Raw genomic sequence first — 63,449 nt, forward strand, 5'->3', positions numbered from 1 at the left:
GAGTTCAACTTTAATGATCGAAATGAGAATATATTGCCTCTCTCATTTCCAGAGATCGAAGGCAGAAATCGTTACCTATATTGTAGAACCATTCTCTTCTCTATCGAACGCTCGAAGAGGACTTTGGAGAAAACAATCGAAATGATGCAATGGCTATATCTAAGGCCCAAAACTGGGGTTTGATGCGGCCCAACTTTACATTTAAGGCCCAACCCGTTATTCAAAAGCTTCAAGCCTTACCCACTCATTGCTGTCATATGTGTCCCACAACTTTACATTTAAGGCCCAACCCGTTTTCAACATAAGGTTGAAATGTGTAGTGGGGCGCAGATGTGAATTCTCATTTCTGCTGCATTTTGCCTCGGAAGCTATTAATATTTATTAATAATTAATCATCTGTGCTTTTAACATAGTTTACGGATTTTTACCAAACAAATCATAATTTATGGATTCGGATCAGTTATTTTACAATAAAAAAATCTCTAGGTCTGGGAATCTTTCATCTTTTTGTGAGTGAAGGGCACGTTCCAGCCTTTGTCAAAAGATTCTGGAATGATCTGTTATCGTCTGATACTAGTTTCTCATCCTTCGTTTTGTCAAAGAAAAAAAAAAACCAAATATTTGACTCAAAATTTTCGAGTAAAAATTTTCTGCACGTTCCAACACCTTATCAATATAATATGACGCCGCACATCCCATCATCAAACAGAGATCCACCATATGAATGAAATCAGTGGGATCCGCCACGTATGAAATGTGCGGTGTCAGATCATTGTTAGGGTGTTGGAATGTATTTCCTGGTAACTTGTCAGGAGATTTGGACTGGCCTCATGGATGTTCAACAACAAACGAACATCACAAACTGCTGACCATTGAGTTACCAACCCCTCTCTCTCTCTCTCTCTCTCTCTCTCTCTCTCTCTCCTGATTTACTCCATCGTCGGAGCCCATTACATCTAGAATTCATGATATATAATCACAGTTGCCACCTTATCTATATATCTACATAATTCTGCATCTCTTCGTCTCAGCCACCAAGTGACTGCGAGCGGTATCGGCAGCCATGGCCGCCCACACCATTCTCGCAGCTTCTCCTTCTCAATCTCTCCTTCCTTCCTTCTCAAACCCTAGCCCTCCATTCCAGTCTTCCTTCGTCGGGCTATCCGTCAAGTTCCCTCGTCAATCCTTAAACCTCGCCGTGGCTTCCAAGCCCCTCACCATTGTCGCCGCGACGAAGAAGGCCGTCGCAGTCCTCAAAGGAAATTCCCAAGCCGAAGGCGTCGTCATATTGACCCAAGAAGACGACGGTCTGTTTTCCATTCCCTACTCAGCTCGAATTAGCTCCTACTTGTTCCATTTTTTGCTGTTTGAACTTGTTAATTTTCTCCTCCCCCCTTTTAATTCCTTGTATCCGGTTAGTGTAATCAGTTTGAGCTCTTTAATTGTTAAATGATACAGGTCTCTTTAATTGTTAAATGATACAGGTCCGACGACTGTGAATGTTCGTGTCACCGGACTTACTCCTGGACCTCATGGGTTCCACCTCGTGAGTGTTGACATTTGATTGTAGCTTTTATAATTTTGGAAGAGAACACTAGGAAGCTCTTTTTTTTTTTTTTATGAATTATGGTTCATTTTCCTTTTTCATTTTTGATTTCTGAATCTTTTGCGCAGCACGAGTATGGCGACACGACAAATGGGTGTATATCCACAGGTTGGATTCAGTTGTCTTTGCTGGGTTTGTTATTTAATTAATGGATATTCTAGCTTGAAACATTTGCAATACATGCTTAAATAGAGTGTTTAAATTGATCATAGATTGAAATTTGAATTAGGAATATATATATATATATATATATATATATATTTCTTTTCTTTTGGCCTAATCAGGGGCACATTTCAACCCAAATAACATGACACATGGTGCTCCTGATGATGAAGTCCGTCATGCGGGTGACCTGGGAAACATAGTTGCTAATGCTGATGGTAACCCACTTCCATTCCTATGAGAACTGCTCTGGTTGTTTCCTGCTGTATGTTCTAAATTTTTTGGTATTGTATGGAAATGTAGGAGTGGCAGAGGCAACAATTGTGGATAGCCAGGTATGACATTTTTTCTTTTCTTTTCTTTTTCTTTTTTGTTGTCATGCCTTGCATGATTTATGGATTTTGCTTTGCTATATTCTAATTCTTAGTATCACTATTTTAAAACGCAAAGGTTTGTAGCGAGGTGGTAGGATCTTCTGAGGCGTAAGGCCTATGCCTCATGAAACCTCATTATTTCAAGAAAAAACATGAACTACTATGAGAAGTGTAAAAAAAAGACTTTTTTTTTTATGAGAAGAATGTATGGATGAGTTGATCATCATATAAACATGGACTACAAAGTATTAATAAGTTTCTTACAATTCCTAGACGATTAATGGCTCTTGATGTAAATAAAACCCAATAGACACCCAGAAATCTTACCATTAGTCTTTAACTGGTTGCTGTGATGAGAAATCTATTTCAATTAATGTATGGAACTACATGTTGATGATATAATGTACCAGAAAGTGTGGCATATGTTCTTTTACTCCTGATCCTCCAGGTTGAGCCTTGGGGAGTTTTCCTTAAGTGGTTAGGCGATACCTTGAGATGAGCCTCAAGGTGTAAGCCTCACATGTTTCTTAAACCTGCTTGGTAGTCCTTCTATTACTGAGACTTTTGCCTCGCTTTTGCCTGAAATATGTAGATACCACTGACTGGACCTAATTCCGTTGTTGGAAGAGCATTTGTGGTTCATGAATTGGAGGATGACCTTGGAAAGGGTAATTATTTAAGTTGGGCTTCATTTAGCTCTTTCTTTCTGATGGTGCATTTTTGTTTATTTGTCAGTTCTGTCTTTCTTGCGATATGCTTATTGCTGCTTTTAAATCTGACTTTCTATCTGTCATGCATCTATAGGTGGGCATGAACTTAGCCTTACAACTGGCAATGCAGGTGGAAGGTTGGCATGCGGTAAGAAATACTCAAAATTCATAGGGATTCCTGTTCCCCTCTCTTGTTGGAAGGCCATAGTTTGTTTTATGTTTTTGTTGCTGGCTTGCAGCTAGAATTACTATGAATCACTTGCTAATCAAAAGTGGACACATGTAGTTGAAGTTTAATGAAACAATACATATAGATTGTGACAAATTTTGGAAATCATGGCAACATTACCAAAAAATAATAATAAAACATTTCATAACCATATTTTAGCCTTTTAGGAAATTATTAAGATTATTATGACATAACTGGATATTAAAAACTTATTATATTCAAAAGCAATACTTTCTTGCAACTTGTTTCCCCTATGAATTTAAATAACAGTCTTTACAGTGGTAAAGATGGCAGAAATTGCATTATTAGCATGTTGATCGGATTGCAAAATTGGCTTCTTACCTCATATTTAGGATTCCTGCTGGGGGTGACATTATTGGTCAAGGCTATATGATTGCTCAAAAGGAGGGTGAGCATCTCCCAAACAAGATACAAGATCTGATCGTATAGGAATATACAGCTTATACAAAAGGTGTATTGCTTGTATATTGTAAAGAGACTGGGCCGAATGGGTCCTAGTATCTTCTCTTGTAATAGTCTTTCTATTTTCCTGTTAGCTAATGGGCCTCTCTTCATGGGCCTGTTATTTCTTTTTGTTTGATCTCTTTATTTTACTGCCTAGTTGGCCGCCCACTTAAGGGCATACTTGTAATTATTTTAACATTAATTTTTAGTAAAAAGGATTAGAGAAGAGAGGGAAGGATTATTCGAACCTTTCTTCTTCTTCCTCCTCTTTTCTTCGTCTTCTTCTCTTGTACTACTGCTCTTACTTTTCTTCCTTTTTCTCTCTAATTTTTCAAATTTACACCTATTTTTGATGACTGGTTTACATCTTGGTATCAGAGTAGGTTTATTTCTTCCTTCTTTTCTTCTTCCTCTTTTCCCATACACCCTTCGATTAAGAGAGTGTATGGAGAGATATGTTCTCTATAACTCAGAGGATCTCTGGCCTAGTTGGTAGAGGGTTTGGAGAGTTTAAATCTGGCTGGATATTGCCAAGAAGTGGTGTTGTTCAGTTGCTGCCCAAAACCCTAGCCGGCTAGAGATTTTCGAAGGTACAGGTAAAGGTGAAGCTTTGGGTGTGGTGCTCTGTGCTTGGGAGGTGTCTTTTGACTCCTAAAGGAGGGCAGTTCAGGTTTGGAAGAGATTGGGAAGCTCTGGTAGGAGCGGTTGCATCTTCTCTCTTCCTCCCCAATAGTTGGACGGAGTAAAACCCTAGTTTTCAAGCATCTGGGTTCTGGTTTGACTTCAAGTAAGTTTATATAGACCAAATTTCTGGTTCTTTGATTTTCGTTTGATTAATGGAGCCATACGGAAGTGAGCTCAAGCAAGTGCCAGTTTTCGGCCTCGGCTCGGTAGGTTCCGTTTTGACTGGTGTCACCACAATCAAGCTAGATGGGACAAATTTATCTTGCTTGGACACAGTCTATAAGAATTTATGTCTGTAGTAGAGGAAAACTCGGGTATCTCACAGGTGGTAAAGTGAAATCCGAAGAGATAGACCCTAAATTTGAGAAATGGATGCAAGAGAACTATACAGTCATTGGATGGTTGGTCAACTCTATGCAACCTCATATAAGTCAACATTATCTCTAGATGTCTCCGGCTAAGGAAATATGGGACAGTGTTACTGAGACCTATTCATAGAAGTTGAATGTAGCCAGAATCTACAAGTTGAAAAGTGACGTGAAGAACCTAAGACAGGGGGAGAAGAGTGTAGCAATCTACTATTCTATACTGAAATCCCTATGGCAAGAAATTGGTGTTATGGAGATAGTTGTATGGGAGAGTAAGAATGATGTTGAAATGTATGGGAAGTTGGTAGAGAGAAATAGGGTGTTTGAATTTCTTATTGGACTCAACCCTGAGTTTGACATCATTAGGCAAAATATCCTGGCCAAAGATAAGGTTACTCTTTCCTAGCCATACACTATGATAAGCAGTGAGGAGAGTAGGCAGCAGGTTCAGTTACAGAGTCCACATACAAAACACTTTGCACATGCTGGAATAAAGCCAAAGGGTCCTATTGAGAAAAAGGAACAGATATGTGAATATTGCAAGAAACCAAGGCATACAAAGGACACTTGTTGGAAGCTTCATCCTGAGCTTCTTCCTGATAGGTTTAAGAATAACAACAGTTCTAAGAAGGGCAAACAAACAGGAAAGCCTAAGACAGCTAATGTTGCTACAGTACCTGAAGGAGGAAATAAGGAGAGTGAAGAAAAATCAACCATTGAGCAGTTGGCAGCAATGAAGGCGGATTTTGAAAAGTATGGGAGGCTGCTAAATCACTTGGAAGCTACTGTTTCTTCATCTCACTCTTCCAGCAACACATCATCATCATCTGCATTTGCTCACTCAGGTATTCGTGCTTCTGCAAATCATGCTTCAGTTTCAGGTAATCATAAAATCCCTTGGATTATTGATTTCGGTGCATCAGACCATATGACCAGCCTGTCTAATCTCTTCTGCTCATACCACATTCTCTCTAGTAAAGAGAAAATATCCTTTGCTGATGGGTCTCTTGCTCCCATTTCTGGTAAAGGGGATATAAAGACCTCTGACACCCTTTATTTATCCTCTGTCCTTCATGTCCCTAAACTTAATACAAACATTTTATCTGTTAGCAGCTTAACTAAATTCATGAATTGTAGCATAACCTTTTTTCCCACTCATTGTGTTTTTCAGGACCTTCAATCTCAAAGGATGATTGGGAGTGCCCATGAGGCGAATGGAATATACTTGTTGGACACACCAGATAGAGCTTTTGGACCACCTCATGGAGTTGCCTTAGAGTCAGTCTTGTCAGAGTCTATTGACAAAGTCTTGTTATATCACTTTCGGTTTGGTCATTTGTCTTTTTCTACTTTGAGTCATTTGTTTCCCAATATGTTTAAGGGGGTGTCTTTATCAAGTCTTCATTGGGAGTCGTGTGAACTGGCAAAGCATTGTAGACATTCTTATTCAGTAAGCAATAAAAGATCTCTTTCTCCTTTTCATATTGTTCACTCTGATGTGTGGGGGCCATATCATTTGCCAACAATGGGGGGTTACAGGTACTTTATCCTTTTTATTGATGACTACTCTCGTTATACTTGGATTTATCTCATGAAATCCAAGGATGAAGTACTAGCTATTGTGCAAAAATTTCATGAACTCATCCTCACCCAGTTTAACACTCGGATCAAAATATTCCGTTCTGATAATGCTAAGGAGTATTTTGAGAAAACCCTCTCCGCCTTTCTTGAAACTTTTGGGGTTATTCATCAAAGTTCTTGTTCCTACACTCCACAACAGAACGGAGTAGCAGAAAGGAAGAACCGACATGTGGTTGAAGTTGCCAGATCCTTCCTGTTTGCATCCCATGTTCCTATAAAATTTTGGGGAGATGTTGTTCTTACTGCTACCTTTTTTATCAACCATATGCCCTTCTGGGTTCTTAACTTCAAAACCCCCTTTAGCCTTCTCTTCCCGGATAGGAACTTTTTTCTCTTCCTCTCTGTGTTTTTGGGTGCACTTGCTATGTGCATGTTCACAGCCATCAAAGGCACAAATTTGAACCTAAGGCTCGTAAATGTGTTTTTCTGAGATATGCCTCCACACAGAAGGGATATTGCTGTTTTGATCCAGTTAGTGGCACCCGCTTTGTATCTCGGGATGTCACATTTGCTGAGTTGACTCCTTTCTTTAGTATTTCTCATGAGGGGGAGAAATCTGAAGAACCCTTTGCTATGTCTCCAGTTGTTCCTCTTCCCATTCCTCTTGAGTCCTCTCACGAGGTGTCCACTTCTCCCACTGGACCTACCTCCAATATTCCTGTTCCTCCTCCTCCTCCTCCACCTCATTCTCCTATAATTCCCTCCCATCCTGTTCTCCAAAGGTGGTACCAAAGGCACAGATTCAGACATGGGCAAGTTGTTTCCACTCCTACAGAAGAGCCTCTTGCTCCTCCCATCATTACTGAGGTAACAGGTCGGCCTTCCTCTGACCCATCTACATCTTTCCCAAACATTTGACCTTCCTATTGCTCTCCGCAAGGGCAGGCGGAAGTGTACAGCCCATTGTATCTCCATACACCTGTCTTATCTCTCTTTCCTACTACTCTTTTCTTGCTTCTGTTTCTTCCCATGTGATACCCATGTCCGTACCGGAAGCCTTATCTAAAACTGAATTGAGGGATGCTATGATGGCTGAACTGGATGCTTTGCATAAGAACCATACCTGGGATATTGTTGACTTGCCTGAAGGGAAGGAACCAGTGGGTGGTAAATGGGTGTTTACCATTAAATATCGCTCCGATGGATCTATTGAGAGGTTTAAGGCTAGGCTGGTTGCTAAAGGTTACACTCAGATGTATGGTATTGGCTATCTTGAGACCTTTGCTCATGTAGCTAAGATGACCTCAGTCCGGGTTTTGTTATCTCTAGCCGCTACTTTTGATTGGCCCCTACACCAGTTTGATGTTAAAAATGCCTTCTTGAATGGAGACCTACATGAAAATGTCTCTATGTCTTTGCCTCCAGGGGTGTATGGGAAGAAAATGCAAGGCAAGGTGTGTAAACTGCAAAAATCTATTTATGGTCTTAAACAGTCTTCTCGGTCTTGGTTTGAGAGGTTCGGGGCTGCTCTTTTCTCCTTTGGTTACACACAAATTCAATCTGATCATACCCTGTTCTTGAAGAGAAATGGCTCTCTGGTGACCTTTTTGATAGTTTATGTTGATGATATTGTGGTCACGGGTAATGACACTCAAGAGGACAGTAAATGCAAAAGATTTCTTAACTCTGAATTTGAGATCAAGGATTTGGGAGATCTCCGGTATTTTTTGGGCATTGAAGTTGCTAGATCTAAGGATGGTATCTTCATTTCTCAGTGTAAATTTGTGCTTGACCTCCTCGTTGAGACTGGTAAACTTGGAGCTAAACCAATCTCCACTTCTATTGATCCCAATCATAAGCTTTCTGCTATAGATGGTGACCTTTTATCTGATAAGGGGGTGTTTCAGAGACTGCTTGGGAAGTTGTTATATCTTTGCATGATTCGGCCGGACATTTCCTATGCAGTAAGTGCTATTAGTCAATTTATGCATTCTCCCAGAGATACTCATTTAGCTGCTACAGAAAGGGTTTTGCGTTACTTGAAAGGTACTCCAGGGAAAGATATTCAATTTGCCAAACATGGACACATGAAGCTGGAAGTTTTCACTGATGCTGATTGGGCAGGATGTATTGATGATAGGAGATCCACCTCAGGTTATTGTGCTCTGGTCACTGGGAACATTGTGTCATGGAGGAGTAAGAAACAGTCTGTTGTTGCTAGATCCTCAACTAAAGCAGAATACAGGGCAATGGCACATGGTGTGTCAGAATTACTGTGGTTACGATCCCTTTTAGAAGAATTGGGGGTTGATTATGAGAAGCCAATGATGTTCTACTGTGACAACCAAGCAGCTATCAATATTGCACATAATTCTGTTCAACATGACAGAACTAAGCACATTGAAGTTGATAAACATTTTATAAGAGAAAGAGTTTCCTCAGGAGAAGTTTGTTTGCCATTCATCACATCAGACGAACAATTGGCTGATATCTTGACCAAGGGAGTTCCAAGAGGGAAAATGACACACTATATAAGCAAGCTGGGCATGATTGACATCTATGCTCAGCTTGAGGGGGAGTGTAAAGAGACCGGGCCGAATGGGTCCTAGTATCTTCTCTTGTAATATTTTTTCTATTTTCCTGTTAGTTAATGGGCTTGTTATTTCTTTTTGTTTGATCTCTTTATGTTACTGCCTAGTTGGCCGCCCACTTAAGGGCATACTTGTAATTATTTTAACATCAATTTTTAGTAAAAAGGATTAGAGAAGAGAGGGAAGGATTATTCGAACCTTTCTTCTTCTTCCTCCTCTTTTCTCCATCTTCTTCTCTTGTACTGCTGCTCTTACTTTTCTTCCTTTTTCTCTCTAATTTTTCAAGTTTACACCTATTTTTGAGGACTGGTTTACATCTTATATAATGTGATCACTGTTCACTCATTTACAAAATCCACAAAAAGAATCCTCTCTCATTGATTTGAGAATTGCTCCCTATTCACGCCTTTGAACTCCTTCAAAACAGAGGCCCATTCAACCAAACTTCTTTCAACATTCCCAATCAACCTATCAAGATCAACCTTGCTTCAGAAAAAACTCTACTGTTACACTCTAAACATATAGCCCAGCATAAGGCCCCAGGGCCTTTCGATGTAGTTTAAGTTGCAGAATTAGTTTGGAGTGAAGTATGTAGCTCTTTATAGAGGGAAGAAGAATCCTCTTTATTATGAAGAAACCCTAGCTTGATGTGCAAGTTAAATTTAGAAAGAAACTTGTATTAAAAAATTTGAAATTTTGAAAAAAAACATCTTGATATCCGTGCTCTCTCTCCAAAATGGCCCTATATGCCTATGTATGGGCTCAATATAGAGAGCCCATGAAGTCGAGTTTGCAGGCAGAACCTTGAGGTATGCAGGCCTTGCTGCATTCATGGTTGAAATATTGATACACCCCGATATGCGCAAAGATGTATATCGAGGGTTTGACCCACAGACTTCCTTTTTTTTTTGAGTTTTTTTTTTCCAAAAATTTACAGGGGGCTGGTCTTAGCAAGGTCAGCCCCCTGATACGTGACGAAATTTTGTACCATGGTTGCATCGAATATTCATTCCTCTTCTCTATCCTTCTTGTTTAGTGGCAGTGAAGTTGATAAGCTAGAAGGGTAATTCTTATGGAGTGGAATGGAGGTTTAGTGAATTTTATTAAAGTATTGAAAATTACAAAGCAAAGGAGCTAACCTGAATACAACCAATGTACACTCAAAATGTAATGCAATTACAGAACAGCCCAAAACATAGAGTTTCTGTTCACCCCTTGCCTAGCTAGACATCTGCCAATGAATTTGCTCCTCTTTACCCATGTACACTGAATTTCAATGTCCTTAGTCAGCCACTTAAATTTCCTCTTTTCATTGCTGTAATTCCAGAGCCTAGAGTTGTCCGCTTTTAGCCAGTTCACCACAATTTCAGAATCTCCTTCTGTGATCAATTTATTAATATTCATGTCCTTGACCCTTTGTACCCCTTCAAGGGCTGCTAGTATCTCAGCCCTCAAAGAATCTCCCACCCCAATTGGACCAGAATACATAGCTAATAGATTCCCTTTTTCATCTCCTATCACTCCCCCTATTCCGGCGGGCCCTGGACTGCCCATACTTCTGCCATCGAATTTCAGTTTAGTAAAACCATGAGGTGGAGGGCGAGCAGGAACTTGAAGTCTTTTTAGCTGAAGCTGATTCTGCAATCTCCTTCCAATTCCTTAGCAACTCATCAATTGAGAAATCTGCGAACATGTCCAAAGTTTTCAACCAATGTATCACCCTAATATGAATAACCTCCAAAATTACTTTGAAGCTTCTCTCCTTATCTGAAAAAATCCGTGAATTTCTTTCCTCCCAAACAGCCCAACAAACTACAGCCCTAACACATCACCACATAGTCTTGGCCCTTTTTGTTGACCAGTTATGCATGGAAGTGAATAAGCTTTGCACATTCAAAGGGGGAGTCCACCTGCACCTAAACAGAGAAGTAAACCATTCCCAAATGACTTTAGCCAACTGACAGGAAATTAGTAAATGGTATCCAAACTCACCATCAGATTTACAGAGGACACACCAATGAGGAGACAAATAGCTATAGGTCTTTTTCTTTGAAGTAAATCACTTGTATTAACTCTTTCTAGAAAGGCTTCCCAACAGAAACTCCCAACCTTTGGAGGTATAGGTTGACACCACACCTCTTTAACAGGAAAAGACAGTCCAGTAGAAGAAGGTTGTATTTGGTGGATTGAAGGTGCATGCCTTAAGGTGGTCTATTTTTAAGGCTTTGCCTTTTAAGTAGGGGATGCAACTTTGGTGGGCCCAACATAAACTCATTCAGACCCAAACCATGACTTTACATGGTGTCAGGGTTTGGAATTGAGACCTCTCAGGTAGCTTGAGCCAAACCTAGCCCTTATATAACTCATTAACTCCCATGCAATTTACATGCAATATTGTAAACTGCAATTTTTTTATAACCACGTTATTGATTACTTAAATTTTAACATTGGGTTATTCTTTTATCCCTCCACAAAGGAAAAATAATGTGGAAACATACAAAAGCAGCAGTCTTATGGAGTTTATGGGAGGAAATAAATGCATGTACCTTTGAAGGTAAACACTTGGAGCCAAATTGCATTATAGATGTAGTTCACATCGAGAGTGGTTAATTGGATCTCCACAATAGAGGAGTTTATGAGGGGCCCCTTGTGATTCTATTCTCAGATGGTGGCATGAAATGGTAACTTTTGTTCAGGGAAGGCATCCTGTTCATAGGGAGTGGACTCCTCCAAAGCATGGCCAGATAAAGCTCATTTTATATGGCTGCTCTCTAAGGAGCCCTGGACCGTTGGACATTTGTTGAGCTTTCAGAAATCATTTAGGAAAGGTGATTGCTTACTCCAGCCCTATGGAGAGGCAAGTGCAGTGCAGCAGAGGCAGAGATTTTATGTTTGTTACAAGGTCTGAGAACTGGCCATTCCCTGAATGTTGGAGTCGAGGTGGAAAAGAACTCACAGTGGTCATATGCTGGATGAGATCGCTTGTTGATGGCCCTTGGGCACCACATTGAGATCTATCGATGCATTAGCAAATGCCTATTCTAAGGAAAAGGGTTGAAAGAGATACCTCTTATTGGTGGTTTGGGTTTTACTGGCTACGCACTAGAGAACTTTTTCTGGGGTACTTGATCAGGCTTTGGCTTTATTTTCTTTTGACATGGTCCTTCCTCTTATACCCAATGACGGAAGGTCTTTTGTAACTGTGATTCTCTTATCTTGATAAATTGTTTCGATTTTATTAACAATAAAAGGAATGTTAGAAAGGTTATTTAGTTATTCTATCTCATGAGCCAAGGTCATATAATTTGGATGTGAAATTTCAGAGCTAAAATGCTGAAATACAGATAATACATGGGTTTGTCATGGAAATTATTTTCTCTTTCATTACTTCAGATATCAAAGTTAGGTTCTTAGTTGTTCTGGTCACTTCTTTTTTAATCAGTACAAAAAAATTATTTATATATGTAAAGATTTACACAAAGCCAAAATAATAGATTCTTTACAGTGTACTACAAAGGTAACATGCCAATTGGAAACAAATTCCCTCCTAGAGAAGCCCTTAAAGTCTTCAAGAGCCAGAGCTCAGTTCATAAGAAGATTATCAGCATCATCAGACAAATGGGAATAGACTTCAAATTACCTTCAATAATTCCCCTATTACTTTCTTTATGAATACTCCAACAAATGGTGGAGGGATACTTTATATTTTGCTCTTTTATCACTTGGAGTTATACTAGTTACGTTCTATTTGTTCGTTCATATTTGGTTCTTCAGAGTGCTTTAGCTGTACAAGAAAAATAAGATTGTCCACAGGGTGCTTTTGTAAAAGTTAGGGAATGATATCTTGATGTAGGACCTTCCGGTTTAAAGTTTGTTCACTCACTGTATTTCAGGGTTGAAATAAGGTAAGGTTTAGGTGATTTGATGGATGGTGCACAGACTGAAACAATAGTCAAACAGAAAACCCTTGAGAATACATGGTTACCCTTATATACTAATTTATATTCTTGTAAAAGGACCAAACATCTTTTCTTGTCAAAGTCACTATGTGAAAAAATTTAAAGGATATAAAACAAAAAATAATTTAAACCACTTAAAAGTGGGACCAAATAGGTAATTTCCTTGACATGTTGATGCGCCTCAAAGTGCATTCAATTCACATGACTTGTTGGATAGGTAGTGGGATAAATCTTAAGATATAAAAGTCGAATTGCTTAATACTTTCAGTGTATACAGATGGAGACTGAGTACAATGATCAAATTGAAACATAAATCTTCTAAATTGGTTTGCACTGTTTTCAGAATTCTACACTGGGTCACTTTGCTTGTTACTATCCAGTTTACTTCCACTTGGAAGAGTTACCCACTTTTCTTTGTCCTCTTTCATATTTCGGTTCTTTTTTCTTTTCTTTCCTATTCTTGTGCGTGGGGTGGATCAGTTGAGGGTGGAATAGAAAGTTAATTGGTGATGATAAATGATGAATGGTCAAACACGTATAGTGTAAGATTACTGTTTTCGGAATTGTGCATTGGGTTACTTGTTTGTTGTTTCCATCCAGTTTACCTCTACTCTGGAGTGTTGCACTTTTGAGTCACTTTCTTTGTCCTCTTTCATATTTTGGTTCCTTTTCTTTTTCTTTCCCAATATTCTTGTGTGTGGGGTGGATTGGTTGAGGGTGGAATAGAAAGTTAATTTCAGATGATAAATGATGAATAGTACGTTTAGTGTAAGATTCTTTAATAACTAGCACTATTATTATAGCCTCGATGGGGTGCCCATCATTGTGCAATTGCTGGGTAACAAATGTTTGTTTGAACCTGTCTAATAACTAGCACTATTATTATAGCCTCTATGGGGTGCCGATGATTGTGCAGTTGGTGGATGGCAAATTTATGTTTGAATTGTCATTTATGATCTGGCATACTTTGTAGAGGTCCCCTCCTCTTTGCTGGGTTTCAGATTACCATGATCATTTGGCGACATCTCAGTGCATCTGGCTTTTCTGTCTTTAACTCTACATGTTGTTTGATACTTGAAAGTTGCCTTCTTTTCTAATTCCATCTGTGCGTATGCAGGTGTCGTTGGCTTGACTCCAGTATAACGAGACTAATGTGCACATGGGACTTCTGGCCTTATACTTCCTTCCCCACATGTTCTTAGAAAGCCACAAGGTCTTAGGATTTGGGAAGGACATGTTTGTAGTTTCTTACTCCCCTATAAATTTGTGGATAAGTACTTTATGAATGTTGATGACCTTTAACTTTTTGGATTGTGGATTCATTGCCTTGATTAGATCCTTAACGGTATGTCACTGATAAGTGGTGTGCTATGATTAATAAACCTCATTTCTTTGGAAGCCGGAGCTTCAGTCCTATGAAAGAAACCATCTACATTATGAAGAACAATTGCCATTTTGGTTAAGTTTGGTTTGGCAGAAGGGGGAGGGAAATTTGGGAAAATTACCTGTACTCATCTTTTTCGGCTGTTTGGTTTTAGGGGTCAGGGGTGCATACTTGAGATTTTGAGAATGGGGAAAGAGTATAAACACAAATATATACAGTATAAATACATACAAAATAACAAAATATAATGTTTTGCACTCTACATGATTGCATTTGTACTTCTCCCAAACTGGAGCCTCAGGGAGCGCTCCTCACACCAACTTCACAATACATTTAGCCGTGGGAAGATGTTTCCTATGCGGCTACGCTGTGCTGTGAGGTTGGTGTGAGGAGTAAATCCACACATGTCATTCACGAGTCAGTCTCCAATGGATTGTGGTGCTGCTACTTTGGCACCTTGGCCGGCCAACCTCCACGCAGGCCTTCCTCTTACCTACTTTTGTCACCCGCCGCTTCCACTACTGCTTTCATGGCTGTTGCCACCAATCGAAGTTCAATACGGATAAAGATAAGATCTATCCGGCGATACTATAGAGCTTGGGTGGTGCTTTTGAATTGACTCTGTGAGAAATGTATAAATGATGTTGGGTCTTCGTCATTCTTCCTCTCTTTCTCACTACTTTCCCCCTGTCCAAATGGTTATCATTAGGAGTAGCATAGCTGACAATTTTCCTATCAACTGAATTACATGGTATTTTGGTCAATGCAACTTGTTCTGGGGGGGTTAACCGGCAAGTCTTGGGAATTCGGATGATGGTGGCATGGCATGCGAATGGATGGCGAAGCTTTAGACAGTCAGTCGAGGTGATGGATTAGGCGTGAGTGCGTGACTACTGACTAGGATTAAGATATTAAAGAAAATGTTGCCATTATTGCTTCCACTAGGAGCAACAGTCCTAGAGTGGAAGGAAGAGGTGTGCTGAGAAGATGAATTGCACAGGAATAGCATGCTCAGACATACGACACCCAAATAACAAGCAGACCCCCTCTCCAATGGCTAGTTCATTGAACTATCTAATTTTAGTATTTTACTCTAGTGGTGTAGCAGATTTACGAGCTCCCGGTTTGTGATTCTTCCTTCTATTAGGAGATAGTATGGGTTTGAATTGCTTCTGATCTGATTGTCCTCAACCCCTGGTACCTAAATTTTTGCGAAAAATTTTGAAGGAAAACTTTAAAATAGAAGATACTGTCTTTAAAGCGTTATTTGTCTCTACTCAGTTTATTTTTTTACGAAATCCAAACTCATTTTTCAAGAGATTTGTCTATCCAAAAGAATAGACTGGCCTGTCTTCGGTGTCCCTGCGAGTGCGGTACATAACGCCACAGACAACATTTGTGGTGTCATTGCTAGGGTAACTCACCCGTGGACGGATGGATTACAGCCCGGTGGATATCACGGCGCCACTGTGGGCAGAGGCTTTGAAAAATGGAAATACATAGCGGCCTATATAAAATGGAATGGGCCAGATTCATGTATGAAGGAGCGAGCAAGGCTCATAACGTAGCTTAAGCAAAGCAGCCAAAAGCTGGAAAAGAGCTCGCAACGTGACCGTAAAGGGAAACACTAAACAGGTTGAGTGAAGTTAGCTTTCTCTTCCAATTGGTGTACTTGTTAACTGTAGTACTTAGTTTCTCGAGTAGAAAACAAAGATTCGATCGACTTTACGCCATGCCCAGATGAGGCGTGGGTGACCAATTGGATGGCCTGGATGATGATGATGATGTACTGGGCCAGACGCAGGCCGCAGGCCGCAGGTGGGTGGATATATGATATGACCGTTAGGCATTAGTCGGACCAACAAACACACCTCACCAAAGATGCAATTTGCCATGTCTCTAACTCTAACATAAGAGAAGTAGTTGAGTTCTGAAAAATATCATTTCCTAGATTCTGACGCAAGAGACCGTGGAGTGGATTTTGACATTCTCAGCATTGACTATGGGAGTAGAAGAAGCATTGTTTGTTTGTTGATGATTAGAAAAATCAAAAAATTGGGGTTGATGCGGTTAGCTTTTCTTTCCGGTAGGCAAGTGGGTCGTGGTTAGTAAGCTAACTGTGGGCCGACTGCCATGGGGAGCCTGGGTTGGGAACATTCTTCTGATCTAAGGCAGATTGGTTCTGCCGTCCGTTGTTCCTTTGGTGGGGGATATCACTGTTGCAGCACATGAACCACGGCTTTTTTGGGTCAATCAACTCATCAGAGTAAGAGGCTGTTCGGTTACAGCTGATTAAGTAGGCTGTGAAATTCTCAACGGCTTAATTACTTTCTTTTTTGGTGGGTATTTTGATAGGACCCAGATCTCCTACAATAAAAAACTACGCTTAGATAGCATCCAGTCATACATTGAGAATATCTCCAAATTCATAGGCAGAGAATCCCATTGCTTTTTGATGTGGTTTTGGCCCACATAGTGTGATTGGATCGACATTAGCTACCCACAGACACTACAGTCACACACCTAGAATATGCTGTGTGCTTGTATGTTGTCATTGATGGGGACTGATTCCAGATGTGCGGCTCTAACCCTCCAAGGCCTTGTGGATAGAGTGTGAGTATTGTCTGAAAATTTGGATCGGTTCTTCACACCAACCTCATAATGTGTCCCAATACTTTGTGTTGTTATTCATGGAGAGATGTTTCCAGTCCACAGTGTGATGGGGCTCTGAGCTGAGGTCAGTGTGAGATGCGCTATCTATGAGGAGCAAATCCCAATTCTTACATTGTGGGGAATTGATCCAGACTCCACACAAGGTTAGGTGCTATGCTAGCAACAGGCTGCATGCAAGGCTCACAGGCATGAGATACACATTAGCGACCCACAAGGCTGTACCCCACATGCACATCTCAGCATGCATTGGGAACATCTGATTCCGTACTAATCACTAGGAAATGTTCCCAATACATAAGTCTGATGTACTGTGGGGCGGCACCTACATGAACTCCGCCGGCATACCATGGAGTTTGCCTAATCTGTCCCTCCTTAAGGCTATGTTTGATTTGAAGAAAAATGTAGGGAAAGGAAGGGAAAGGTAAGGAAACCTATACAAGATTTTTAAAAATTTCCCTACTTTTTTCCTTCAAATCAAACATAGCCTAATTGACAAACTAATGGCTGAATGACATGTTTGATTATTGATTACTAAACCTCTAAACCACAATTCAACCTAACTAATTAAAAACCTGTTCTATAATTTTGCCCACATTCCTTGATTGGCAAGCAACAAAATGAGCTGCCCACATTCCTTGCTTTGGATTTGCAGTGCTTAATTACTTGTGCCCAGTAACCACTAATCAGATTGTAATCTGATCATAGTCGTACTTTAGATTCTTACCCCCACCAACTATGAGTTCCCATGTTCTCACGTCTCTCTCTCTCTCCTTGTTAATACGTAGACGGGAGTGATATTAATTGGCTGCCCCAAAGCATTGAAAGAGGAGTAGAAGTAGAAGTTGAAAATCCTATGCGACACGAAAGGGTCAATTCCCAAATGTTGAATTCATCTAATCACCACTACTTAGACTAGTCTCAGCACTGTTGGTTGGCTACATTTAAAAGTTGAGCCATGACCACATGAATGAAGTCACACAAGTATAGGAATTAGCGTCTATGTTCTGCTTCTGACGATATAATCCTCGCAAGGGAAGAGTTGAAGATATATTACTTAAATGGATTTCATATCTGGTCAGTACACGGCACTTTGGTCAGTCCAGAGAGTTGCTTAATTACCTTGGTAACTTGACGAGTTAATGGGGTTAGAAGTTAGAAACTCGCCGCTTGATGGTATGGACCAAGGTTCAAAAGTTTAAATTTTCGTTACGTATCAGCCTGTATTGACTGATATATATTGTATCGGGCCCTTTCTGGTACATCCTATAGGCGTTGTATCGGGTTAGATTATGGTTTAAAGGATAATCAAAACTTAAATCGATTTTGAAAAAAAAATAAATAAAACATAAAAAAACACCAATATTAATATTTAGAACCTTGGTATGACTACATAGGTGATGTAAGGCTTAATTTGTGTACAAACTTCACACATTATTATTAGTAGACAACGAGCGAGTTAGGATCCCAATTCTTGTCGGATTGTTTTAGCAAGTAACTAAGTTACATTCGCAGCCAATTTCATTAGGTAAACAGTCTATCAGTGATCTAATTCTCAGAAAACGCAACAACTTTTATTGCTGAGACAATAGATGGCCTTTCCTTTTCTTCCTGTCTCCTCATGCTTTCATGAAGTGCAGTTAGCCCGTTGATGTGTTAGTTATTTGACAGGTGAAGAACCAAACAGTACTATTCTAGGCTTTCTTTTGACACTCCTCACCTTCCACTTGTGCAGTTAATGACCAAGGGGGAGCTGTTTGGTAGCAGCTGAAGTTGCTGTATTGAACGACTTCGTTTTTTTTTTAATAAGTAACATAATCAATTGATAGAATATTCAAGGGTATACCACAATCTCCTTAAAAAACTTATTCACTAAAAGACAAAACAAAAGGCTTTTTTCGATTCAGCCACTTCAGCTGTTATCGAATGACCCCTAAGCGAATGAGACAAGTTCCTAAATGCCGTATATGCTAACGTGTCAATTGCGACGGGGCGCGACATTGCCCAAGTGGCCCTCACATGAAGCCAAGTACCCTTTTTTTCATATTAATGAATGGAAAAACCTAACAACAGACCCAGCCCATCTGTCGTGGTTCCATTTCTGTAGAGACACACACACATATACAGTCACTAGCAGCAAGTGACCGAAGTCAGGAGACAAAGGGTGGATAGAAGAGTTAATTCACGAGGCAATTGTGAGAGGTACAAGTACATAGATCTAAAAGGGAGGTGCAAACCTAATTTTGGGTGGGAGTAGGCATAAAGTCATTGTCTTCAAAAGGAGCTCTCGACGCCACTTTTATTTTTTCCTTTCCTCTATCTGCATTTGTTACTTACAACTTCCAAAGTGCTACTCAAACACATCACTACTACCACTACTTGTTACCCATTTCCTCTCTCTATCTCTCTCTCTCTCAATAGAAAATAAAATAAAAGCTAAGGAATCAGTAACAAACAACTCCTACCCACAAGAGTTCTATGTGTTTGTTATACTTTATTTTATTATTTTGCTTGTGGGATTATTATTCCAGTCACACTCCATGACGGAAGGAATAGTTTGATTTCTATCTCTGGCTGTTAGTGGTCATAACCCATTAGCTTCTACACTTCTGCCTTCTTCTTCTTCTTTCTTCTTTTAATTTTTTTAAGAAGAAACTGAAGGACTTTGGAGCATTGACTCCTACTCCACGCCACCCAATTTGTTCTCTCACTGGTTTTTTATTTTTTTATTTTTCTATTAAAGAAGGCATAATAAGAAAAAAGAAAGAAAGAAAGAAAGCTTCTAAATGATTGGAACTCTGAAAGATGGTTTCGTCCTTAGCCAAGGGGAAGTCTACTTCCATGGGCCGGCCCCAGTACTGGGTGGGCCTTATTGATTGGAGGGATGATATATATGTATCCATATTAGATCTATCCAATGGCTAGGATTATTGAGTTGTGATGAACATTTTGCCTTGTAGATACATGCCACATGGGATGGGGACCCACATCACATATTTGTCAAATAATTAATCTATGGTTCTCACACCATTGGCTTAAGCTGTATTATATCACTTAAGATAAACCATTGACCAAAAAATGGAGGACCCCTGGATGGGTTGTCTCAAATACTCTGTTTTGATGATGAGGTGGAATTGTTTTGTATTTTTTTGAGCTGCTGGTTGCAACAAGCATGTTCTCATGAGTGACTCATAAGCTACTGAATCTCTCTTTCTCTCTCTCATATTTGTTCTCAATCACTTCTAGATAGTGAATTTAGTGATCTATCCACACTAAATATAATGTAATATAATATAAGATATTATAGTTGTAAAGCTTGTGGTAATTTAGAGAGAAGGAGAAGAGGAAGAGTAAAGAGGGAGTAGGAGGCATTCTGTGTTTGTTCTGTCCACCAACCCATACAAGCAAGGATGCTTTACTTCCCCACCACCTACTTCTAGTGCTGGCGTTGCCCATTACGTTTTCGTGCTTCACACAACCAACCAAAACAATTCGTTACGCCAAGAATCTGCCCTCCTTAACCCTCTCATCCCTTGACTTGCCTCCCTAATCTCTCTCTCTCTCTCTCTCTCTCTCTCTCTCTCTCTCTCTCTCTCTCTCTCTCTCTATAGGATGATGGGCTGTCGACCCATCAAAATGGTCCATAGCCAGATTTGTTTTTGTTGTAAACACTACCAAGTTTACTTTTCTCAAATTACCATTGGATCCAATGGCTGGTATTCCATCAATTGGTTGTCTTTTTAAGGGTGAGTGCCCATCAAAATGATCAGAATAGTTCCAATCACTTGTCCATTATTTTTTCTTTCAATATCTCGGGATATATATTTTACTTCCACATAAATAATTCAATATATCACGATAATTAGATAAAGAAAGACAAAGAAAGGAGTAACCATAGTAACTAAACTGTAGTGTAGCCACTACTTAGTACCCCCTTTTTGTCTGCATTTTCCATCGTGTCACGAGAACCAAATAAAAAAATGGTTTTTTTTTACCCAATAACACCAGTTTGGCTCATAAATTGCCTCATTTTTTGGGTATCAACGATCAACGATTATTTTGTTTTTTTTCCTTTTCTTACATGTGCAAGATATCTCTCTCTCTCTCAAAGACCAAAAGGCCAAAAGTTAGAAGAGCGCCTAGCCACAAGTGGTTAAGCGGGTCAGCAATCAGACCACCCAATGAACCAGATATTAATTAAGCTCCTTAGTTAGCTTGAATCTTGGATTGGGTAAATATGTAAATGGGTGAATTTTATGAGATTTGTACTAAAAAAAATCATGAAGTGGGTCTGATCTGGGTCATCCTCATCCAACAGCACATGAACTGATTGATTGGATTCTCATTCACAATTCAAATAGATAAAAAAAGTGCTTTGTGGGTAATTAATTAATTAACAGTTAATCAATTGATTAATTAATTCAATTAGGTTTGTATGTTGTAAGAAGCAAAGACAGGCTACTTAGGTAGTTAAAATGTAACAGAATTGTATGAGTAAGAAAAGTATAAAAAAAATATATATATATATATATATATATATAGAAATAGAAAAAAGAAAAATTAAAAAGAAAGGGAGAAGCGCAAATTCCGTGGTTCCAGGCTTGCAATCCAATCCTCTTGAGAGAATCGTTGAGAAAAAGGAATGGGTTTGCTTGAAAGCCAACCGAATCTCACTCGTTTCCTCGCATACCTCTCTCTCTCTCTCTCTCTCTCTCTCTCTCTCTCTCTCTCTCTCTCAATATTAATTATATTACTGCGAGAGAAGATGAGTGAATGAGAAAACATGCTTTTATCGTGCAATTCAATAGTTTATATTACATGACTTCGTTTGGCAAAGTGTGAGAAAGGGAGTGTGAAACGGACTCAGGAAACGTTAACAAACCTTAGACAACTGTTTCCAGAATTCCCTAAATTTGCCTGTTTTCAGTTACAACGTTGTATTATTGCACTCTCTCTCTCTCTCTCTCTCTCTCTCTCTCTCTCTCTTTGCTTTAGTTAGGAGTTACTCCTCACCAGTCACCTCTGTAATTTCTCCACCTATTTTTACTCTCTCCGTCTCTCTCTCAAATGTTTTTTTAGGACAGACGCCCACATACAGTCTCAGGCTCTTTAGTCTATATATGTATTAAGTTCCAAGGTTAGAAACGCAAAGGAAGAAAGGTCGACGGGATAATTCATGGTTACTGTTCACGGGGCGGCTTTGACTACTCTCACATTCACTATAAATAGTGACGCCCACCCTCCCACCTCGCTTCCTCCATCACCTTTCTTCCCTTTCCTCCCTCCCTCTCTGTTAATTTCTTTCTCTCTATTTAGCTTCTGACTGGTTGGTTGCTCTTCTTTTCTCATCTCAGCCTCCTCGCTTCATTCTTCTGTAAGCTTTTGATTAAATTTCGGGGTTGAGCAGTGGTGGTGGTGGTGTTGGATGGAGAGGGACATGGAAGTTGCAGAGGAAGTCGTGGGGTCTAATGATCAGCACAGTACTCACGTTGTCAAGGGTAAGCGTACCAAGCGCCAGCGACCACCGTCCCCGTTCTCCGCCGTTGCCATGGCTACTAGCTCTTCGAGTGGAGGAGGAGGAGGAGGAGGAGATGGTGGTGCAGGTGGTGGAGATGATGGTGCCTTTCATTCACCGACCACCTCGGCGGAATTCGCAGAGAGCACCGAGGAAGAAGAGGACATGGCCAATTGTCTAATTCTCCTAGCTCAGGGACACAGCCGGGACAGTCCAAAGCGAATTGAGGAAGGTGGTGGGATGGAGATGAGGATTAGTAGCCGAAGATTTTCCGAGGCGGCAACGACGATCAGCGGCAAGGCAGGCTTCTACGTCTATGAGTGCAAGACATGTAACCGCTGCTTCCCTTCGTTCCAAGCGCTAGGTGGGCACAGGGCAAGCCACAAGAAGCCTAAGGCTATGGCTGCAGAAGAAAAGAAGGCGTTACTGGTGTCCTCGCCGGAGGAAGATGAAGCCCAACTCAACAACGTTAACAGCAGCCCACACCTTCATCTCCAGATAGCAGGCAACAAAGCTTCTGTATATGGAAACAAGTCGAGGGTCCATGAGTGTTCCATCTGTGGCTCAGAATTCTCGTCCGGCCAGGCTTTGGGAGGCCACATGAGGCGACACAGAAGCGCTCCTACAACAGCCACCACAATCACCACGAGTCCTGACTCTCCAGAAGCCAAGAAGCCAAGGACGACGAACGTATTGTCATTGGATTTGGATCTCAACCTCCCGGCGCCAACAGAAGACGTCGATCACCGGGAACCCAAATTCCCCTTCTCGTCGAAGCAACAGCCTTCACTGTTATTCTCGGCCTCGGCCTTGGTGGATTGCCATTACTAGCTAGCTCTAGCAAGCAAGGAAGAAAAAGCATCCCAGAGCCCCCTCTCTAGCTAGCTAGTCTCTTTGTTCCTCGACCCATGATCTGGAAACCGGATCATCAATGTGAATTATTAACAGGATTCTTATTCTTGTTCTTCTTATTACCCATTCATAATTATTCAACATATATTATCGATTCTTTGGATTTTTTCTATTTATATTCATATAAATTTTTTCTTCTTGTCAAATTTTAATCTTCCAGCTTCAACTTGTCTATATAGCTGAATTCTTTGGGTAAGTAAGCAAGTAGTGGTTCATTTTCATGGTGGCCTGCCTGTGATTCACGAAAAGTGAACCAGTGACGGAGCATCTTTTCTTTTAATTTCTTTTTGTTCTTTCATCCATGTGTGACACTCAAGAGAGAGATAGCTTCTTGGATTTTCCACCACCAAAAGTCGTGGATTAGGTTCCCTTGTTTGGTTTACAAGAAAGCTAAATCCCCCTCTCCTCGTCTGTTTCATTAGATGACAAGAATAAACCGATGGGAAACACCTGTATTCTTTTCTATATCTACACACTTGGAAGTTTTCTTTTCTGTTCTCTTTTGCCTTTATATTTATTATATAGCCGTCCACTTCATCATTTTCTCTCCGGCTAGCTCTATCACCCTATCCAATATCCATCTCACATCCACTTCACTTGCATGTTACTTGCCTTAACCGATTAACCCATTTCATCCCATCCCCTTTACTTACTCAACCAAAATGCTCATCTCATATATGTTGATTTAATTCCACGGCCTGCCGGCCGGCGATCGCCCAGAAACAGTGAAGTGAAACCCCACCAAGTATTTTTGGTTTGGCGGAGCTTTCAAAATCGGGGTGGTCTAATTACCTAAAAAAAAAAAGACTGGTTTTCACATGGGCTTGTGTGTTCCAGGCTATTAAGATGTCAATGTCACAAAGTAGGGACTGTGGGAGATAAATATCAAACACTCAATAAGGTTAAGATTAACAAATCAAGAGAAAGCTGCTTGCACCTAATTATATAATTGGGTGAACTTGCTATAGCAATATTTAGCTGTCTGAAGAGAGAGTGAAGTGTCTTCATGTGAATGAGTAGTGAAAGACTGAGGCTTACTGGCTTAGTGAGTAAGCCACAATAAAGACTAGAGTGGTGTTTGCCTAAGGCTTCTAGTGTTCGTTATGTGCACGTTTTGGAGGTGGTGATAAGCCACGCATGTGCCCCACTTTGCGTGAAATATCGAAATACATGAAAGCAGCAGCTAGCTAGTAAGGAGATGGCCCATTGACATTGGCCCATGTATGGTGGTCACCCTACCTACAATTCATCTCTCTCTCTCTCTCTTAAAGCTTTGATAAAAAATCTTAAGAAGTTAGCTTGTATTAGTTAAAACAGTCAGTGGGTCAAAATTCTGATATAGACAGGCCCCAAGCTTTGAACTTTGAAGCAATTAATTATCTAGCTTGGTTGGTTTTTTAAGGGGTGTGTAGAAAGTAAAAAGTAGAAACCATGAGAATTTAATTTAATTTGCTTTTTAATAAGCACGTTTGAAATGAGTCCTTCATGGATTGCTATGGGAAGTACATAAATGAAAAGGGTGGGGATTATTCTGTTATACAAATAGACTAATTTTTGCAATAATTTCAATGAAAATTAAATCTATAAAAAAAATATATTCATGATGAGTTTATTTCCCTTTTCATGATGACAAATCTGTACATATGTTCAAATGCTTCGATGAAAGCATGATTCCATGTGGTTTTCAAATTTCATGCACCATGGTTAAACTCATGAACCAATCACCTAATTTTCGGCATTCCAAACTTGTCATGGTCATAGAGCTTGCTTCTTTAATTTCTTGATTCTATCAATGTTTTAAAAAATGACTCAAAATTAAAAAAAAAAAAAAAAAAACTTTTCCCTCCAGGTGATGGGTCGATTGTTCAACCATCTAGGTTAAACGGATCAACTGTAATGACATAAATCAAATAATAAAAATATATAAAAAAAAGATAAAATTACAGAAATTTTGTAGAAGATATTATATTTCTAATATTATGCATTCATTGCATTAAACAAAAAATTAATGTGTTAAATGGGTATTTTTTTTGTCTAACCCATGCCCGGATCAAATGGCAGCAGTTAATCCAACAGGTCACTGGGTCGTTGAGACTAAATTGACCCAAAAGACTAGCAGGGGTGAGAGTGAATGGTTCAACTACAGGTTGAGAACATTGGCTTTTACTAGGGTTAGTCGAGATGGAAAAAATGCGGACGATCTAATCACTATCCACTCATTCCATGTAGTGATTTGCTTTGTCAATTCAAGTTAATTTGCAAGTTACATCTAAGGATTTGGATCACATCATTACACTATTTAGCTCTCTCTTTAACCAACCAAACGGTTACATTGTCACAATATGTTTTTCTTGCAGATGGACAAAAATAAGTGTGTGAAAGACAAGTTTTATTTTATTTTATTTTTTTATGACATTGAGAGAGGTTATACAAGAACAAATGAAATCTATTAGATTCTAGCCCTCGGATGTACACTTGAAAAATTACAAATATACTATCATGATTTATTAAGCATTAAACCATTCATATATGAACACGCCAGTGTTTTATATGTATGTGACTCATATGGAAGATTGTTATAGATCCGAACCTGTGTGGTCCATATATATGGAATATTGGCATATTCACTCGTGATTGGCTATGTAACTCATTTTTCGCGTAGCAGATCCGAACTTTGTTGTTTGATGTTTCAGCTCATGATGGAGCAGGTGGTAGGCGGGGAAGAGGACAATACGAGGCCTCTCTGTAAAGATTTACAGTACTTAAGCAAGCTGGCTGTGGGTCTGGCAGGTTGGATCCATTTGTGAGTGTATTAAGCCACGAGCCATGGTTTTCCAAAGGCCCCCCAATTGATGTAACAAGTCAGCTAGTGTTAATGAGATGAGAAAGGAAACGAACTTAAGAAACAGAAAACACGGAAGGACTCCACATCACCATTGCTAGAAATGAGTCTGAAAATAGGGGTGCAACTTGGACGGGTTAGGGTTTGTCAAAACTTCAATGGGCCTGAACGAAAAGCCCAAACTCAAGGCAGTGTAAAATATTAACTTGGGCCGACCCGAATTGCACCCCTAAGTAGAAATGATAACAACAATGGAATCATTTCATTTCAGTTTGCAGATGTGAAGATTTTAATAAAGAATTTACATCTGCGCCTCACAGCACATCTCAACCTTGTATTGGGAACATTTTTCAATGACAAATAAGGGAGATGTTTCCAATACACGCTGAGATGGGTATGTAGGGTGTGCTCTATGGGCGCAGATATGAACTCTTCAACCTATGGTTTTTAAAATCAGACCGGGCCGGACGGTCGGACCGGAAAAACCGGGAATCGTTTTCCCCTAAAACCATCTTTTTCCTCAAAACCGTTGATTTTGGCCAATAAACCGCTGAACCGGTTGATTAATCATTCGAACGATTTTGACCGTTTTTCATTTTTTTAATTTTTTTTGTCAAAACAGGCTGGCCATTCGGGTCAAATGGTCAAACTGTTCAAACTGATAACCGGGCCCCTAACTAGTTCGGTCACCGGTTCGTTTTTAAAAACCATGCTTCAACCAAATACAATGTGGTGAACTGGTGATTTAATTTAACAATTAAGCTAAGCATTTTAATGCTTTCCAAGTAACCCATTAAAAAAAAAAAAAAAGTGTCGGCCTAAAACCAGGCCTAGGCTCAGTCCCTGCCCATTTGGATTGATATTGGACAGGCCCATGTGGCCCAATTTGTTGTCGTAGTAGCTGCTAACCTAGCATTAGTAGGGTTGTTCATAAGAAGGCCCAAACCGATCAACCCGGACCAACCCAACCCGAGTTGGCCGGGTTATCTCCAGCACCAATCGGTTTCGGGTTATAAAACATCATAAACCGATGGTTCAGGTCGGTTTCGGTTTTCACACAAGAAAACCAAAACCGACCCAAACCGATCCGACTTAATAGTTAGTAGTTAGTTCCTACTTCCTAGTTAGTAGTTATTATATATGGGTTTTGCTCTTCTTCTCCTCTCCAAAGTCCAAACTGTGGACTAGAGGTATATCCTGTTTATCAAAAACAAGGCTTTTCCCGCATTCACTACCTCACATACTATGGTGTCACAGTCCCCACATATATATTGCAGTTGAGTTTCTATCAAGCATGGTTGAACTTAGAGCCAAAACCGACCCAAACCGATCCAACCCGACTCAAACCGACCAGGTTGATTTTGCTTAACACTGGGTCGGTTTTGGTTTCAAGTTCAAGTAACCCGATCAGGTTGGGTCGGTTGAAAAAACCTCAATAAATCAACCCAACCCGACCCGTGAACAGCCCTAAGCATTAGAGAGAAGCTATGATACCTAAAGTTGTATGCATGCTGTTAACACGACACTACAGCCAGGCATGACCACAATGGCATATCTCCCCATGAATGTGCATCTGGATCTGCCTCTCATAAAGATGCTACATCAAGAACATCTTCTCATGAATCATAGAGCTTGGATCTGTTACCCACAAGAACGGTGATGTTCTCAATGTACGGTTGTGGACTTGTAAGTGTCTTGTAGATAGCTGTGGTTGGTGTTCTTATGGGTAGCACATTTAAGTGCTATGAATGCGTTGCTGCAGTTTCTTGTTCATGGTGTGTACACAGCATTTGGACTTTTTTCCCCTTTTTAGGGGTGTCGATTGGACTGGATTTGGTCCAATCCGATTCAGTCCAATATGACTCCATTATAAATGGATCAAGTCCAATCCAATTCAATGAATAATTTGGACTATTTTGGATTGGTTCAATTCAATGTTTAAATCGTCCAATTTGTCCAAATTCATTTTAATTTAGATTGGTTTCAACCCAAACCCAGTCCATTGACACCTATATTCTTATTTTAAATCAATGGACCAGATATTGGTTTAATCCAACCAAATCCAATATAAATTTATTATAGATGGACCAGGTCAAGTCCAATCTAATAAATATTTTGGACTGAATTGGTCCAATCCATTATGTCTTTTTGATCTGTCCAATCCGTTCAAATTAATTTTGGACTATACGGGATTCAATCCAAAACCAGTCCAATGATACCCTTACCCCTTTTGTTGGTAGGCAAATGGTCTAAACAACAGAGGTAGCCCTACCCCCTCCCCCAGAACCCTAAACCCTATGGCTGCAACTTGGGCTAGGTTAGCCACAATCCAACTCAACCCAACTTTTTATGGGTTTGGATTGGGTCATGTTGAAATTTGAGTTGTCTTTTTTTTTAGATAATTTAGATAGGATCAGGGTTGAACAGTACTGACCCAACTTAACTACACTAACAACTGATTTATTATTATTATTATTATTATTATTATTATTATTATTATTATTATTATTATTATTATATAAATATAGATTTACTAAGACGCCCCCTATAGTTTCACGTGACCTACCCTATAAGTTTGCATGTTATCAAAACAGCCATCCACTTTGCAAATTGCAAGTTGCGACCACTTACTTAATAACCCTTCTATTGAGAATTTTTCTATTTATTTCTAATTTTATTTCTCTATTTTAATTTATTATTTTCTATTAGTTTTCCTATTACTGTATATTTTATTTTTATTTTTTTGTCATTTCAAATTGATATTTCAGTTATTTTTTTTCTTATTGGGTAAATTGCTAAAACCTGCCCTGTGGATTCTGGTTGTTTCTAAAACCTCCCATGAAGTTTGATAATTGCAATCACCTCCCATAAACGTTTTGACATAATTGCATGTAGATCCCCTTTATTAGAATCTTCTAAAAAGATGCATGAAAATGTTAAAAAATTACCCATGTGATTACTTTTGACCAAAATTTTTATTTTCCAATTTTTTTTCATATAAATTGCTAATCCAAACCTTTCCAATCTCTTTTTTGAAATTGATTTATTTTCTAAATTTTCCCTTCATATCAATCATTTAAAGGCAAAGATGCAATTTTAAATTCTCTATGTTTTTGTTGTTTATAAAATTTGCATTGTTCCTTTTTAGAAACCATCCTCAATAATAATTACATGAGTATTTTGGACATTTTATGCCTCTTTATAAAATTCTAACAGAAGGGGATCTACTTGCAACTTTATCAGAAATTTCAAGAGAAGTGATTATAATTACTAAACTTCAAAGAAGATTTCAACAACGATCAAAAACTTCAGAGGATGTTTTAGCAATTTAACCCTTCTTATTTTGGTTGAACATTGAAGAAACGTTAGGGTAAAAAATTAGGACGATGACAAAGGAAGAAGTCTCTTCGAAGAAGGTTTATGGAACCCGAAACAGACACTCCACCTATTAATTAATGCTTTTGAATTCCTTGTTTATTTTCATTTCCTTTGTTTGGATTCAATTCATTTGTGCTATACCAAACTTGCTGAGCAAGAAATCATTAGCAAACTCCAACTGCTTATCAGTTCTTCTTTCGGTCTCCTACCTGTTCAGCTTCATTTGGAGTACTTTGCTTGTTTTTCTTCCTTTGCTACGGAGAAAACTCCGAGTCTAAGACCTTGTTTTGTCGTTAATCTATTGTAGTCATTAATAGATTGTTTTCTTCCCTGAGATGAGCCAACTTCCAATTCGATATATTTTCTTCTAGCCAGAATACTGGTTTGCACCTATTATTGTATTGATGTTACTATTTCATCCTTATTATAATTGAGAGTTGAGAATGAATCCACTTTCTTGAGTGTTAGACATTGTTATGCATCTCTGTTGCCAGCTCTATTTTTTTCGTTTTCTAGGTCTTAATGGTATGGATCGTGTCGTCTTAAATGAAGTTTCTCTTACCCTAAACGTCTTATTGCCTTGCTCTGAAGCAAATGGTTTAAGGGAGTTGTACGTAGTAGTGAGAATCAAGAGAAATTAAGAGTAATTAAGGAACAGAAATCTCTTTTGTACTGGAGAATTACTTAACAGCACTGGGATTTATGCAATTAGAAAGCTGCCGTCTATGCAACTGGACCAGATAATATATAAAGTGGTTTTGTACATCATCGTACTGCCTATACGCTTAATGGCTTAAACAAATAACAATGAAGAGATATTAGAAGAAATGAAGGTAGGTCAAAGTTGCAAATGGATTCTAAATAGGCCCACCCAAGCTCAAATTGGCCCACCCCGAAATTTTATATGTGTTGGCGTTGGATTTTTGGTCTTTGGGCTGAATTCGGGCCCAAGAAGTCAAACATTTTGTTTTTTAGGTCGGGCCCAAACCTAGTCCTTAGGTAGCTTGAATTTAGTCTGAATCCAGTTCAACTATATGCATTTATACATATATACATACATATGCAAATTTTGTATATATATTTACATATATACATAAATATATGTATACATATTTGTATAAATACATATATATGTATAATTTTAGAGTGGGTTCATTGACCAACCCAAGTCCGAACCCAACCCAAATGCATCAAATTACAGTGCATATTGGGTTTGGGTTGGGAAGATATTTTTTGACCTTGGGCTTAGTCCGAGCTTAAGCCTTAAGCCCAAATTTTAGGATTGGGCCTGGGTTAACTATAAACCTGGCCCAATCCGCCCGACTCACACCCCTAATTCTAAATGAGTTCGACACCATCTTGAGAAGAATGAAGCTTAAATTCAAAATTTAAAGAGCAGAAATCTCTTACTTCAGTCTGGGACATCTGAGATTCTCTTGGGGGGACATCGCCTCGGACCAAACTTGTAAACCTTTCTTCATGAGTTATTAGTATTACTATAAGTGGTTTTTATAATCTTTGGAATGAAGGGGTTTCTGTTATCTTTTTATTATAATTCCATTATTGATGTTGTTTATCAAAAAAAGAAAGGCTTAATTACAAAGACCCCCTACTATGGATCATGACAATTACCCTTGAACTTTCACTCTGTGATAAATAATCCCCTAAACTTTTACTTTGCGTTAAATTATCAAAATATCTCTATTTTTTCTCTTAAACCCTAATTAACCCAAAAATACCTCTATTTTTTCTAAACAAAACCAGCTAAAATAACAAGAATCATCTCACTAACATGGAAAAACAAGCTTTTTTAAATTCATGTTTCATTTCACTTATATGAATGTCTTTCTTCATCTTAAAATATAAAAAAAATATCCACTATTTTCCCCAACAAATCAAGAAAAACCAAACGAAACCTTAAATTTATATCCATTAGAAAGAAACCCCTACCATTTATCTAAGTATTGAATTCAACTAAAAATCTACAAGGGTCTATTAAAGCAACTAAGAATACTCCAATATAATATTATATTTAGAAAACTAATTGAATTATAAATCGTTCAAATAAATAAGAAAAAGGTATTTTAGGGATTTAAAAAAATAAACAGCCAAATGAGAATCTTTTTCAAAGTTAACTGACATAACTTTAACGGAAGGGGTATTTGTTGCTAAGTAAAAGTTCAAAGAGATATTTGTTCTAAATGAAGTTCAGGGGATAATTATCACTGATCCCATGGTACAGGAGTTCACATCTGCGACCCACAATGTCCCACAGTGCATCCACGCCGTGTATTGGGAACATCTCCCAATAATAGTACCAGACCCGATGATATCATCATCAAGAGATTTTTCCAATACAAGGCAAGGATGCACTGTGGGACGTTGTGGGAGGGGGGTCCTTGTAATTTACCCAAAAAGAAAACAAAAAAGTAGTTTAATTTAACTATAAGATATAATATATTTTTTCCTGGTATTATGCTTGCTGGCTATCTCCTTGAAGGGGGAAATAACATATTTAAATGGTGTAAGGGGGAGGTATCTAACAGAATGATGTGTAGAAGGATATACCTTCTTTTGGCTGGTTCTTTCCTCTTTTGTTGTGTAAATGCAAATAATTTGGGTGGTGTATTGATGGACCAGTGGAAGGAATTCACATCTGCGCTCCCACATGCACATCTTAGCGTGCATTGGGAACATCTTCCATACTTGTCATGTCATTAGGACATATTTCCAATAAATACTAAGATGTGTAGTAGGGTGCACTCTGGGCGCCAATGCGATGTGAATTCTACATTCCACTTCCACTTGACATGGCTCCATGGTTACCTGCACTGTGTATATACCATTGTGGTCTGCAGGACTTGTAGAAATTTGCTGATCACTACATCTAACCATTCAGAATCCGTAAAGAGAATGCTAGACACAATCAATGTGGAAGGAGGCAGTATGAGTGACCCTGAATTTCAAAGACTTCTTTACAGGACTTGTACAACTAATCTTGGTCACGATTATGGTTTGTTACATGTGTAGCCTCTTTGTCATGTGACAAGAGGTGAACATGTTGATGTTACGTGCTTGTTGTTGAGCTCTGCTGACAAGAAGAATTCTGGAGGCTACTCTAAATTCTTTAGGTGGCGTTTGATAGCAATTTTCAGACCTTTGATGTCTGAAAATGTTGTTTTTCAGGTGCCACGTAGGCACCTTCATTTGGGTTGGATCTGATTAGTAGATATGAAACCCAATTTCAGATCTAAATAGAAAAGAGCCTCCCTATATGTTTAGCGTACTAAGAGGCATTTCAAACGTGGGTGAAATACAAAAGCGTCCCATAGAAATTTGAATGATCTGTAATGCCCTTCATATAAGCCAAAAATTTAGGTCATTCGACTCTTACCCTTATTCAAGAAAGGAGATTTGCCACTGGGAAGTTATACTCTCTTCTTCTTCTCCACGGTGCAAGCTTCTCCCTCCACCTTCTTTCTCTCCCCCCTCTCTTCTTCTTCTTCTTCTTCTTCTTCTTCTTCTTCTTCTTCTTCTTCTTCTTCCTTGACATTTTCTATATCCTCTACTTTACAAATCTGTGGATCCGTCTAAAGAGAATGTTGATGTTGCTCCCAGCAATACTACATTTCAGATCTTCTTCTTCTTTCCCGCCATCATCGCTGCAACTCTCAACAACGACGTGTCTTCAATTCCTCTCTCTCACTCTCTCTCCTCTGTCTTCTCACCACCACCGCCACAACTCTTAGCAACAGCGTGTCTTCGATTCCTCTCTCTCTCTCTCTCTCCCCTGTCTTCTAGCCACCGCCACTGCAATTCTCAATAGCAATGGCAGTTCTTTCCAACTTTATTCTTATTTTAATAAATAATTTTTATTTTTTTATAAATTATATTTGTACTAATTATTAATTATTTTAATTTTATTAATCACTAAATGGTTTAATAGTTTTAAAATATTAATTTGATAATTATTAATTTGTTATTGTTTCATGGTCTTTATTACTATTTTCATTATTATTTTAGCTCTTAATAATTTATTTTTAATTTATAAATTGATTTGAATTTTTCAATTTTATCCTTATTTTAATAAATTATTTTTTATAATTTACTCACATTTTTTAATATTATTTTAAATTTAATAAATTAATTTTTTATGAAATAGTGCAAATTGAACTCAAAAATACCAAATAGTCTATTTTATGGGTAAAATAGTAAAATCAGTGAATTTCAAATGCTGAAAGTTTGATCCAATATAAACAACCTTCTTTATTCAGAGACTCTAAAATGTCGAAAAACAACCATGTCTCTTTTCAGATTTCAGACACTTAATATCTTTTTAACTTTTCATAATTCAGATTTGTCAAATGTCACCTTAGCCTGGGAATATTTTATTTAGGTTGTGGCTTCTGTCACTATTGTTGACCCCTTGGCCCCTCCTACCAGAAAGGAGGAACAATTTATATGCTCTAGAGTCTAGAGCAAATAATATTTCAGAACTCTAGAGTAAAGATAAGCAAATTATTGAAGAACCGTCAATTTCTTCATGAATGAAATCAGTAATTTCTATCTCAATGATTTCATTAAGATTCACATACCCAAAGAGGTCTGCTTTGCCTAAGCTTCTTAATATGCTTTACCTTGTTTCAAAGTTCTTCCCTTTGTTCTCTTTTAATCTGTATGCGATAGCTTCCATTTGAAACTGGTTGCAATTCATATACCCAAAGAGATCTGCATCCAATGACCATTGGGTATCAAGGATAGAAATTGTCTGATGTTGGTAGTTTTTTCTTATTTAAGATCCAAATGGCATTTGTACATGCAGCTCCCAAATTCTGAAACTTCATTTATGTTGAAATTTTGAGACCTCTTTTGCTTAAAGTTTTGGTAAGATAACCATTTGATCCAGGAGACTTTAAGCAGTTTTTGCTTGTGGCTGAATTAGGAACTGAATCTGAATGTTGAACCAATATGGCAACACCAAGGATTTAAATATTGATACGATATGTGATTGGAACACAAACCACCCAACGCCAAACCTTAAATGCGTGTGTAAACCATTAAGCCACCTCTAATCTTGTATAATCCAATAAAATAAAATAACTTATTTATATCCTATTGTCCAAATGTAATACAAAAAAATTACATTTATGAACAATTCCAGAAAAATAAAAAAATAATATTCAAAACTAATATTTTATAAACTAATAGAATAAATAATTTCTTAAATCCACATTTATATAAAAAATTTGTTTAACCTCAAGAAATTTATACAAAAAATATATTAATAATAGAATAATTATTTTGGTACTTAATATTTATAAATTTTAACATGACATGTATCTTAAAATTTTATAAATTATTAATTAATATTTTAATGTGAACTAAATAAAAGTATATATATTATTTATAAAAATAAAAATATTATTTACAAAAACCTCAAAAATATAATATAAATTGAATTTGTCAAATCCATTAATCTACATTATATCAAAAAATGATTTTTTTATCTCAAAATTTATGGAAACAAAAATATTAATAATGGAATAATTATTTTAGCAGCTAAAAATTATGAATATGCATATGATGTGTATATTAGAAAATTTAATATATTTGATATATTCTAAGTTAATATTATATATTATTATAAATTTTTAATTTATATATTAGTTACATTTTATAATAGCGTTTTTATTGTTTACAAAGATAAAAACATTGTTAACTAAACATTTGAGAATTAATTTTAGTTAATATTAAAAATTAAAAATAGTAAAATTGAAAATAATTGACATAATAATTCACATATTATAGTTGCATATGTTTTGTGCCTTGCCTTGAAATTCAATAGAATATAACATAATAATAGTTTTGTGCATGTATTAATTTTTAGTATATATATATATATACATATATGTTCCAGGACTCTTGATTGATACAATATCAATAAAATTTTATGATTTCTATGCATCCCAGTATATCAATTGTAGTATATTTCTTCACATATACCTTTAGAATATGCATTTTCTATGTATCTATACATTAATTATGGCTATTTTGATCTTAAAAATAATGTTATTAATATGTTTATAGAATTTATATGCATTTTTGGTGTATGCATCCCACTATATTAATTGCAGTATATTTCTTCACACATACCTTTAGAATATACATTTTCTATATATCTATACATTAATTATGGCTATTTTGATCTTAAAAATAATGTTATTAATATGTTTATGGAAATTATATGCATTTTTTGGCGTATCCATATATTTTTCGTTTGTATCTAAAGCGTATTCATATTTGAGTGGTCCGATACGATACTCAATACTACTGATACTTTAATCCTTGGCCTTGGGTAACACACCCTTATTTTAAGGGATTTTTTTAATTTGAAATTTCATAATTCAGCCCATAGTTTAGTCATTACATATCATCATCTTTTGTAGCATCTAGGATGTGCTTACTAAGTTCAAATGTGATATCAGTCAAAAAAAGGTTCAGTTATGATGTCATATACCCATTGCTTAATGCTTGCATTACAAGCATTCTGATGTAGAGACATGGATGCTTGCTAGTCATGTGTGGGTTCTATAGATGTTTTTATGGTTTTCGAAAAGACATTGAAATTAAAGTTTTGATAGGATTAAAGAACTAATATTGTTATTAATAAAAATTAGGGTAAATTACAAAGACCCCTCTGGTACTATGGGTCAATGACAAATGCCTCAACTACGTTGTGATAAAGATCCCCTAACCATTAAGGCTATGTTTGGTTCTGTGGGCGTTTATTAAAAAAAACTGTCACATTAGTGCCATGAAACATTTTGATTTTTGTGCATGGAGCATTTGGAGAAACGTCAAATTCTTTTTTCCCCAAATGCTCTAGTATTTCTTGAAACTAAATGCTGACGTGAAACACTTTAATAGGTATTAATCTAACGTGAAGAGTAAAAAACGTTTAAAATGAAGTCCAATCAAACAACAAAAACATAAAACGTTTAAAGTGAAAAAGTATAAATAAATGTTTAAAGTGAAAAAATACAAATAAACGGCCTATCCATAAATGCCCACGGAACCAAACACAAAATAAGTCAGTTAACGGAAAATGTTAATTTATCAAAAATGCCCTTTTTATAATTAAGGGGCGTAAAATGAAACTTCCAAAATGAGGAAATTGGGGCAAAGTCATTCCCTCTTTTGTTTATTTCTTGTCCATTTACTGATTTTCTCTTAAAACCTAACCTAAAATATAGCGTTGGAGAACCATTTGACAAAAAAAAAACTTGTTGCCACTATGGCACTACCACACTATCTCACTAACGAAGAGTTGTCTTATATTACTGAAGAAGAAGAAGAACCTATGTACATGCATGCCACATCAACTATTTTAACAATATAAGAATCACTATTTTTAGGAATCATTGGGTTATGAAAGAGTAAAATCGTTTGAATAAATAATAAAAGTACACCTTTGAAATTTAAAAAGAGGGTTCAATTTTATTCAAGAATAATTTCGTCAAATGGGCATTTGGTCTAGTGGTATGATTCTCGCTTAGGGTGCGAGAGGTCCCGAGTTCAATTCTCGGAATGCCCCAATTATGTTATTATTTTTTCTGTTGCCTAACTTAATTTTGGGCTCTGCGGCCAGTGACACAGGATCCACATCCTGACGTCCGTGGGCCAGTGGCCTATTAGGGCCCTTTTAACTTTCTTTGTGGGGCGCAGATGTGATCTCATGATTCTCATCTGGCTTTGAGTGGTGGGTCCTAGACCGGATCTGTTACTCACACTGGCGCTCAGAGGCACATCCCACCGTGCATTCCCAATTCGGTGGGTCCCAATCATTCAGTGAAATACGTGGCAAGTTATGGCCCCCCTAATGTCAACTACGGTGTAGAGACGCTTGCCGCCCAGAGCAGCATAGACACCCTTTCATTGGCCAGCTGACGCTGGGCGCGGTGCCGCGGTAAGCACTCAGCACCTAAATCGGAGGGGCGGTTAACTATGGTTAGTTGTTAGAGTAATAGAAAGTTAGAGCAAAGAGAACTCAGAGTCAGAGAAGAGTGAGACTTGAGAGAGAGAGAGATCTTTTGTTGCTTTGCTTGATTCTTCTCGCTCAATCTCATTTGTTTTTGGCCACCCTCCTCGATCTCGGAGAGAGAGAGAGAGTGGCGCGCCATTTTACACCCAACACAACAAACGCTTCTGATCTGAAGAAATATAAAATCGAAAGCCAAAGAATTCTGGTAATTTAAAAAAAAAAAAAAGATAGTCCGGGAAAAGCGAAACCTGAAAAAATGGCAGCCGCTCCGGCACGATCTCGCGCCGATTATGATTACCTCATAAAGCTTCTTCTCATCGGCGACAGCGGTTTGTTTCTTCCTCCGTCTCTTACTAAGGCGTATGAGGGAAAATTAGGGTTTTTCTGTTTCTTCAGTTTTTCGTTTTAATGATGATCCCTACGCCTACGTGATTTGACTTTATGGTTGTTCTAGGTTGAATATATTCTTCTTGTTTGCTTTCTGGTTTTGCATAGTTGAAACTTTTTAGGGCTTTCATGGATCATTTACTATTCTACAAAGCACAAACACATGATGTTTTGTTCCATTGTTTTGCTTGGGAATTCTTGAATTTTACGACTCTTAAACGGTTTTTTTGTTTTTTTTTTTTGTAATTCTAGGGGCTCAGTTTTCTAGTTTATCACTCAGCATGTTCGGACTATTCTGACGACTTGAGATGGTCTAATAATGCTACCTATTCGAAGCTCTAAAAGGTTTTTAGGATTAACATTTAAGAAGTGTTGAATGTATTGGTCGAATGCGATAGTAATTAATCTAATTTACCATATAAAGCAAGTTCGTGTTCACGTCATATAGGGGCGATTTGTGAGTATATCATATATGGACTTAGTTGTACAAGAAAGACCAATGAGTATATGGATAAAAGATATTTCATTTAACTCTGAGGTCCCAAAAGGCCAAAAAACCTTTAAACTGTTCCAAAATAGAAGACCATAAATACAATAAACCAAGTATTTTAGCTTTAATGGCTTCCACTATGCAGTTCTTGATCTCTTACTCTAAAAATTTAGCCAGTTTTACTTCGTAGACTCTATCCAGTGCAACAAAGTGCAAAGCCAAAAGTCTTCCAAAAAATACCACCTCTCAAACTAAAACCATGCATGAATAGTTCAAGCTCAAGTCCAGACCTGTTTGGAATGAGCCAATTTATCCCAAGATGTCCCAAAAAAATTAGATCATATATTGAGAGTAATAGAGCAACAGAAAATTAGATGGGAAATTGGCTCTTCACTCTTCCTTTCTAGATGTAGAACTTACCTGAATTGGGACACTGACAAAATTCGGTCCACATGAAGATGGGTCATTTGTTGGAATCTGAGTACTCCAGAGGAGCCTAGCAGTGAACCATATCTTTCCTTTAAATATGAGCAAAAGATTCCATCACAAGAATATGACACACCGCACACGGGGAAACTTTTATGATCAGTCTTCACTTCTGACCTTCCCTGTAATTTGATGGGGAAGCCCATTTTAAGGATAAAGAAGGGACAAGGAAGCCAACTTAGCATATCATTGACAGTCCTCAACCATGGAACCTGATCATATTGTTGGTCATCCACTAGTAAACATAGTTTTCAAAAATATTCTGATTTATAGTATAATTCACAATTAGAAATATCTGTATCCTTTCCTAGAAAGAATCTATGATGGTTGTCTAAGTTTTATGATCCAATTCATGGATCTTGCAATTTATATAAATTATGTTATTTGAGTCAATTTATTGAGACCTGCTTTTCTATTTTATCATTCATTGGCTTGTTTTAAATTTTTAAAAGGCTTTTGTTTTAAAATCCTTAGTAGAAAATTTATTCAGATTATTTAAGACTTATTTAGAGATGTTATGGAGTTTATATTCCATCATATGTGGATTAGAGTATATGCGGCTTTGTTGACTTTCAAGTCAAACATGTTTTTATCATCATTCACCTCTAGTGTATAAGTAGTAAACCCTGTTGCATTAAGTACAAACATGCATGTACTGGGGAAGCTAAATAACAAGGGCCAAAAGGGTCTTCCACCAGACTGAACCTTTTTCTTTTGGGATGACTAACAAGATCAATAAGATGTATTAATATGAAGAACAAGGAGAGCATACAACTTTTTCCCCCTTCAAGTAAGAGGTGCCAAGGTGAACAAACACAAACATAAACTGGCTACATGTTGAATTCCGGTACAAAGAGCAGCATGGAAGTGATTTGATCTGAGGCTTTGAGCTGGGGTGACCCCAGTAAATGGGATTTTCCTAGTCATCCCCTCTCTGTCTAGGCTGTCCACCCCACCATGATTCCAAAATTTAATTTAGTCCCTCCTTATGACCTTGAATGCTATGAACATGTTGAACCCTTTGGACATTTTTGTTTTTACCAGAATGGCCTTCCATATGATCTGTTTACTTCCCATATACCTTGAGACTCTGAATCATGAAGATCAGAACCAAATTTGTGATTCTAGGAGTCCTTGGCACCTAGCCCAATTCCTTCAAGAAATAAGGGAATCCTATGATACCATCTTGGCCACTATTATATGATTTCTAAAAGAGCTCAATTTGGTGCAGGTGGGTTAGCTAGAGCTATAATAGAAGGCCTTTATGTATGGAAACAGCTCTTTACCTGCCTAGCTTTTGTTTTTAGTGGAAATGTTAATATAAAAGACCATTGATAAAAAAATGTTAATATAAAAGACTATATAGCACATAGGATACTGATGCAAATTTGATATAAGTCTGCACTCTGCATGGCTATGGCTCATTTATGGAAGCAATCCATGATTCACCTGCCCTCTAATAATGCACTTTAAGCTTATATCTTTCCTTAAGCATACTGTATTTTGGATATCTCTGTGTATTAAGGTGTGAGTAAAGCTTTTGAAGTTCTGGTCATGCAGGTTACCTTTCTAATCTTGTATCTCTGAATAGTGTAGCACTCTGATAAACATGTTAGCACTTAAATTTTCCAGTCACTTTGACAAACACCTTGCATCCATTTCCGATGTTGACACATGCATTGTCAAATATGAGTGAGTTAAAACAGCCTACAAAGCGTGTAACTAAGGTAAAAGACAAGATCAATACTGTTTGAAGAGATAAACTGGTGATCCATGATCCAACACGTCATTTCTCTCTCTCTTTATCTCTAATGTACTGATTTTTTTTATTGATAAAGTAATACATCATCCTTTGTGGCTCTGATCTTCCTAGTGAAGCTTAACAATAAATTATTAGTGTAAATTGTGTCAAACACCTTGCCCATGGCTCCAGTAATGTGGATCAATTTGCCTCATAACAATCATTAATTCTGACAACATTCATTGATTAGAACTAGTTTAGATGCTTTTACTTTCCAAAACAAGTGGTTCCTTGATCCTATGCTATACCTTCAGTCTCATCTCTTCAGTGTGTTGTGTACTTGAGTTCTCCATTTCTTTTCTTATGATGTTGGCATCATAAATGTGTATTTCTCTATGTGTATGTTTCATAGCTTTTCCATTTGTTTGGGCATCTTCCTTTTTGATAAATTATGATCCTAATATTATGCACCACTTTAATCCATCTTTGCAGGGGTTGGAAAGAGTTGTTTGCTATTGCGCTTCTCAGATGATTCTTTTACTACAAGTTTTATTACCACAATAGGGTGTGTACTTACTTGTCTACTTGAAGCCCTTGGGGAATGTTTATAATCATTTCATAATTTCATTTAGCTTGCTTAAGTTGGAATAATGCCTTTGCTAGGATTGACTTCAAGATTAGGACCATTGAACTTGATGGAAAGCGCATCAAACTGCAAATATGGGATACAGCTGGTCAGGAGCGTTTCCGAACAATTACAACAGGTAGCCATTACACAAGATTTTTCTTAAAGTCTAGAAAATAGTGATCCATTAGCGAGCTTTCATCTCACTTTTTTTTTTACTGTGGATTGAATTAATATTAAAAATATGAGAAAATTGCAGGGCAAGGGTGCTGAACAATCTTAGCTCCCAAGAACAACCATTAAACACCAAAAGAACAAAAGTTACAAGACAGCCCAGAAAATAGAATGTCTGTTCACCCCTTGTCTAGCTAGACCATCTGCCAGAGCTTTCATCTCACTTTCCTATTCCTATAGCTCATACATAGGTGCAAAGAGTGTTATGGGGCACAGGCTGTTGATTTTTGCTTAGGTCATAGAGCTGGCATAGTGCTTGTATCTCTTTTTTTTTTCCTTTTGATAAAGTTCTTAATTAACTATTAAAAAAATCTTAGGTGCATAAAGTTATGGGGATATTTCCAAGAAGTAGAGATACCAGGTGCCTATGGGCTTGAAGCTTCGAGATGTTTTTCTAGAGTCTTTGATAAAACGTATGTTGGAAAAGAAGGTTTCAAAATGGACCACATCAGTCCCTTATGTAGAAATTAAAATTAGAACTTCTACTAGAAAAGAAAAACAAATAAAAATCCACATTGTGGGATGATCATCATTTGTCCTCACATTCCTTGGAGGAGTCTCCAGAAAGGAAGAGTGACCAATGTGCAAGTTTATTCGTTGAGGCTGGATTTTGAATTAGGTCACCTGTTGGTTTTCAGTGGATTTTGCATTGCAAAACTTGCATTATTCTTTTCCTCAATTTGCATACTTTCTATTGGTATTTGGTAGCCTCTCCTTGGGTTCTACCCCAAGGATACCTTGCTAAATTGTGCCTGAATTACTAGAGATCAGTTTCTTTCGTTTTGACATATTTTATTCAGTTTACTGTTTGTTGTGTAGCTTATTACAGGGGAGCCATGGGCATATTGTTGGTCTATGATGTTACGGACGAGTCATCTTTTAACAGTATCCACTTATTTTCTTCTTTGCTCAGTCCTTTTCTTTTCTTGAGCTTATGGGCAGGATTCACAAAAAAACGGTAGCAATGCGCTTATCTTTCCATATTTGTATTCCTTGATAAAAGACTTGTGTAGACATTAGGAATTGGATCCGGAATATTGAACAACATGCATCTGATAATGTTAACAAGATATTGGTTGGCAACAAGGCTGACATGGATGAGAGCAAGAGGGTAATAACTAAGCTCAGGTCCATTGTACTTCCTCGTTGGTATGTGATCACAAACTTAAACTAATTTATTTGGTAGGCTGTGCCGACATCGCGGGGCCAAGCGCTAGCTGATGAATACGGTATCAAGTTCTTTGAGACGGTAATATAGCCCAGGGACAGGACCCAAAGATGCATGGAGAAGATGCGCCAAACACCCTCTTTATTTACTGACCTGTCAAAATCCCTCTATGCAGAGTGCAAAAACAAACTTCAACGTGGAGCAGGTCTTCTTTTCTATTGCTAGAGACATAAAGCAAAGACTTGCAGAGAGCGACTCCAAAGCAGAGGTGAATTTTTGCCTTCTGGAATTAATTTGAATGGGATCTAAATTGGAAATAATGCCCTTATTTTGAGTTCTCTTGCATTGTGCAGCCCCAGACGATTAAGATCAGTAAACCGGACCAATCTAAGGGTGCAAGTACTACCCCGGAGAAATCAGCTTGCTGTGGTTCCTGAAGTCGTATAAACATAGCTCTCGATTTCTCATGTCCAGTATTAGTTTTATTATAACCCTGGGGAGTGGCGATTCAGTTACCGTTTCTCCAAGGCGTTTCTGGTGGCAGCTTTTGCTCTTGAAGTTTACTTTATTAAGCTACTGGGTGTTGTAATGTCTCCCTCAATCTGTAGAAAGTTTCCTTTGAATGCTTTTATAGGCTTTGGAGTTGCTAGTTCCAACAATCTTAAGTAGATCGTCTCATATGTAATGTGCTTATATTTGGTTGTGAATGCTGATCGATTTTAGTCGTAGATGAACAAAAATCCACCCATCTTTTACTGTTTCCAAAAATCCCTTGTTCAGGTGGTGTGGTTGTCTGCTTCACTTGTCTGTTAATCCTCCACTGATATTAGAAAGATAAAACTAGGTTGCTTCCCTCGTTGATCCATTACTGGATGCTTCATTTTGGACATTGACATTCTGCTTGCAAGGCTAATAGATTCGAGTTTTAAAATTGTACGGTATTTAGAACTAAAACCTGGTATACTTGTTTTCCAGGCCTCCGCAGATGACAAACTAACATGCCTTTCTAAATGACGTTTTACTGGATTTTTATTTTTTTGGTTATTTTTTGTGGGTTGTCACTTGTCACTGTTGCTCTCTAGCATCTAATTTTACTCAAGTGGACGTCTTCTAGACTCTAGAGGTGATTGCTTTCTTTTCCATTTACAACCGGCAATTATCCACGGTAGTTTGGAGTTGCTTAAAAGGAAATGTTCTTCACTTTACGCAAGGACAGAACCAACCCCCCCCCCCTTCCCCCCCGGCACCAAACTAAAGATGAGATCATGCTTTAATATGCTTTAATTTGTTTTATGCACAACCAAATGATGCTTTAATATGTTTATGTAAATCTTTGCAACGGGGATATCTTTGTCCCCTTTTCTGTGACAGTACGTTATTTTATGTATTGGATTTCCTCTCCTGGGGCGAAATTTTCAAGAGTAGCATATATTCCCTTCATAGAATTCCTCTCCTGTAACCATGACCCATGTTTGGAAAATGCTACATGCATTCAGAAAATCCTTTAGGTCATGGTTTTCAAAACCAGATTGGACTGGACAGTCGGACGGAAAAACTGGGAACCTGTCAGGTGACCGATCTCGTTTTCCCCAAAACCATTGATTTTGGTCAGTGAACTGCTGAACCAGGCAGTTTTGACCCTTTTTTTTGTCAGAATGGGCCGAGCATTCGGTTCGAACGATCAGACCTTTGACCCGGTAACCAGACCCGACCAGTTCGGTATCTGGGTCGGTTTAAAAAACCATGCATTCTTCTATCAGATGCAAAGTCCGTTTTGCTTTTGCATCCAGACTCTAGACAAGAAGTTTGAGATTATCATTTCGCACATCTATCCGGTATGAAATGCCTGTCACATGCCCATTCAAGCCTAGCGATAGTGTTGTCTATGCTCTTACGCTAAGACATCCCCCTCTACTTTGCAACCGCTTTATTTAACGCACTTTCCATTTAGGAATGTTTGTAATATAATAGCCATTTGAGATTTTTTTTATTTTAATTTCGAAAATGCCCTTAAAAAGTCTCATGTCACCCTTTTAGAAGCAAAACCCTCCCCTCATGACAGGTTGCTGTTCTATTTCTATATCTACTATTTATCTGTTGTCAAATTATCATTCATGGGTGATGTTTCCGATGTGCGTGGAAACCACTTATTTGTATCACTATCATGTAGACTGACTTCACAATCAACGTTTCATGCTTTTCTCACCATGTTTATTGATTGAATCTGTGATAATGCCTTAACAGGAGGATTCATCCACTAGACTATCCTAACCATGTTAGGGAGTATGCTGTATCCACAGTGGACTATCCTAACCGTGCTCTCTAAAGGTTGCCCATCGACTTAACAGAGCTGGATCTTTGGTTTAGAACATCTTGTTCAATGAGAGCATTATTTCTCAATGCTCATTCCGGGAGAGCACATATATTCCTTTTATCAACTGAGAAAATTATTACCTTTCTGACTTACCTTTAGATAAACCCCTGGTCACGGATAAACAGTGCTCTTGAATTTTGAAGCAAAATTCAAGGTATTTCAATGCTCTCTAAATTCGTATTCCTGTGAATCCTTCACTCGACTAGGTTCCTCAGGCACCTTTCATAACCAAAGGGAAACATGTCTGTCCAGCGCTGCACTTTCATGGTCATGGTTCACATCCAACTCCACTTTTACACATCCGGTGATTAATGCAACCAAGGAGATCATTCTACCAGTACCAGTCAACTATAATGTTAAAAGAATAAAGACGGCTACCCCTTGAGAAATGGTTCATGCTTTATACATCTCATATCAGAATAAACAAATTACACTCATTTGGTTTACATAATCAATTGTCACTTTCTATTTACATGATCTGATTGGCGTTCTATTACCCAAATAACACCCAGGAAGACATTAAAATCTAAAACAACAATAGCACCACCAACAATAACAGCAAGATTTAAGAAAAGAAATCACAATTTACATCATTTCACCATGAAGATTGTTGCAAGTTCTGGCCATCAATTAGTGTTACAACTGCTGCTACAGCACCTCCAATTTGATTTCTAGGAGAGCCTTTAATATTGGCCTCACCATTCAACATTTCAAGAGCAACAACCACCCTTAGGAGGTGATTGATTCTCCTGTTTTTGTTTCAAAATATTTCTCTTTACTACACTAGATCCTTCTTCCAATAGACTAGGAACCTCCAGTATCTGCAAAAAGAATCCAAAATGGTCAGAACACATAGGGCAACAAACTTACGAAATAAACTTCATTTAGGAAAATAATATATAAACTACTAAGGTATTCATAACTTTGTCGTAAATCTGTAGACTTCTTTTATCCCTTTTGCCTGGTGAAAACTACTAAAATAACAACCCAGCTTATTATGATAACTTAACTGTCATTACACAGAAACATTGTTTCTCATCAAAGCTGAACTTTCGAAGCCCTATCAGTATCTTTGAAGGTTTTAACTGTTTAAACCATTTTCTTCATAATCCTCTTAGATACACAATTAGCGAGTAGCAACTGTCAGGCTTCAGTATGCAGCAGTATGCCCTGAGGCCCCTGACACTCATACAGGTCAGATGGTCAAAGTATACCTCACTCCCAAGGTAAACTGCATGTGCACAATCCATGAAATCCAGATGCACATGGATAGCATAATGCTTGGAATCTACACCTATATCCAAAGTCAAACCAAACCATTAAGTTTCAAAATTCACTTTCCTGCACATTTGACTAAAGAAAACCCCCAACTTAGCACACTGTTTAGGGTGTTCCCCTTTTGCTTATACCAAAGTTTGATCAGCCAAATTGATCGGTCAACCTAAAGCACATCACTGAGTCCAGGATTTACAGGGGTTCAGCCACGAGTCTAGCACCTCAAGGAGATGCTCCAAAAACCCAACACAAGCTGCTTCCATAAACCACACCAATGCCAGAGTCCCTCAATGTTTCTACCACTCAACCTGCACCAATTGACAATTCATATTAAGGCCAATCCATGGCATGCTCTGCCATATTACACCAATCCTGACAGGTTGGTTGATTTTTTTATCAGTAGTTGATGTCCGATTCATTATTATATGCTCATGTTATTTTTTAGAGTATTTTTAACTTATACCAATTTCAGAAGTTTTGGCTGACATGGATTTTTGTATTTCTAAGTTTTTAAATTTATTTTCTAGTTATAGGTGACTTAGGAATGGGGTTTTAAGATTCCCAGAAATTTACTGTTATTTTGGAATGGCTATTTATGGTAATTTTGGACTTATATTTATAATAGTTCTCATAGTTGCTGTTTATAGTAAAATCATGAGTTACAATCATTAAGCTAGTTTTTTGCAGAATTGGTTAAGTGTTATACAATTGGTGTTTTTTTAGGAACTAGAGTTCTTAATGGAGTGCCCCTATGGGTTACCTTGGGTCAGTTTCCTAGTCCAAGTTGGAGTCTGTCAAAGGACTCAAAGTTCTTATGGTGAGTCTATTGATAGAGTCATTGTAATTGAAAAAGAAAAGAAAATTAGAGTTGGTTGATGAAATAAGTTTGGTTTAGTGACTCCTGGTTGTTGCCAGATTTTTTTCCCTCTCAATTATTTCTTCCTCTGAGTGATCTCTATTTGCTGTTTACTGTGACAGCAAGCTCTCTACTTGTTTCTCCATCCATGATCCTTAATCACCAAAGCTCCTCCTTCACTCGCAAAGCCAACCACTGAAATTTGTAGGACCACTACCTTGTCCAACATCACCACATCATCTCCCAAATACAACTAAAATTATGTCACTTGGATGTGTTATTCTATAATCATTCCATATCTCTACAAACAGTAAAAGAACATCTTCTGAATCAAAGTAAAGTAACTACTCTTACCAGATTAATTACCTTGAGCATCACCAACCACATGGGGGGGGGGGGGGGTTACTAATTGGCATGACTCCCGAAATCACACTAAATCTAACATTCTGGCTGGTTGAAAAGAAAGAATGTATTTTGAGAGATTTACCTTTAAAGCAAGTTCTTCAAAGCATTTTTCCACATTTTCTCGAGTTTTTGCACTACATTCAAGAAATAAACATCCATAATCTTGTGCAAGAGCAATTCCCTCCTCTCTAGTTACAGCCCTTTCACTTTCCTGAAAACATTGTACCACTTCTAAGAAAAAATCAAACCTCCACTAGTAAACTGCAATCAAATGTAACAGATTAAATAAATAGATACTTGTGCATGCCCATGTGTCTATCACAAATTTCAGAAGCATTTTTTATCAGTACCAATGGATAAGCATTGAACTGAATGGAATGGCGAAACAGGATTCATGTAGCCAACCCCATATAGTCGGGATAAGGCTTAAAATGATGATGGTGGTAATGATTTTGTTATCAGTACAAACGTCAGAAGCATTAAAAAACACTTAGCTCCACAAGATCCTCCATTGGCTAAAGAATCACATGACTGGATAATCTAACAACAAAGAAATAGACAAATAGGGGACAAATACTTGAACTACCCCCCCTCCCCCCAAACTGCAGTCCTTTGATGGGTGTTTTATGGGAAACAAAGGACCTTCTGGTCCAGGAAAGAAGAGAGATCCTCAATGAGCTCCAAACCGTGGGATGCAAGGCTCACTTGAATGCAAGTGAAGAAGGATCCTCAAGGCCATGGGATCTCAGCCATTTCCATCAAGAGGTACAGGGCATTGGATGTCAGACATTTTCTTTAAGAGGATAATCTTTAATATTGCAGGTAGCATCTCATTCCACTGGATCCATAGATCAGCCAATGAGTTCACTAGCCAGAGGTAAGAGGAGTTGTACTGAAGCCTGGTCTTCCTGTGTAGGGTATGGAACGATGGGTGTAAGTTTAAGGGGGGGGGGGGGTGACTGCTGAATAGTCTTCCCAAAAGTGCTTTTTTGGATTTCACTGTTTCTTTCTGATGCATCACTGCATCCAATCTTTATTGTACTTCTCCCCATATGCTTGGTCTATAAGACTTTCTCATAACAGAACACATGGAATTTTGTTTAGGGAAGGCATGTGATCTCTATAGAGCTCGAGGAGAGTATAGTTAACAACATACCACGGCAAGGCATTCTTTCAGGAGGCAAGGTGATACCCTACCCTGATGGTTTTAAAAGGGAGAGTATTAATCTTGGATGTGAACTACACCATTTCATTTTACACATAAAATGATTAAGGTGTAAAGAGGATTCTGCAATTGCAAGAAGTAAGCCACAGCAAGGTTTCAGAGAAAACAGGAGGAAGAGGAAAAAGAATAGGAAGATGTTCATTACACTTGGCAACTGATCAAGCCAGCTAGATAAATTTGCTTTAGCTTTCTTCATCTTCGAGCACAGGGGCTCAGTTTACGTTGGTAAGACAAAAGGGCAATGCACTGATCAAAAAAGACAGAATGGGATATGTTTTCATGCTTCTTTGATTCTTTCTGTAATACTCACGATTTGCTTCATGCAAATGCACTATTCAAGACTTCAACTGATCTTGTTATATGGAAATGCACAATTTAATGGACAATGCTTTATGGAAATTTATGATTCAATGTGTTGTTACCATTAAGGAATGATTTAGGCAATTCCTATGATGCCAGAAGGGTATGATACCAGAAGAAGTTTGACCAATCAGAACCCCTCTCCCTGTTGAATTTTGATGAATACCAGTTGATTGGTTACTATTTCTATGATTCTGGTCGATTAGTTATCAGCTTTTTAGCCATCATGCCATTTCAGTATCATAGTCAGACTCAATGGTTTAATGTTCATTTATACATGAAATATATGATTATTTCCGTTTTCTTCCTTTTCAATATAAAGTAATAGGAAAGCAGGACATGTTCCATGTAACATGCAACATGTACTGAAAATTCAAGGTCTACTTTGTTAAAGATCATGACTAGGCTGCAAAGCACTAACTTACTGCCTTGCAAACCATAAGATTGAATATAATTTATATATGCAAATTGAAACAACCACTGACCTCAAAATTTTCACTTTTACCATCATTTTTACCGCAAGGGGCCATTGCTTGGTGTAATGATAAAATCTTGGGCTGACAAGCATGGTTCAAGGTATCAATACTTTCCATATGTGAAAACCACACATCAAAAGTTTTGAACTAACAATTCTCTCATTTCTTCTTATTGTTTTGATTTGACAGGTTAATAAAGACAAAGTATAGAAACAATATCATATCAATACTTTGAACTTTGAGTATGAGAACACAAGTTTGAGTCTGAGATTAGGCACATCGTGCAAAGAAAAATGCCAAAGCTTAGGTTTGTATCCAGCACACCCCTCCCAAGATCCCAAATAGCTGGGACAAACATTGGGTAATGTCCTTTTATTTTTTATTTTTACCACAGGAATTGGCTTGGTAGCCAGAGAGTGCAAATCTTCAGATTTTCAGAAGTTTTAAGAGTAAGTGGAGAGGAACAATAGAAAATAAACCACCATTGTAACACTGTCAGCCACTTTTTTATTAATAACTAAAGGAAAAGGTATTCTGGGGAGGGAACTTTAGCTTCCCATTGTAACTGTGGGGTGCTTTGGCATAACCACTTCTGTACATATCCACTATTCTTTATCCACAAATCAATAAAACTTTCCAGTTATCTATTAAAAAAACTCGATAACAACAAAGAATTTCATTAAAGGTCAAAGATGGGAAACAACTACACCTTGACAGAAAATCCAGGTCACAAAAATACAGTACTAACCTGTCCAAACAAGCATGAGAAAAACAAGGTAACAAGTACATTCAACCCTGTGGCTTAAGTCCCAGGCTTGGTGCACTCCCTCCCTAGCTAGAGTGTCAGTAATGTCATTAAGGATAAAAAAAATACAAAGATTCAGCCCACATCAGTGAGCAGTAAGGTCCATCAGGAAAGAGTCTTCAAATGGTTTTACAAGAAATCCCTTTGTCATTTCACTAAGCACAAGCTAACATCAAGAAAAGGAACTTAAAGATGGTAAATAACAAATAAATGGCATAGAGTTTACCCTGTCAACTTTATTCCCAACAAGCACCTTTATACAATCCTGATTGGTGGAGTACATCTCTATCTCCTTTTCCCATACATCGGACAAGTTTGTAAAGGTTTCTCGCCGTGTCACATCATAAACTAAAATAAGAAGTAAATTAAAAATCAGTCATTTTCTGTTCATCAAACAACAGGGAAGAAACACAGTAAGCTATCCAAGAAAAAGAGATAAAGAATGCTCCAGTTATGCTCCAAGAAAGTACGGCACACCAAACTTCTACTCTATATACTTAATCTGATCACTCCCAGGAAATTCTACTCTATATGCATTGGCAAAAGCAGGAGTTTTAAAGGACCATGTGGAATGGGGATGCCCAGGGCTGGGTTCTAGTTTGTAATCTGTATCGGTTTTATTTATCATGTTCTGGTTTTCTTTTATTTGGAGCTCCAGTTGGATGGGAGCCTCTTGTTCTCGTGTGTGTACTGTATTTTTGAATTCTCTGTTTGATTTTTAATAAAATTTATCAGTTACTTATCAAAATAAAAATCTACTCTATATGCATGCAAATGTTATAAAAGTAAGATGCACAATTAAAATGCAAGGGGCTCCTATAGCCTGAGGTGCAAGGCACAAAGTGAAGTACATGCCTGACCAAAGTGAGGCACCACTTTTGGGGGAAAAGAATAAAAAATTAATAATAAAAATATATGAAAATATAAATTCTGAAAGAAATAAAATATATAAAAAATCTTTTAGCTCAATTGGTTAGAGTCTCATGTCACTATTAACAGAACGGTTATTGCCTTGTACATTCAGGTCCTACACGGGCTACTGTTTAAACTGTAAATCATAAGTACAACCTATAATATAGTAAAATGCATATTCAACACCAGATTCAAAGTTAATACATCGAAACACAGCAACAAGCTAAATGAGGTGCACCAAGTTTCAAGTGAGGCACACCCCACAAGATGAGCCTTGTCTGTGGGCCTAAGTGTGCCTGAAGCAATCCCATTAAAAGTTTAAAACACTGACATATCATAAGTTCCAGAAAAGTTTATTAAAAAAATATAAGTTCAAGACAATAACTCTGTATATTCATATCTTTATCTAATAGTAATACAATTCCAAAACTATTCTGTCTATAATATGGGATTCCCCAACTAACAAAACGTGCCAGGGGTCCGGGACATCTATGCTTTCTTTTAGAGAATATCTTACATTTATTTAACCTTACATGCACTTGGATACTTCATACATACTTCTTTGATCTTTTATATGATCGTATGCTATCAATGAAAAAAAAATTATGGGGATGGATATGAGAAACAACCCAGAGCATGAAGCTTTCTGGTGACCCCTAGAAGATCAAAGGGATAACAATATTCACTGTTGTCCAGAGAACTAAAATTTAAACTAGGTAATCTGTTATGGGCCCAAGAATAGGATCTCGTCACGGGTAGGTCCACGGGGAAAGCCTCCTGTTTTCCCTTGTTCCTCCCTTTTCTTGAAGAACCTATCTTGCCGCCCTAAAGGTGATTTGTTCAAGAGATCACCAACTCTCCTTTGCTCTCTTTCTTGACTGAAATTTTTTATGCCTTTATTGAATAAAATCAGCTCCTTAAATAGGAGATTACAAGAGATAAGAGTCCTACTTTTAGGAAGACTCCTTGCTAATTAGGAAGACTCCCTACTAATCTATCCTACTGAACTGATAAGATAAGATAAGACTCCCTTAATCTATTCCACTGAACTGATAAGATAAGATAAGACTGAACTAATAAGATAAGATAAGACTCCCTTAAACTATCCTACTGAACTGATAAGATAAGATAAGACTCCCTACTAATCCATACTACTGAACTGATAAGATAAGAACACTGAATAGATAAGACTCCTACTAATCCCTACTACTGAAAGCAGATAAGGCAAGAATACTGAATAGATAAGATAGGATGAGAACACTAAATTGCTGCTGCTGAGAACACTAAATTACTGCTGCTGCTGCCGGTGTCCACATCATAATCCTAACAATGCAATGATGAGCAGCAGGCCAGCATTATACAGGATACCATGCAACGAATTTTGATGAAAGACGATATCTGCAATTGTTTGAAGAACCTATGTGCTCCACCAAATCTCAACAATTTTTGGTGAACCCATTAGCTTAATATGGGATTTCCAATTCTAGCATGATTTTCTTATTTTAATAATTAATATAAGACAGCTCTATACATGCCAGTGTTACCAATTTTGTTAAAAACATGACTATTATCCAATCTAAGATGAGAACAAGAGAGATTGCTTCTAGATTTGCTATTTCAGACACATTAATGGTTGACAGAAGACTAAGCTGTAGTAGTAAGTACTAATCATTGCTAAATACAAATAACATTTACCTAGAGCATGATTACAAGGAAAGAAAATAACTTGATAGTTTTAAGTTAGAAATGGCATACCAAGAATGATCCCTTGTGCACCTCTATAATACGAGCTTGTTAATGTTCTGAATCTTTCCTGTCCAGCTTTAACAAAACATGGCAACATCATAAATCAGTCATTAATTCTCACTAAACTTGAAAAAACAAATGTGACCTATTTTATTGGCAAATGACTAGGGAGTAATATCTACAATATGAAAGAAGAAAATCAGAAAATTAAAAAATGGACCACATTAGTTTTGGCATTCTAGACAAAAAACAGAGAAGTGCAGGTCTGCAACCACTGGTTTCGCTTTAACTAAGAATCTTGGTCCTTGCAGCAAGCGTAAGTCTATTGAATTTAAATATTAAGGTATAAACCATATTAAATGACTAACTATGAATGTCATTTATTGTTATATGTTTATACAATTTCCAGAATGGCATTTTACTTTTATAGGCTAGCTTTAGGGAGCATAAGCAAAATTAAGCATTTGCTGTTAGATCAAAAGAATGATAGGCATAAATAATGCATGTAGCAGTCTGATGCTCTTTTCCTGTATATTACGTTTTATTTTTCTTTTTCCTTTTAATTAATAATGAAGTGACACAGAAAAACATGTTACATATGACACAAGCACTAAAAATATTGCATCCTTAACAAAACAAAATGTTCCTTGGTTTGAAAGACTCTTGAAGACAATAAGACCTCACCAGAGGCTTTATGTGGGAAACCGGAAAGCCAAGGAGTTCCTTGGCTTGAAGTTTCAACATTATTTAATCATTGGGGCCCTATTGTTTATCAAAATGACCTTGTTGCAGGGTAGAGTTCGCTGTAAAGTTCTGTGATTTATCAAAGGGTTTTATCTCCTAAAGACCTTTGGAGAGAGATATTGATGGTTTGGTCCTCTCATTGTAAACCACTTCTTACGAAAGTTATTTTTTGCTGAATTTTGATGGGTATTCTTTTAGCCATATGATGCAACCCAGTATTAAATAAGTCTTAAGATAATTGGAAAGGGAATATGCCGTGGCCTCTAAGATTAGCTGCATCATGGATTGGGATTTGTGAAGCAGAAAAGAACTTATCTCCCTTGTTGAAGCTGATTGTAACAATGCAACTAAGGGAAAGCAAGTATCTTCTTGGAAATCAACCTCATTTCTCAGAACTCCTCCCAACCCAGAGGGCCCTGGGTTGCCCTGACTACTCCCATCAAAATTCAGTTTCAGGAAACATTGTGGAGGGGGGACCCCGAGGGCAGAGGGCAGAGGGATTCTAGAAGCTAATGGTTGAGAGATTTGCAAAGAAATTAGCCTCCTAAAAGAGAAATTATATGTCCTTAGGGGGAAGAATCGCTTTGATTAGGGCCACGCTAGCAAATCTACCCATTTACTTCCTTTCCACCTTTCGCATCCAGGCAAGGATAGCAAGACAACTAGAGTAGTACATGAGGGATTTCTTATGGGAACCAAGGAAGGGAAAAAAAGGAACATTTAGTTAAGTGGAAACAAGTTAGTAAGCTAAAAGAACAAGGGCGTCTAGGGTTAGGAAACATTGCTCATAGGAACACTACCTTGTTGGGTAAATGGTTGTGGAGATTTTCCCTTGAAGGAGATGGGTTGTGGCACAAAGTAATTGCAAGCATTCATGGTCTAGATTGTAATGGTTGGGATGCTAAATTGGCTTATCACTTAACTTCAGCCTCTCCTTGGAAAATTATTCACGAAGTTTACCCTATGTTTATTAGTTTCATCTAATATGGTGTGGGAAAAGGGGATAGAATCTGCTTCTGGGAAGACCTCTGGGTAGTAGGGGAGTCACCACTAAAAGATCAATTCCCTGACAATTTTCCTGGAACCTTCTAGACAGTTTTCTTAGACCCAAACTTGGAGGATTATAGGTTTTGGGTAATTTCCCAAAATGGGCTCTACACTTGCTCCTCTTTCTTCAGACATCTTACATTTATTGGCTCCGAAAAGGTGGTTCTCCTAGTGAAAGAAATATGGAGAAAGCCTATCCCACCAAAAATTCAAGCTTTCTATTGGACTCTTTTCCTTGGTAGGGTAAATACATGTGATTTGCTACAGAAAAGGAGGCTTCCCACCTGCCTCTCCTTATATGTGTATTCTTTGTAGAGATATTGGAGAGTCCCTCTCCCACTTATTGATCTCCTGCTCCTTGGTGTTTCGTATTTGGGAATTTTTCTGTTCTCTCTTTGGCTGCAGGTGGGACCCTCCCCAAGAGGTGACAGACGTTTTCAATCCTAACTTCTTGAGGCAACAAAAGAAGAGAGGGAGAATAATGTTGAGATCTGAAAAGGCAGTTGTTGCTTGGGGAGTGTGGGAGGAAAGAAATAACAGATTTTTTGCTAAAAAAAGTAGAACTTTGGAAGAGGTAATTGACAGCATAAAAGTGAGGCTTGCATTGTGGATAAAAACCCTAGACGGTTTTAAACTTTTCTCAGTAACTAACATCCTAAGGGCATGGAAGGAAATAGCACAGTCCTCTAGAGAAAAGGAAATTCTAAGATTTAAGTGGAAACTGCTAGAGGTTAGCAAAGTAAAATTGAATTTTGATGGAAGCTCTGTGGGCAACCTGGGATTGGCAGGAATAGGTGGAGCAATCAGGAATGTGGAATGTAAGATATTGGCTCTATATTTAGGGTCAATTGGCATTACAAATTCAACAAAGGCAGGGGTACTGGCTTTACTGTAGGGGCTCCAGTTGGCAAAGCAATTGGGTTTTCGACAGGTGGAAGTGAAAGGGGATTCAAAAGTTGTTATATCTTGGGCAAGATGTTACAGACATATCCCATGGACCCTTAAACATATCTTCAGGGAAGTGGAAAGATTAGAAAAGGATATAAATGCTGTATTCAGGTGGATCAGGAGGAGTGAAAATGGGATAGCAGGTACTTTAGCCAAACAAGGGGTTGCAAGGCAGTGTCTATATTGGGCCCCTTTCTAATTCTGACTGTAGTTCTTGGGGACAACATTAGGTCATCAGATTGTACTTAATCCCGTATATTTTTAATTAATGAATCAATCTTTTTTCCTGATAAAAAAGAATGGATTTTGAGACTGATAAAGAGGTTACCAGATGCCAGTTCTTCAGTGTCATCTGTGGAAAAGCTTCTAGACTCCTCCCTGAGTATCTAGTGGCCACCCTCACTGTAGCGATATCTCTTATGATCTCTTGAATTTATGTTATGCCCAAAATACTATTGCATACCATTCTTTCCAATGTGAACCACCATTTATACACCACACTCCCTCAATCTTAGGCCTTTCCCAGCCAAATCCAGGTCAGGCTCAGAGATCCATTGAACCAGCCTAGCGACATAACCCCAGCCCCACCCCATTATCCATAGAGAAAGGGGAGGGAATGTGAAATTCACCAACATATATCATTCTATCAATTTTGTAGCCTGGGAAAACAAGTTTCATGTACCATTAAAGGTTCAAGAATGCAAAATACCTCACAAGCAAGGTTCTAAATATTGATACGCCCGATACGCCAGTATGGGCGTATCGTGCAGTATCGGCATGGTTCAAAGTATCGATACGATACGCCCGATACGGGGCATATCGTTTTGTATCTTTTGAAAAAGATACGGTCCGAAACGCCTGTTTCTAGGTGTTTCAGACCCCCAATTTTTTTTTAATAATAAAAAATATCTTATAAGCTTCCCAAAAAACTAAACTTGAAAAAAAAAACTAAAAAAAAAAGTATGTATCTATCGTTTCTAAGTACCGATACGATACGACCGAAACTCATATCATATCAATACTTTGAACCTTGAGTATCGGTACTGTTTTTTTTTATTTTTTTAACTTTTTTTTCAAATCCGGTTCAGGGGTTTAAGGTTCCTCCACCCCCTGAACCAGTCAAAACCCCGATACACCCTCTGTAGGGGCGTACGGGGTGCTCCAGATGCGATACGTATCGGCCAATACGGACCGATACGTAACGATTTTTTTAACCTTGCTCACAAGGCAATCTCAATGCTACATGGTTCCAACACATTGTATGGCACTTATCATCACAAGGAGAAATCAGATGCATTTTCCTATTGCTAAATCAACTCCTGTCCTTTTTGCTACCTTTTCAATACAATGCGGATCAGTACCAAAAGATTGTATTGGTAATATTAATAATATCTGAAATTTTCCAAAACTCTATGTGAAAAATCCTAAAGCCTATACCCAGAAAATAATAAATGAAGCTAGAAGTGCAAGATCAAAGATGTAAGTAGCTGGCAAGAAAAACATTAGTGTCTTGTTGCCTGTATAAATAGAAAACATAGCGTTTTGCATCAATTATATAAAAGATAAAACAAATTATTCCTTTTAGAAGTATGGATCTGCTACCCACACAGCTTCCAACCTGATCTATAGCCACAAATCTCAAACATGATTGTCATCTCAAGAGAACAATCTCATATTCCCATCAATGATCCACAGCTGTAGATCATGTTGGAAGCTGTGGAGGTAGCATTTTATGGGTGGCAGAACTGGAATCGCCTTTCAGTGAACAGCGATTTGATATTTCTCATTAGATTTATATTTTAATATTTCTCATCTTGATAAATTTTCTAGATTATAAGAAAAAGAATTCAGAAAGAATTTTCATTTTTGACTTTTCAGTACTAAAGAACATTTCAGAAAAGAAAGAGGGAAAAAACAGATTTCTTTCATAATACATGAACCTTTCATTTACATAGACCAAGCAAATCAATATCAACTATCAAGAAAATCCAATAGAACCAAGAAGGTACTAAAGTACTGAACTGAAAACAAGTGGAGAAAACAATCACATCATCCATTACCTGTGTCCCATATCGTTAGCTTCAATCTCTTCCCACCAACTGTGAGCATTTTGATCTTGAAATCCACACCTGTACATGGTTTGAACAACATCAAAAGTTCACCATATAAATAGACAGATAAGAAAAACTGAAGTTGTAAAGAAAAGATTTGGTTGCTTAATAACAAGTTTTAAAATAGAAAGTATAAACCAAAAAAAGGAGATAACATAGAGCATATCTGTGCTTCTGTACTTTTTTCATTTTTTGAAAAAAAGCAAGGTAATTTATTAGAGAAATGAACAAGTACATGCAAACCTGTGCTTGTGTACTATCAGCACTGTATTATCAAAAGAAAAAATATGAACTTCTTAAACACTAAAATTCACATATCCAATAACAAAACTTCAGCATTATGGCCTAAGAGAAGCTTCCTAAAAGATATCTCATTGCCAAATAATGTTTTGAAAATCATAATCGTAAATCATAAAGAAAGTTGAATCGAATCAAATCGTGAATCGTATCGTAAATCATAAGATTATTTCTATTTTTTATAAACTTGTCAAAAAATTAAATATATATATATTAAAAGACTAAATATATATAGAAAAGTGACTTTACCCTACTTTTAATCTATATATACCATATATGTACCTAAAATAATAGAATTTACCACTTATACAATAGAAGCCTGAGATGATATAATCAAGTTTGACTTGAAAAGTCAAACAAATCCACATATAATGGCTTTTTAACCTACATATGATGGAAAATAAACTCAATTTCTAGTCTTAATAGCGTAAATAAATCATTTTCTAGTAAGGGCTTAAAAAAACTCCCTTGACAAAACTAAATATAAACAAAAACATAACAAAGTAGAGAACTAATTCTTAATTAAATTTTATCTGAATCGTAGTGAATTGTATAAATCATAAGATTTATGAATCAAATCATAGGATTCAAACAAAAATCGTAAGATTTTTGCAGAAAAGGATTTGGACGTAAGATTCAAATCGAAACCCTTGGGATTTATGATTCAAATTGCAAACCGTATCGTAAATTGTAAGATTTTAACAACAAAAACTGAGCAGTCAGCAGATATATTGAATACTTCCTTTTTTTGGTTTTTGGCTGCTCATTAACCTACAAGTATCCTCCTCATCAAATATGCCATTGCATCCAAGGTTTAAAGTATCAACATGATATGTCCTGTATCGGGCATATCATATCATATCTGCAGGTCTCCAATACCCAAATAAGGGGTGTTTCAGATTTTGGGGTGTTTCAGGGGATAGATATGCATAATACCGACCCCTGAAGCAATATTGAAAGAAAAAAACCTTAAAAAAAAGTAATTAGCATCAAAATACCCGATACACCTGTTCGTGCATATTGGGTGTATCAATACTTTAAACCATGATTTCAACAAAGCACCGGTCTATAAGAAATCATCAGTACAGTCATTCTTTACACTTACTTTATTAGTTTTGGCTACTTATTAACCACTAGGCTCAATTAGTAACTGGCTCTTAGTCACTTAAATAATAAAACATATATTAAACCCCACCTCCTGACATCCACAATATCTTTTATTCTTCTGTTATTTCTATCCTATATACTCCAAACTATGCCCTACATCACAGCTTAGATAAACTTTGGTACTTAAGAAAATTGCCGCTTCACTACACAGAGGATCAAGAAGTTATTTTTTTAATCAGTTTGCGATTCCTTATTTCTGTTGCCAAGTGAAATCAGGAATCACATTAAAAGAATGCAGAGCACTATAAAAAAGTGTGTTGATCGCACATCTGTACAAATTCCCTGTTTGAATCATTGAGGAAACCACTCCCCCTCCCCCCCGGCGGTTTCAACTTCTTAACCAGCCAGCAATAAAATAAAAAATACCCAGTGACGCAAGCCCCAACCCCTACACTTGAACCAGGCATGCCATAAGTTAGAAATGTTAAGATGCCAGGTTAAGAAATCAAATTGCAGTTAGAAATGGCCAGAGAATCCAAAGCTTGCCCAATGCTACCCAAGCCAATGTGCATCTCAGCCCTCTGAAATTTCTGAAATCAGGATCAAATGTTGCCACTTGACAAAAGACACCTAGTGCTAGTCTATCCTGTCAAATTGCATGAAAGTTTCTGTATGAATATTTGTCCCCTTCTGCAACTGCTACAGTAATAAACTTTTATCTTTTTTTTTCATGATAATTACCATAAGAACAGTTATTCTAAGGATCATGAACACAGCAGAAACAGAGCCAGCAGTAACCAAACAGTACGCCTCCACTCCATGCATGAATCATCCCCAACAGAACACCGGGCTTACAAAAAAAAAGAAAAACAAACCACATCTAGTGTTCAATGCAGAATTACTAGATTTCCATTGAAACCCACCCAGAAATGCAGAAAAAATAAAGAAAGAAAGAAAGAACTTCTCTCTCTGAAAAAAGAAGGAATCCGTACCGATGGTAGGGGCGAGATCATCAACAGAGCTGGAGATGAAACTAACTAGTAGACTGCTCTTACCGACACCCGAATCTCCGATCAACAAGATCTTGAAGGAGTAATCATAGCTGTTCCCGAGCCCAGATGACGAACCCATTTATCAAAACTAAAAAGATCTCTTTCTCCTCCTCCTCCTCTATATTTCTCTCTCTCTCTTCTCCCTATCTAATCGACCCACCGTCCTTCTCTCTCTTCTCGTCGTCAGTTTGAAGTAACTGCAGCAGAATAAAAAAAAAACGAGACGACAAAACGAAATTGCCTCAATGGTGGGGTTCCACTCCAGCTTCTGGTGCAACAAGTGCTGGTCGTAGGAGTTGTGCAGTGCAGAAGAAAAAGAAAAGAAAAAAGAAAAAGAAAAGGAGGTGGCACATTGGCATCTACCTTTGTGTGTGTGCGTGCGTGTGCGAGCGAAATGTCCAGAATTCATGTACAGACTAAAGTTGTGATTTGTGAATTGAGATAAACTAGTGAGTGAGAGATTCCAAAAACACACGCCCACGAAACAGCGGAGCGGACATATCCCGTTCTTTTCTGGTCACGTTCACATCGACTCCGGTCCCCGACGCACTCGGCCTTTTCTTTCGGTGGACCGATTTCGATCCCCCAATCAGGCCGGATTAGGTAAACCGGACCACGCTGTAGAGTTCAAATAGAACCGTCATGAATCGGACTGGCCCGGGACAGGGTGGTACCTGTCCCAACCCAATTATAGTCGGGAACCAAATTATTAAATTACGAACCAGAACGAAACCAATTATATATACCCTGTTCTGTTATACTTTGACAATTTTTTTACGGGGCAGAGTAGGGTGCATGTAAGGCCTACCACAAAGAACCTGCATACACAATTTAATCTCACAATGGAGGAGTTGTAATGTGACCATCTTGTCTTCTGGGTTATTCATATATTCATATAATATGATAACATGAAATTTCATTTTTGATGATATAATCTTAATAAAAATGACATTAATTTTTTTTTTTTTGGGGGGGGGGGGGGTGGTGGGGGTGAGAAGTTACATTTTTTTTGGCTTGAGAAGGTTTGAATCTTGTATAGATTTTTTAAAGAAAAATAAATAATTTTTTTCTTAATTTTGGGCATTGGAGGCAGATTAATTAGACAGGAATTATTTACATTTTAGTTCAAGTTTCGGAGAGCCAAGGACCCACTTTATTACATTTTTTTTCACCTTAGCTCAATTTAGTAACCATAATGGGTACTTTGTTACATTTTTTTTACCTTACCTCAAGTTAGAGGTTGAATCATTAAACCGTTTAACCTAACCTGGATAGTGTTTTAAGTTATTTTTGTTTTAATTATTCTAAGTTTTAAAAACATCATGGACCGACCATTTAGAACAAACAATCAACCCGTTTGACCCAAAATAGATCAGTTTTTTTAAATCTTTCTAAATAATAAATTGTTTATATGTTGATAAAACAAGTGTTTTTTAACTAAAACTAATCTAGAATAGCAAAAATTGGCTCCGGCCCAATTTATAATCAGGACAGAACTAGAACCAGTCTGATTCCATCAGGTAGACCACCTGACCAATGACAACTCTTAAGTCCAAATTCCGAATCCAGTGCGACTGGTACCTTCAAACCAGGTTGGCCTATCTCACCCATCATGGCCGGACCGGAGTGGCTACCTACTTGTAACAGATTAATTAATAGAAGTGTATTTGAAAAGGAGAGATGAGACATCTTTGTCTGGTTCGTGCTTGGGCCTTTGCGTTTGTTGTTGAATGTCCCTTTCTTCAATCTTATAGAACTCGGTTCTTTCTTGGGCTATTGCTTTGTTTGGAATTCAAGGCAGCACAGACCAAACAGCTGATCTAATACGAAAGTCGAAAACTCTATCACCAAAAAAAAAGATTTAATACGAAAACATTTATATATTATATTTCGTGGAAAAGAGACAAGAGAGCATGCAAGCTCAAGGCATATGACACGTAAAGGCTAACCCCCCGTTTCAGGTTTTAAAATGGATGAAACGAAACGACGTGATAGACTGATAGTTGTAAGTTATTTTGCTTTTCGTTCCCAGTTCTCGTTGGACTCTTCTGCCTTTGTCGGCACTCGTCGTTCACTGAATCTGTACTTTCCCAACCCGGTGGCAATGGATCTCTCATACCCGAGATATCCGACAATTCCACTATCACTGGTACTAGCACAGATCTAATATAACATGTAGGGCTGTCGATGGATAATAGGAATGCAAACGGATTGGGTTGGATTGAAAACATAGTTTATTTGAATCCGGTATTATAAATCTTATATCCGATTAATTTGAATTTATTAAGGATATTCGATATTTAAATATGACACAATCTGATTTAATTTCTTTAAAATTTAATAAAATATTAAAAGAAATAATATAATAGTTTATATAAAGAAAAAACAAAAAAAATACAATTATTTTTCAACTATTTTTATTATATGTAAATATTTCTTTGTATAAAAAATACAAAATTAAAATATAAATATGTTTATAAATGAATAAATAAATAATATATATATATATATAATATCAGATGAGATAGAGGTGATCTAAATTCAATTTATTCTAATACAAAAATCCAATAGGGGGACATATTAGAATCCGACAAAATAAGATCGAATTCAAATTCAGGTCAGAATTTGATCCATTTGCATCCCTAGTTGTCAATAGATCAGGTAGATCGGACATACCCAAACCAATTAACTCAATTACACGGGCTTTGTGTCTACAATCTGCATTATATGTTTAAATAAGGATTGGTTTTAGTTGTTCCAAATCCATAAAGACCTAAACCAACTGGGATTAGATTATGACATCGATAAAATACGATACGAAAAAAATTTATAACCAATCAACCGACATCATAAAAGAGATAATTAATTAAGTGGGTATTCATTAAAATTCACAGAGGACTTTGAACTTTTGGTTGGTTAAATCTTTTCCCATATGCTGTATAATGTCTTTTCAGCATCATAGATATTTTTTTGATAAGTATTTTCAACATCATAGATATATAATTGCATAATCAAGTATACTTATATTGGCATGTTATAAAGCTCTAAAGTCTAATACCCGCTTTTCTCTTTCATCATAATATATTAAGACAAAATAATATTATATT

The 63,449-nt window shown here is 37.5% G+C and overlaps 3 protein-coding genes, 1 non-coding gene and 1 pseudogene across 6 annotated transcripts; 4 read left to right on the top strand and 1 right to left on the bottom strand.

Moving 5' to 3' along the window:
* Positions 1-536: 536 nt before the first annotated feature.
* LOC148847159 (superoxide dismutase [Cu-Zn], chloroplastic-like) lies at positions 537-14,127 on the top strand. 2 transcript variants are annotated; one of them, XM_088950682.1, is made up of 8 exons: positions 643-1,307; positions 1,485-1,546; positions 1,675-1,714; positions 1,891-1,986; positions 2,072-2,103; positions 2,735-2,810; positions 2,947-3,000; positions 13,847-14,127. In XM_088950682.1, the coding sequence occupies exons 1-8, from the start codon at positions 1,064-1,066 to the stop codon at positions 13,870-13,872; spliced, it is 630 nt and encodes a 209-aa protein (XP_088806808.1). In that variant the 5' UTR covers positions 643-1,063; the 3' UTR covers positions 13,873-14,127. The 2 variants fall into 2 exon arrangements, with proteins under 2 accessions (XP_088806809.1, XP_088806808.1); XM_088950683.1 differs by lacking the exon at positions 1,891-1,986 and having other exon boundaries at positions 537-1,307.
* Positions 14,128-21,558: 7,431 nt separating this feature from the next.
* On the top strand, positions 21,559-23,356 carry LOC148847160 (zinc finger protein ZAT5 pseudogene; annotated as a pseudogene). Its single transcript, XR_016100955.1, has one exon. The product of XR_016100955.1 is annotated as a zinc finger protein ZAT5 pseudogene (transcript).
* Positions 23,357-36,952: 13,596 nt separating this feature from the next.
* TRNAP-AGG (transfer RNA proline (anticodon AGG)) lies at positions 36,953-37,024 on the top strand. Its single transcript has one exon. It is a non-coding gene; the product is annotated as a tRNA-Pro (tRNA).
* A 318-nt stretch (positions 37,025-37,342) lies between these two features.
* LOC148847162 (ras-related protein RABE1c-like) lies at positions 37,343-43,370 on the top strand. The gene is made up of 8 exons (XM_088950684.1): positions 37,343-37,800; positions 41,068-41,140; positions 41,239-41,339; positions 42,254-42,319; positions 42,448-42,545; positions 42,621-42,683; positions 42,778-42,870; positions 42,956-43,370. The coding sequence occupies exons 1-8, from the start codon at positions 37,728-37,730 to the stop codon at positions 43,037-43,039; spliced, it is 651 nt and encodes a 216-aa protein (XP_088806810.1). The 5' UTR covers positions 37,343-37,727; the 3' UTR covers positions 43,040-43,370.
* A 1,987-nt stretch (positions 43,371-45,357) lies between these two features.
* Positions 45,358-60,872, bottom strand: LOC148847163 (ras-related protein RABC2a-like). Its single transcript, XM_088950685.1, has 7 exons — positions 60,706-60,872; positions 60,283-60,539; positions 57,836-57,904; positions 53,046-53,111; positions 50,605-50,726; positions 47,595-47,723; positions 45,358-45,797 (listed from the first exon to the last, which is right to left on the bottom strand). The coding sequence occupies exons 2-7, from the start codon at positions 60,419-60,421 to the stop codon at positions 45,687-45,689; spliced, it is 636 nt and encodes a 211-aa protein (XP_088806811.1). The 5' UTR covers positions 60,422-60,539; positions 60,706-60,872; the 3' UTR covers positions 45,358-45,686.
* Between the last annotated feature and the right edge of the window lie 2,577 nt (positions 60,873-63,449).

The sequence above is a fragment of the Nelumbo lutea genome, chromosome 6 (genome assembly GCF_056320005.1).
Source record: "Nelumbo lutea isolate HS-2025 chromosome 6, American lotus-T2T, whole genome shotgun sequence".
Lineage (NCBI taxonomy): Eukaryota > Viridiplantae > Streptophyta > Magnoliopsida > Proteales > Nelumbonaceae > Nelumbo > Nelumbo lutea.

Bases quoted from the DNA above. Each gene is read 5' to 3' on its own strand.
- LOC148847159 (XM_088950682.1), top strand. From the start codon at position 1,064: ATGGCCGCCCACACCATTCTCGCAGCTTCTCCTTCTCAATCTCTCCTT. The intron at 1,547-1,674 runs GTGAGTGTTGAC...TCTTTTGCGCAG, and splicing joins GACCTCATGGGTTCCACCTC to CACGAGTATGGCGACACGAC. The intron at 2,104-2,734 runs GTATGACATTTT...TGAAATATGTAG, and splicing joins CAACAATTGTGGATAGCCAG to ATACCACTGACTGGACCTAA.
- LOC148847162 (XM_088950684.1), top strand. From the start codon at position 37,728: ATGGCAGCCGCTCCGGCACGATCTCGCGCCGATTATGATTACCTCATA. The intron at 42,546-42,620 runs GTAATAACTAAG...TTTATTTGGTAG, and splicing joins ACATGGATGAGAGCAAGAGG to GCTGTGCCGACATCGCGGGG. The intron at 42,871-42,955 runs GTGAATTTTTGC...TGCATTGTGCAG, and splicing joins AGAGCGACTCCAAAGCAGAG to CCCCAGACGATTAAGATCAG.
- LOC148847163 (XM_088950685.1), bottom strand. From the start codon at position 60,421: ATGGGTTCGTCATCTGGGCTCGGGAACAGCTATGATTACTCCTTCAAG. The intron at 50,727-53,045 runs GTATGCCATTTC...TTCTTATTTTAG, and splicing joins TGCACAAGGGATCATTCTTG to TTTATGATGTGACACGGCGA. The intron at 47,724-50,604 runs GTAAACTCTATG...CAATGTTTTCAG, and splicing joins TTGGGAATAAAGTTGACAGG to GAAAGTGAAAGGGCTGTAAC.